The sequence below is a fragment of the Callorhinchus milii genome, unplaced genomic scaffold (assembly GCF_018977255.1).
Source record: "Callorhinchus milii isolate IMCB2004 unplaced genomic scaffold, IMCB_Cmil_1.0 Scaffold7, whole genome shotgun sequence".
NCBI lineage: Eukaryota > Metazoa > Chordata > Chondrichthyes > Chimaeriformes > Callorhinchidae > Callorhinchus > Callorhinchus milii.
Genome location: NW_024704748.1, coordinates 3,271,528 through 3,343,616, shown reverse-complemented (window position 1 = coordinate 3,343,616; position 72,089 = coordinate 3,271,528). Strand labels below are relative to the sequence as shown.

Here is a 72,089-nt window from a genome sequence, read left to right as displayed (position 1 = left end):
AATAGACATTATAATAATAATAATAATCCTTGCATTTGATTTAGCACCTTAGCACAGCGTCGAGACATTTCTAAAGCACTTCACAGGATATTTATTGTGAAGTAACGGACTGTGTATGTGTAGAGAAACTTGGTAGCTAGTTTGCACACAGCAAAGTCACATAAAGAGCTGTGAAGTGAGCGGTCAGTTTCATTTGGGGAGATTGTTGTCCAGCGCACCTTAGATAAACTCCCTTTGCTTGGTACCATTGGTATTCAAGGGTTAAAATACGCCAATAATTCCCACCGCCTCCCTCCTCAAAAAGAAAGTAACAAGAATTGCCACGGTGTTGCTCAGTGTTATAAAAAGTCAGCCACGTTTGCCACTCATGATCATTATCCAGTGCTCCATCCATGGAAAGTGCGTGAGAACATTGGGTGAAGATAGATTGGGATCAGCTGTGATAGCCCCCCTACCCCTACGGTTCAATAGCCTCACAGCACTCACCGGAGACTTACTGAGGATCGGACACCAACATGATTTAATGAAGTGGCTCACAGCAGGAGACACATTTTACAGCAAAAAGAGAATTAGGAACGTAGAGAAAGAGAGTGAAAAAGAGAGAGAGGGAGAGAAAAGGAAGAAAGACAGAGAGAGAGAGAGAGAGAGAGAGAGAGAGGGAAAGAGAGATAGGAGAGAGAGAGAGAGAAAAAAAATCACCCTTTGATCGACCACAGAAAAGGATACCTGTACCCAAAAAAATCAACTGTAAAATGACCATTGTTTGCACAGATTGTATCTTGGAAAGATCTTAAGTCTGTGAATGCATAGTAATTTCGTGTTCGATTGAGCTTTTAATGAATGGGCTCCTCTATCAGGTTTTTTTGAGCAAAGTTTGGAATTCTAAAAATAGTGTGAAGATCTGAGAAAGAATGGGGGCACTTAAATAATTACTTGCGGCTGCCATCAGGGACAGTTTTTTAATTAAATTTTTACTGTTATTCAGTTTCCACTTTTAATTACAGCCATCATCTCATTGCAAAGCAAGTAGTGTACATAGAATTGCCCTGTTGAACACAGGGAGAGGCAACACATGTGTACATGTATTCGGAATGGAAATTGTTTTCCCGGGATTGTTGGGAGTGTTTCTGTTAAGACGCGATAAAAGTTTATTGAAAGACAAAAATCAAAGAAAGCGCCTTCATCAAAGAAGTTTTAGATTGTAATTTACCATGGTAAATCGCTATCAAGATGTATACAAATTGCCGCACATTAAAATAGTTTAAGATGGCTTGGGATCTCTAAGTACATTTGGTGCATTTCATTGCAGTCCTTGATAGTATAATGGCCTTTTCTCATTAAGTTGAATCAATCGCTTAACGAGGTTGCTTTCAGTTATTGTGAGCCATGGGATTATGTCCAAATACAGACCTTTTTTTGCATTCATCTTTAAGACTGTGCAGAAACCTACAATTCAGTGTTAATTTAGAATATCAATAATCCTTGCATTTGATCCAGTGCCTTATCGTGTCGTTGAGATGTTTCAAAGCGCTTCCCAGGATACATAGCATCCTTTTTTTAAAAAAGTGTAGTGACTGTGTATCTTGTGGGAGAGATGCAGCAGCCAATTGTGCACAGCGGTGTCCCACAAGCAGTCGTGGATTGAGTGACCAAATTATTATTGTTGTCTTTTGAAGGGATTATTACTCCCGGAAAGTGATCCACCAATCAATTGACAAACCAGTTCCTACTTACTGCTAGTTGTGCTGCTAATTTGGAAGCCAGTAATTTGTGAAACCTGCCAAAAGCAATCAGCTAAATAGCAACGATGATCCTTGCATTTGATATACCGCCTTTCATGTCAGGAGGACATCTCAATGCGCTTCACAGGATTTACTGTAAAGGGTAGCAGCTGTTGTATTTGAAAGATTTATTGCTTGATGTGCAGAACATGAAGTACATTAGTATAAAAAAAGGGCACATGTGAATTGTGGCAAGGCTTTAATTATTTTCTTTGGCGACAACGGCTCACCTTGATGTTATGTCAAATCTTTGTCACTTGGGTTCATCGGATGAGAGTCAAACCTGCACAGTAACTCATCAGTGACAGTCATTGAATACTTGATTCTGCGCTCCCTCTGCATATCTATGGAGAGCAAGTGGACCGAGCCTTTCGAATGTTTCCAAGCTTCTTCAATAGTTCAAGATGATTATATCGCATTGATTCAGAGAATGAGGTGAAAAGAAAGTCTTTCACAAGAAAATTCATGTCCAATACACTCTGTCCTGTACATTCATCCAGCAGTTTCAACTGAAGCAGAAATGGCTCATTATTGGAACAGAGTCTCATGGAAATAACCCCCGCCCTTCATAAAACTTTTAGTAATAAGAGTGTAATTAAGTTTTTGAAGCTACGAGGCTCTTCTCATTTCCCTTAGGGCTTGGAGTTCACAATGGCCTGTGTTGGGGTCCCCACCCTAATTATTATCCCTGTCACTGGAGACACTCTTACCAATGTGTCGATCAACAGTCCAGGCTTCTTTCATACTTACTGCTAGGTAAGCAGAGGCGTGTGGAGTAAGCAATCCTGCCAAAGGTTTTGCCCTACCCGGGAAACAGAAATGCTTGCGAGGTGAATGCTCTAACAACTGTGCTATAGTATATCTTACAAGGTGGTGGGAGAAGAAGTTTCAATATGTGACCAGGAATTAGCAGGTGGTAAAACTGAAAAACAGTTTAACAAGGGCTGATCCAGGTGATACCTCGGTAATTATTGCACTCCATTCAATTTTGTTCGCTCAAACTCCACAGCTATCATTTTCAAAAATTTTCACCCCCCTCCTCCTCTTTATCTCGCCCCATTTATTACCATCTTTATAAATGGTACAGTAGCAAACTCTTGCTATTTTGTTTTATGGTGACAAAAAGAACCTTCAGTAATAATAATCCTTGCATTTGATGTCGCGCCTTACAACATCTTGGAGATGTCTCAAAGCGCTGCACAGAATATTATGTGAAGTGAATTAACTGCATATTTTGTCGGTGAAACGCGGCAGCCAATTGCGCACAGCAGCGTCCCACAAACAGTCGTGGATTGAGAGACCAAATTATTATTATTTTATTTATTTATTTTATTTTTGAAGGGATTATTATCCCCAGAAAAGCAATCCGTCAATTGACTAGCAGGCTTCTACTTACTGCTAGGTAAACAGAGGCGTGTGGAGTAAGGAAACTTACCTAAGATTTCACAATGCCCGGAAATCGAACCCAGTGCTCTAACCACAAAGCTACAGGACTTTCAGCGATGGTCAACGATTCCTCCTTTCAGAGCCTCCTTAGAGTGGCACCTATTGATTATTACTGGAAACAACATCTAGAGGGAAACGGTGCTCTGTGGAGTCCTGCTGCTTCGTGGTTAGAGCACTCACCTCACAAGCAAGAGGACCCCGTTTTAATTCCCAGGCAGAGCGAAATGTTGGGAAAATTTCCTTATTCCACACACCTCTGTTTATCTTGCGTTAAGTGGGAACCCAATAGTTGGTCGATTGGCTGATCGCTTTTCTGGGGCTAATAATCCTTTCAAAATAAAAAATAAATTGATCACTCAATCCACGACTGTTGTGGGACACTGCTGTGCGCAATTGGCTACCGCGTTTCACCCACAATATATACAGTCATTTCACTTTACAGTATATTCTGTGAAGCGCTTTGAGATGTCTCGAAGACGTGATAAGGCGCTATATCAAATACAAGGATTATTATTATTATTATTCTTAAGACACAAACCCCAAAGCTAACCCCAGACACATACATACACACAGAGTTCTTTAATGACTGCTCTTTGCATTTGGAAACCTTGTGAGATTTAAGCAGCAGCTGCCTCTTCGGGCAAGAGATGAAATTAAAATATGTTCGCCGCTAATTCATTCATGAGGCCTCAGGTCTTTGAATATACTTTGGCTGATATTGCGGTACTAGGAATGGGGGTGGGTGGGTGGGGGAAGGTTAGTAGAGGGTGTTATTGAAGTGTCTTTGGGAATAAAAAGGAACTCAGTGCTTTCTTCAATATCTTTTTTGCTGGACTCTTTAAGCTACATTGGGAAAGCTGCTAAGAAATGCCGTCCGTCACACAAATATACTTTGCCTATATGCTTTGCCACGCAGGATATTTTGAAAAAAAGTCTTTTTAATCCTGCGAATGTAACTCTTTTCAGCTATTATTTTTCTAAACGCAATCCGAGAACCTTGGAATACTTTACATCGGGACTTTGAGCTCATAGTCTAGGCTGATACTCCAGTGCAGCGCTGTACGTGTGTGTGTGTGGGTGTGTGTGGGGTGGGGGGTTGGTGGTGGGGGGGTGATGCTTTGCCAAAGCAGCCGTCCTTCGGATGTGACATTAAGTGGCGTCCTGCAGCTCAGGGGTTAGAGCACTCGCCTCGCAAACGAGAGACCTGAGTTTGATACCCGACAGGGCGGAACGATAGCCAAATTTCCTTATTTTACACTTCACAGTCAATTGGCAGATCACTTTTCCGGGGATAATAATTCCTTCAAAATAATAATAATAATAAATTGGTCACTCAATCCACGACTGTTTGTGGGACACTGCTGTGCGCAATTGGCTGCCGGGTTTCACCCATGAATATACAGTCAATTCACTTTACAGTGTATTCTGTGAAGCGCTTTGAGACGTCTCGAAGACGTGATAAGGCGCTGTGTCAAATGCAAGGTTTATTATACTATTATTATTATTATTATCTGCCTGTTCAGGCGGATGTTAAAGATCCCACAGCACTGTCTGAATAGAGAAGGGAGTTTCTCTCTCCCAGTGTCCTGGCCGATGAGCCCTCAGGTATAATTGGTCACTGGCGTGAATGGCGTTCATTGTGTCAAATGCAAGGATTATTTTTTTTAGAGAAGGAGAGCTTGTATTTTATATTGCTTTGGATGGCGCTGCTACAGCTAGCTGTGTTCAGACTGGCAGAAAATATCCTCTTTATGCAGTGCTCTGCCTCCATTCTAATCCGAGGAATAGCACTAGTGGTACATTATTCAGAAAAAAAACTGCCCAAGACCAAAAGTGCGTCAGGGAAATAGTGTGCAAGCTGGATCCTGCAAACCAATTTCATTCAAATCATTAGCGTCCTTGTTTTACTTTGTTGAGTAATGCACGACTTCCGAAGCAGTGAAACAGTATGTTATAAATTATACCGCGCCCATTCCTATTTTAATTGATTTTCTATTTCTCCTTCACCCGCCCCACTGCCCTTGTCATGGTTCATTGTACCTCCGGGATCATAGAAACATAGAAACGGGAGTAGGCCATTCAGCTCCTCGAGTCTGTTCCGCCATTCTATAAGATCATGGCTGATCTGTACCCCAAGTCCAATTACCCGCCCTTGCCCCGTATCCCTTGATACCCTGACCTAACAAATATCTATTCACCTCAGTCTTGAAAATGTGAATGGATCAGCATTTTGGGGAGAGAGTTCTAGATTTCCACTACCCTTTGAATGAAAAACTGCCTCCTGATTTCACTGCTAAATGCCATAGCTCTAATTTTACTATTATGGCGAACTACATCAGTGTGGTCATAGAGGCAGTAATAATAATAAAAATCCTTACATTTGGTATAGCACCTTTAATTTGGAGAGAACGTCTCAAAGCGCTTCACAGAATATACTGCAAAGTGTAGTGATTGTATATTTTGTGGGCGAAACGTGGAAAGCCAATTGCGCACAGCAGTGTCCCACAAATAGTCGTGGATTGAAAGACCATTTTTTTTTTGGAGGAATTATTACCCCCGGAAAGCGATCCGCCAATTGACTAACAAGTGGGTTCCTATTTACTACGAGGTAAACAGAGGCGTGCGTGGTAAGGAAACATGTCCAAGGTTTCAACCAGCCCGGAAATCGAACTCGGGCCCACTTGTTTGACAGGCAAGTGCTCTAACCACTACACTACAGGAGTCTTGAGGGGATACTTGCAAAGTGGGGATGGAGTGGGGGGGNTGACCTATTTCAGAAGGCTTTACCAAACTTTCAGTTGGAAGAGCCAGTGAGGTATGGGCTGGAGCTAATGTTGTGCTCCGCCACTGCCAAGCGGTCTAGGATGCTACCCTTTGTGAGGGTCGCTATGCAAATGCAAGTTGTTGTTGTTGCTCTTGGCAAATGTAAGATGATTTATGCCGCCTCTCATAGAATTTGGGCCAGTACCAAACTTTTCCAGCCAAAGATCATGTTTGGCTGCCTTCGCCTGTTCCTTACCCAGTACAAAACATGCCATTTGGAAGGCTAGATGTAGCCATCCATCACTCTAAAGTAGGCCATATTTAGTCATACAGCTAATTTGTAATGGCATTTTACAGTTCATAAATTCTAGATTTGTATGACAACGTGACAGTGAATGAGTGTGAGAGACTAAGGTTCATGAAAATGGAAGTTGATGGCTTTTAAATGAAGAATCGTTTTGCCACAATATTTCACCTACGTTGTCAGAAACATTCACTCAACAGGAATGCCTACTGACTGACGTATTGAAATGGCTAAGGAAGAACAAACAGATTGGCATTACCCTACTGGCATTCATGTGTGTGTAAAAGTATTAGTGACTGAGTTAAACTCCAAGAAGAATATCATGCAACAAAGACCTTGGCCACTGAAACAAAGACCGACAAGCGTACGGTGGATATTGGAAATAAAGCACAATCGATCTTACTTGATTCTGTCAAGAACTATCATTCTGTGTCATTTTTTATTATTTTGGGGTCAGCTGGGAATCTGAGACACGTGGAAACCCAACCCCAATGCTTAAGAGTATCCAAACCAAGCTGAGATTTCCATCCTCCTACACATGGAAAACTCAGAGATAGATTGTTCGAATGGAATACTGACTCTCTCCCTGGAGGGACGCCTCCTTCTTACCTAATTCCAGAAAATATTAGGTGCAGGTTGGCAAGAGCCAAGGCTTGGGGAGCCAAAAGCTTTGATATTGCAAAGCTCTTGTGCTGCGCATATGTTCAGCAGAGTCAAACATGCAATTTAATGGTAATGCAATGTACTTTGTCCTGTATTCCTGTAGGGTCCTGTAGCTCAGTGGTTAGAGCACTCGACTCGCAAGCAAGAGACCTGAGTTTGATTCCTGGTAGGGGGCGAAATCTTGGGAAAGTTTCCTTACTCCACATGCCTGATAATAATCCCTCAAGAAAAGATAATAAATTGGTCACTTCAATCCACGGTTGTGTGCAATTGGCTGCCGCGTTTCGCCCACAAATATAAAGAAATTTCAGTTTATGGTATATTCTGTGAAGCGCTTTGAGACGTCTCGAAGGCGTGAAAAAGCTCTATATCAAATGCAAGGATTATTATACTATTATGTGTTACAGCGAGTGCTTCGTCCTGGCAATGTGTTGCAAGGCAGTTGTAACAAGACACCAATGTGGGTTCAAATACGACCAACAGTTGAATTGCTGTAAGTGATGGCTTTTAGTGTGGTTATCGTGAAGTCCTGTAGCTCAGTGACTAGAGCGCTCGCCTCGCAAGCAAGAGGACCTGGGTTCGATACCCAGGCAGGGCGAAATATTGGGCAAGTTGAGCAACGTGGGGCCACGACTGTTTGCTGCGTTTCGCCCACAAAATATACAGTCAATTCATTTTACAGCACATTCCGTGAAGCGCTTTGGGACGTCTCGAAGACGCGATAAGGCGCTATATCAAATAGCAAGGATTATTATTATTATTATTATTATACATTGACCCGTTTACCAGCTTGTGTCGTTTTGACGACTCTTGGCTGTAGCGCAATCCTGTTTCGATGGGTCAAGACATTGCCCCTGAGGGACTAGATTGCCGACATTGTATCGCGGAGAGAGAATGACAGCTAAAACGCTACTTTCTTTCAGGAAGGATCCAAAATACCTCAAAGACAATCATAAGCTTTATCCTTAAAAAGCCGAATCAACCTCAACACCTAATCTCGCTAATCTCTCACCTTAAAACTCATTGTAGCGATTGTGTAGCCAGCTCAGTGTTTAAGGCTAAATGGCAAGCTAAACAGTTAGTAATAGGCACGCTATTATCTAAAGCACAGAACCCGTACAAGTTTTCGCAAGCATGGGAACAGGATTTCGAGCAATAATTACACACCGTACGTCAACAAGCCTGATTTGCAGATTTGGCTTTATTTTACCTTAGAATTTATAGGACAAGCCAAGGCAGAGATTTTAATACACATGATTTGCAATTGCAAAGAATGCATTTGATGTACACACGTCCGCACGTGCGAAATAATAATAAATTAAAATGTGCGCAATATGCTAGTTAAATGATCATAAATTTGATGAGTTAAGATATGTCACCACAAGTATTATTTATAAGGCACCTGAAGTCTGTGGTTGTGAAACACTTTGAAACAACTTCGCCCACAAATATACAGTCAATTCACTTTACAGTGTGTTCTGTGAAGCGCTTTGGGACGTCCTCCCAACGTGAAAAGCGCTATATCAAATGCAAGGATTATTATTATTATTATTATTATTAACTTCAAACTTCATTTAAACAGTTACCATTAAATGAAAAGACTGAACACTGCATTTGGTACAGAAAATTCTTTGACTTATAATAATAGTAATAATACTCACATTTGATATAGCATCTTATCACATTGTCAAAATGTCTCAAAGAGCTTCACAGGATTTTACTAAAACTACAGGATCTTAAAAATAATAATTATCAATTATAATAATGTCACTCAATCCACAACTGTTCGTGGGATGCTGCTGTGCGCAATTGGCTGCCGCGTTTCGCCCACAAAATATTCAGTCAATTCACTTTGCAGCATATTCTGTGAAACGCTTTGAGACGTCTCGAAAACATGATAAAGTGCACTGACTGTGTATTTTGTGAGCAAAACACAACAGCCAATTGCGCACAGCAGCATCCCACAAACAGTCATGGATTGAGTGACCTAATTTTTTTTGAGGGTTTATGACCACCAGAAAGCGATCTGCCAATCAACTACCAACCGGGTTCCTACTTACTGCTAGGTTGACAGAGGCGTGTGGGGTACGAAAACGGGCCTAAGGTGTCACCCCACCCAGGAATCGAAGCCGGGTCCTCTCGCTTGGGTCACAAGTGCGCTAACCACTATGCTACGGGACTCCACGAAGTTCTTATGGTTGTGCAGTTTTGAAAGGCATCTAAAACATTGAGCTCTCTGATAAGGACATAGCCTCTAGTGAGAGATTATCGGAGTGTTAGATTGATTCATTTGGAGCTCAATGGTCAAATGGAATTGGAGATTTCTGCTGCGAGAGATAGACATCCCTCTCATTAAGGAGTTAATCTGTGGCTTTTGACATTGTGGTCTAAATTCCTACCATCAAAGTCAGCGGTACTCAGTCTATGAAATGATGCTGTGCTCGTGACAAGACTAGGCTATTTGAACACTTATGTTTTTATCAGCAAACACGTTCAAAACCCTCTATTGCAATGTGGAGGTAGAGGAGTGGGGGGTGGGGGGTGGGGGGGTGGTGGGTGGGTAGGTGTGTAGGGGCACAGGGGGGAGGTGGGTGGGGAGGTAGAGAGGAAATTAAACCTTGTTTGAGAACTGTACGTTTGCAATGTCCATACTAAAAAGCTTGGATCACAGTAATGGACATGAGAAAAATATGGTTTTTTGCTCACAGCAATAAAAAATTATCATACTGATATGATGTTCCTCAGCTGTCAACAGAGCTGCGATAACGTTGTTTGATGATTACTTTCCCATGAATGTTAAACAGCCAGCACTGCAGAGGCAAAGAAGCTTATCTGCACCTAATACTGATCTCTAATTCCTGCCCTTCTTGAACTATCCATTTTCTAACAGCATTAACTGGTAAATTTACATCCAGTCTTAATGGTGCTAAAGAGGACAGGGGATGAAGAGTAAATGACAGCAGTGTAATGAGGACAGCTTTTTTCTCCTTCCTTTTTAATGGATGCTGATTTGCACAATAGTCTGCAAGCTAATAACGAGAGTCTACCTGAGCCCTCTTGCCATTCCCAACTCAAGTGACTCAGGCTTTTTCCGAGCCCAAGACCAAAGCCATGTGAATATATTTTTACCTTCAGTCCGTGGGCACAGGAGGCAGAATAGGTCACGGCACTCACCGACAGAATTTAAATTGCTGCTCTTTCCGTTTCACCTACAAAAAATAGACTTTACTTTGACTACAGAATACACAGTCATCACATTCTACAGGAAAAGTGGAGTTCTGTAGCTTGGAGGTTAGAGCGCTCGCCTCACAAATGGATTTAATTCCCGGGCAGGGTGAAATGTTGGGCAAGTTCCCTTCACTCCATACCCCCCTGTTCACCTAACGGTAAGTAGGAACCCGGTTGTTAGTCGCTTGATGGATCGCATTTCCGGGCAGAATATTCCCTTCAACATAATAAAAAAAGACAATAAAATAATAATAACTTGGTCACTCAACCCACGACTGTTTGTGGGACACTCCTGTACGTAATTGGCTGCCGCTTTGCGCCCGCAAAATATACAGTGAATTCACTTTACAGTATATTTTGTGAAGCGCTTTCAGACGTCTCAAAGACGTGATAAGACGCTGTATCAAATGTGAGGATTGTTGTTATCATTGATGGGACTTTATGGTAAATCCTGCAAAGGGTTTGGAGACGACATTCTCCCGACGTGAAATACGCTATATCATACGCAAGAATTTTTTTTTATTTGTTAACGAGTCCGTGCAAAAAGCATAGAAGTCGTTTAGGTTAGAAACTGGTAAACCTTGATTAGCACAAAGATTTTGTTTGTGCTTCTCGTGATTTTTAAGCTTGCGAGGGAAGAGAGAAAAGTACTGGCATTGAGGAATGAGACGCACAGATATCTAATCAGATCATTAATAAGGAAACTGAGGGAGGTTGTGCCTTGCCAGCTCAGGGCGGCACTTGTGACAATCCAGAGCTCTCCCAGCACTGCGCTAGAGTATCAGACTAGACGAGACTGTGAGCTCACAAAGAGTATCAAACGAACGGCTAATAAAAGGATGGAGTGTTATCTCGGCTGTCTGATTTATTCATGCACAGTTTGCATTACGCTGCAGATTGCAGCAAAACTAAACAGTAATGTATACAAGTAGCTAAAAGAGAACGGTTTATCCTATTTAACAGAGTCATTAGGGAAATTACCTCAGTCTTTTGTGCACAGTCCATTCAGAGCATTATTGTCTTCAGTTCTGTGTTCTATATCTCAACATCACTACAGAGCTTAAGAAGATGGGTCTTAATTAAATCCTTTTGGGCATCTGGTAGTGTATTATAGAAACAAACAAAAACAGTGACGGTGATACAATCTCGACAGCGAACTTAATTAAAATCATAGCACTTGCGTGCAAACAATATGCACACCTACCTGACATGTGTGCAATCTGGCTCAGTTATTAGCAGAGGCTCTCACCTCTGAGTCAAAAGGCTGTGGGTTCAAGCCCCACGTTAGGTCTTTGAGCTCACAGTCCAGGCTGAAGCTCCAATACAATGCTGGGGCATTGTAGGAGATGCTGTCGTTCAGATGAGACAACTCTGCAAATGGACATCATATTAAACTATACACAGTACTTTTCCTCTTCGTAAATAATAATAATAATCTTTTAATTTCATAGGCCACCTAGCCCATGTTTGCTGAAACATCCCAAAGCGCTTCACGGGTTTACTGTAAAGTGTAGTGACTGTGTATTTGTAAGTGAATGCGTGGATTCGGAAACTAGATTTCAGCATGACTGAACCACAGAGGGTTGGCTGATTTAGAGATTTACATCACTTGAAGTGAACGACCAACTGTCAGGGAATTGTTGGCCAAGACACTGGAAGAAACTACCTTCTGTATAGTGCCATGGGATCTTTAACATCCACCTGAACAAGTAGACTGGGCTTCGGTTTAATGTCTCAGCCAACGGACGGCACCTCTGACAATGCAGCGCTCCCACAACACTTCACTGGAGTGTCTGCATAGACTGTTAGCCCAAAGACCCAACGTGGGGCTTAGAACCCACAAGCTTTTGACTCAGAGGCAAGAGTGCCAAGCTGAAAACACGTGCTATGCTATTGTATGTGTACTGATCAGCTGGACAAATATAAAGGTATCCACATGCACACAAACCATTACTTTGGGTTTTGCTTGACTGACTTTCTTCGACATGAAAAAGGACCTAATACCATTAGGTTTCCTCTCAATAGATTTGTAAATGAAGAGCCGATGCATCCATTCCTCGGAAGCTCAGTACGTATTGAGCGACGTTGATAAATCACTGAGATGGAAAGCACACCTTTGTAGAAGTGAACACTTGCTGCCCGGTACGTCTGCCCTCTGTTCCTTTTTATCTCTACTGTTTGTGGCAGCCTATTTTGTGAAGGCTTGCACTTCCAAATGTCGTAGCCAGGCACACTATTTCGTACCATGACTGGTGGCTTTCACATTTCTCTCAGCGCCTTGAAAGAGGGTGTGCGGGTTTTAATTCCTCACGCCTGGTTGATATGAAGCTGTCAGTTTTTTTACACACCGCTAAAAGTAGGGGCAACTCCTTCCCAAAGTGCAGCTTTTAAAGTGAATAAATCACGGATCAGCTGAGAGTTTGCCAAGCCTTCCATGTAATTTAAGATGCATTTAGCCTTCTCTGTACTGATCTTATCACGCAAATGAATTCATCAGGTAATGCTTTCCCCCATTATTGTGCAGCATAATCATGTAACAACACATCACGACAGCGGAATTATATGAAATTTATGAAGCTTGGTTAATAAGGTGGCTATTTTTTTTCCCTCTTTCCACGTTTTTTTTAACAAAAAGTATAATTTATTATACGCTTATGCCAGAATAGATAACAATTGAAGAATTCACATGCATTCAAGCGAGCTATTTAACTTGCTCTTGCGTTATATTATTCTTTATCTACTTCTTTCCAGTTTTAGGTGACAAAGTGCAAAATTCTATTATCGCTATCAGTATCAGAGTTTCGAGGCAACGCTAATAATCTTGGAAAATTGCTTTGAACGCGAATGACAGAAATTCTCTTAACTGTTCAAAGACAATGGCATTATTGGTGTGAAGGGCAATGAGTACCTTGGTCTCTAAGAGGTTGACTTTTCTCTCTGCTGTTGAGGCATAGCATTGAGGAACAGAACGTCAACTTATGCCTCCAGTGTAGATACATCTGGGGGGGAAATAGTACATGGGTAGTTCAGGACATATGTGTGTGAGGCCACCAGAATGGTGGAAGGCAAACTAGATGGCCTTGGTCTTTTTTTGGTCTAGCATTTCTTATGTTCTTATAAAGTTACAGTTCTTCACTTCTTCTATATCCACACGCTACAAATTAGCCATAATGATAATCCTTGCATTTGATATAGCACCTTGTCAGGTCTTCGAGATGTCTCAAAGCGCTTCACAGAATATACTGTAAAGTGTAGTGACTGTTTATTTTGTGGACGAAACGCGGCAGCCAATTGCACACAGCAGCGTCCCACAAACATTTGTGGATTGAGTGGCCGCATTATTATTATTTTATTATTTTTTGGAAGGTATTATTAGCCCCGAAAAAGCGATCTACCAATTGACTGACAAATGGGTTCCTATTTACTACTAGGTAAACAGAGGCTTGTGGAATAAAGAAACTTGCCCAACATTTCGCCCCATCTGGAAATCGAACCCAGGGCCTCTCACTTGTGAGGTGAGGGCTCTAACCACTAAGCAACAGGACTCCACATTTTAATACACAGGTTTCCTAATAATAGTAATAATAACAATAATAATTCAAGACCTCCTCACGTCGTCATAAGAATCTACTGCAAAGATGATGGTCCAAAGGACCTTCTTCTGTGCTGTAAATTTACAAACATTCACAAAGAATGTACAGCACGGAAACAGGCCACTTGGGTCAACCAGTTGGTGCCAGTGTTTAAACTCCACACAAGTCTCCACCCATTCTTTATTCCCTGACATATGCCTTTCTCCCTGACGTGAAGGTCCTAGCTTCCTCTTGAATGCATCTATCCTATCTGATTCAACTACCGTTTCAGGCAGAGAGTTCCACAATCTCCCATGAAGTAGTTCCTCCTAAATTCCCTTGTGGATCCCCTCGTTGCTACTTTATATCTGTGTCCCCTGGTTATGGTTTCCCCAGCCAGTGGAACCAACCTATTTAATTTCTATGTTTCTAATGTAGTGACTATGTACTTGTAGCCTTCCGTACATGGTTTGGCTGCAGATAATAATAATATAATCCTTGCATTTGATATAGCGCTTTTCACGTCGGGAGGACATCCCAAAGCGCTTCACAAGATACACTGTAAAATGTATTGACTATATTTTGTGAGCGAAATATTAATAAGATCAATCAGATAAAATAGTAATAAGTGCCTCGTAGCAAAGAAACATTGTTCCCATCATCCCCAGAGTGTGGAAATATTGTGTTGTATTTCCCGCACTGATGCCCTTCGCTTTTCCAGTTTTGTTAACATTGAGTGTTGCTGGAGTGACTCTGAACGTCGCTGGTGTGAGAACAAAGCTTAAAAGCAATGAAATGACCAGTTCAGAACGACAACTTTCAGCCTCACCTCTCTCTCGCGCTCTCTCTGTCTCTCTCCGCTACTAGTCTTTCCGCTACTAGTCTTGAGAAAAAACAACAGCTTGCCTCTATCCGCATTAAAGTGCTGCCTTTTCACATTTAAGAGCATCCGGGAGCATTTGAATATTGGACACCGAAAAGAGACAGACATTGATAGGGGAAAATAAGAAATTGTAAGATTTTGCTCAAAGATGTAGCCAAAGAGATGTTTTCAGAAGGATTTGAAGGAGGGAAAGTGGTGAAGGAAAAGAGGACTGTTGTTCGGTGACTGAAGGCTCGCCCAACCAATGGTTGAGCGAAGGAAGTATGGAGCAAGCAACAGGTCAGAGTTGGAAGGGGAGAAAGGCACGACCTGCGCTAGAGAGGCTTCGGTGTTTAGTCACGAACAGAGATGTACGAATACCACACAAATAATTATTCGCAGGAAGGCTGTATTTGATTGCTGTCAGCCACAAGCAAGCACACCCAGGAATACTTTGGAAAGCTATTACTTGTGTAGGTGGACTATCAGCGCTCACGGCTGTAATTAACTACGACATTCTGTGCTGTTGCTGCTGGCTGACTGGCTGTAAAGGAAGATCAGTAGAACAGCACGAAGGCAGTGTGTTTCACAGCAGTTAGAAAGGGAAATGAGGTTTTTACAATTTATTCATTTGGACGCTTCTATGGGATTTTAAGTGTTTATAATTTGTGAAATAAAGTTACGCACAGCACAGCAAATGATATTGCATTTTGAGACATGCCAAAGACGTGATAAGGCGCTGTATCAAATGCACGGATTATTATTATTATTATAAACCTGTAACTCTTGTTCATAGTGCTTTATTAGGGAGATGACAGTTTGTGTGACAAGTACACTTTTTTTATATAAAACATACTTCCTTTTAGTTTTACCCCAGCATCCTGGTCAACAAATCCCACCCCATGCCCCACCCACCCTCCCCCCAATAAAATTGGTCCCTCACCTCATGGCTGTTTGTGGGACATTGCTATATACAAACTCGTTTCATCCACAAAATTCACAGTTAATTCACTTTAGAGTATATTCGGTGAAGTGCTTTGAGATGCCTCAATGATTTGATATCACATGCAAGGATTATTATTATATACCGTATCTATATATATATATAACTTGTTGCTGTGTCTGCCTACAAAATACAGTCCTGTGAAGCTCTTGAGTAGTCCTCCGGACTGTATCAAACATAAGGATTATTATTATCCCTTCCCCTTGCTCCCTCCCTTGCCTCCTTGAAGGCACGTCTCAAGACCCTCCTCTTCAACCGTTCCTTTGGCTACCCTCCTACCCTGCCGACCACCCTCCCTGTTCCCAACTTCCTGTTCGAGTCCAAATCCCTGACTGTCCAGCACCTTGGGATGTCCTCCCGACGCGAAAGGTGCTGTACAAATGTAATCTGTTGTTGTTGTTTGATTGCAAGGGCCACCTCTCCTGCTGTAATCATTGCATCATTGTATGAGTGACTGAGTGATTGAGAATCAGTCAGGTAAGTAACTAACTCACACAGACTGATTGACTGATTGGCACCTGCACGACTTGCGAGTCGTGTAACCCGAAGCCACTTGGTTAATTTTTTAGAAATCATTGAGCCCCAGAGAGTACGTGACACGTTGGGATTGGCTCAATGTTTCAACTGTCGCAATCTTCATGTGTTCACCGTCTTGTTTTGGAATTGAAGCGTGCTGAAGTTACTGGGCAGACGTACCCGTGCATGGGTAGAATTCCTCTGGGGTTACGTTTATATTCTATTAACGAGACATTTCAGAAAGCGTCCAGAATTTGACTGATTTCTGTGGTTCTCAAAAGACGCTGACTGAAGAAAATGGCTTTGGATTTAAAGAATGTATTTATGGATTTGGCTCTCGCCTCTCTCTGAGTCAACAGGAGTTGCAGCGTCAAATGGAAACTTTGAGATCACAGTCCAGGCTGACGCACAAGTGCAATGCTGGGGGATGTGCTGCGCTGTCAGAGGTGCCGTCCTTCAGATGAGATGTTAAACCGAGATCCCGTCTGTGCCTGTTCAGGTGGAATGTTAAAGATTCCATGGCGCTACTTGTTTGACAATCCCTCAGATAAAAAGGAACATTCAGTTCATGGGTTTGTGAGACATTGCTGTGCACAAATTGGCTGCTCTGTTTACCTACAAATATACAGTTACCACACAAAGGTGGGAAAATCCTGTGAAGCTGTGATCCTGAACTCCATCCCACAGTCCCTTCGCCTCGCTTCCTCACTTGCCTCCCTCAAGGCCGGTCTCAAGACCTTTCTCTTCGAACCGTGCTTTTGGTCTCCCTCCCACCTCTCTGCCTTCCCTCACGCTTATACCAACCCTCCCAATGCTTGGGCCCCGACACCTGACTGTTCAGCGCTTTGGGACGTCCTCACGACGTGAAAGGCGCTCCATAAATGTAATTTTGTTGTTGTTGTTGAACCAGTTTTGAGACATCTCGACAACGTGTGCACCATATCAAATTATTTTATTATTGTGTATTATTATAAAAAGTGAATCCAGAAAACATTTAATGGCACGAGGAATGGTGATAGGGTGGTCTTATGTGATAAGGGACAAGGAGAAATGGGATTGGAAAGATAAATTAAGTAGAATAAAGCAGGCAACTCTGGATGGGTGAAAAGCCTTTTTCTTTTGCTATGTTCTTACAGGTCTGTGCACTGCGATGATAATAATAATAATCATAATAATCATAATAATAATAATAATCCTTGCATGTGATATAGCGCCTTATCACATCTTCAAAACGTCTCAAGGCGCTTCAAAGAATATACTGTAAAGTTAATTGGCTGTATATTTTGTGAGTGAAATGCGGCAGCCAATTCCACACAGCAGTGTCCCACAAACAGTTGTGGGTTGAGTAACCAAATTATTATTATTTATTTATTTTTGATGGGATTATTAGCCCGGACAAGCGATCCGCCAATTGACTAACAACCAGGTTCTCACTTACTGCTAGGTAAACAGGCATGTGGAGTAAGGAAACTTACCTAAGATTTCGCCCTGGATGGGAATCGAACCCAGGTCCTCTCGCTTGTGAGGTGAGTGCTCCAACCACTAAAGCTACAGGACTCTAGACATCTATACACAAACAGACCAACGGATTTAGGGCACAGTTTTAAAGTAAAGCATTAAAAATGAATCACAGGCGGGGGAGAAAGGGCCTGCGACTAGAGACCGATGACTGATGCAAAGCAGATAGGCATCACTGTCATGATTTAAGATGTCATCTGCTTTGCTCAATTAAATTATAATCCTTGCTCTCGGTTATGTTGCAATTAATCAAAAATTCATTACTGGGTATGCCCATTAAAAATATCAGACTACATCACAGTTTCACATTGTTTATCAGAAGCCAGGAATAAAGACCAATGCAAAATATATATATTTTTTGGGGGGGGGGGGGGGTGGGGGCAGTGGGTCAGCCGGGTACCTGGAAACCTCACGATGCTTAAGAGTATCCAAACCAAGCTCAGATTTTTATGCATCCCACCTACACATGGAAATCCCAGAGATAGATTGTTGGAATAGAATGCACTCTCACTCCCCAGATTGACGCCTCCTATTTACCTAATTCTGGAAAGTATTAGACCACACGTTGGCAAAAAACAAGGCTTGGGGGACTCCAGAGTGTGGGTTGGGGTAACTGCTAAAACCGCATAGCTTGCCATTGATATTGCTGTCCGGCAAGCTTTCCCACTGCTTGTCCAGCTCGGACCACCCTACCTTTAGGGCTTTGGCTTTCAGAGCTAACAGGGGCTGAATGGGGTTATTCCCTGCCCCCAGTGACTGTCTGCTCTTCCAAGTCCTACCGATGAGCCAGGTTGGGCTGTGCTGTCATCAGCAGTGCCCTGGAATACTGTGGACCTGCCTGACTGAGGAACTGGACTATCGAGACCACCCCAGAGGGCTGACTCAATTCCGATATTCCATTGCCAGGTATGCTGCTGTTGTTGTTGTTGTTGTTGCTGTTGTTGTTATGACACCTTGGAACCAGTTCAGCAATATAACGCAATGTAAACAGGAAGGTTTATTAAGGCATCGCATACCTTTACCAATCTGTGTCATAAAATCAGAATGACAAGTCCTGTCATCCAGAGACTGCAAATTAATAATCATCCTTGCACTTGATTTAACGCCTTATCACGTTATCAAAACATTTCAAAGCCCTGCACAAAAACTGATCGATCAATTTTATCTGGAAGGTGGGTGGGGGAGATTGTTGGCCAGGACACTGGGTAAAACTTCTGTCTCTTTTTCAAATAGTGCCATGTTTAACGTCCATCTGAACAGGCAAATGGGAGCGCAGTTTAACATCTCATCTGAAGGACAGCACTTCTAACAATGCAGGACTCCACTTGCGTTGCACTGGAGTGTCAGCCTTGACCGTGAGCTCAAAGTCCCAACGTGGGGGCTTGAACCCACAACCTTCTCACTGAGAGAAGAGAGTGCTACCGGCTGAGACAGGCTGACACCTTAAAACCATCCCAGTTGTCTCGAAATTATTGCGTTACACTTTCAACATATTCCCAGTAGGCAGTAAAGGAACGTTAGCTTACATAATAATTTTGCATTAATACCAAAGTATTTCTGGATGTGGAACTCTGCTTGTCATCCTCCGAATGAAGGCAAGTGTGAAAATTGGACATAGAGGATTGATAGGATTAAAGGGGCGAATGTGTGGGAGAATTTTCCCCAAGTTTAACAGATTCATCTTGGAAAAGAGCCATCCTGCTGAAAAAAATTCCCGTACAGGATATGTAATTGGAATAAAGGGTTTGGCAAGCAGGAAGGAGAAACAACTAACATTCAACAGTAAAGTGAAAAAAAATAAGCAATTTACTCATCGCCACACGTACATACAATAACTCTTGCATTTGATATTCTGCCGCATCCTGTCGTCGAGATTCCTCAAAACATTTTGTAGGATTCACTTGTAATGTAGTGACTGTGGATTTTGCAGAGAGAAACTCCCTTCTCTTTTTTAAAATAGTGCCACCGAAGAATCTTTAATGTCCACTGAATACTGATAATGATAATGGTTTAACGTCTCATCTGAAGAACGTGCAATTCTAACAATGCAGCGCTCCTCCAGCATTGCACTGAAGTGTCATCTTGGACTATGTGCTTAAAGTCCCAATGTGGGGACTTGAACCCACAACCTTTTGACGCAGAGGTGAGAATGCTATCAACTGCGCCAGAAGGACACATGTATATACTTCATGTATACTTAAAGCATGATCCAAACTGGTGCCTGATTAGATGACTTAAAGTTCCACTGACAACATCGTCGGGGCGTGAGAAATGGACAATAATTATAGTTGAGGCTGAAGGAAAGCAAAGCTGTAAAACGGTACCTTAGATCTCGTGCTCCGAATATTTCCCTCGTTCCCACTTGAACTCTCCAGAGCACATGCCGGTGTATCAAGCATTTATGGCACTGAACGCTGGAAGAATTATTCTGTGCTACCAATAGTCAAAGCAAAGAAACAGGTGATAAGTACCAAATACTGGCAATGGCACTAATTATATGGCTTTTGCTCAGAGATGAAAGCGTTTTGGTTCACATCACAGGACACTGGATAAACAAAAAAAAATCTATCAGCGAAGCAAAGTTGATGCTTTGAAACTGTTTGCATTTCGACCCGGCTAGTGGTGACAGAATGTTTCAGGATCCATTGCAGTGAAGAGGCAGCTGACTTGGCCCGAAAGGATTAAATGTTTCTTTTCATCTGCGATGCAAGGGTTCAAGGGCCGCAAACCACAAGACGCTAAACAAGGCCACGCTCTTCAGAAACACTCTGGTCTTTAATGCAGTTTGCTCAGAACAAAATTAACTGTATAGCATTTAGGGGAAATCGACAACCACAACATATACAGCTGAAGTCCTATAGCTCAGTGGTTAGAGCATTCGCCTCGCAAGCGAGAGGACCTGGGTTTGATTCCCAGGCAGGGCGAAACATTGGGCAAGTTTCCTTACTCCACACACACACCCCTATTTACCTGGCAGTAAGTAGGGACCCGGTTGTTAGTCGATTGGCGGATCGCTTTTCCGGAGGTAACATTCCCTTCCAAAAAAAAATAATATTAATAATTTAGTCACACAATCCACGACTGTTTGTGGGACACTGCGGTGTGCATTTGTTTGCTGCATTTCACCCACAAAATATACAGTCAATTCACTTTATAGTATATTCTGTGAAGCGTTTTGAGACGTCTTGAAGACATGATAAGGCGCTATATCAAATGCAAGGATTATTATTAATATTATTATTTATAGTATAAGTTTTGTATATCTGGGATATAAGATAACTAACTCTGGGGAGGATTATTGGCCAAGACCCAGGGAGGGATGGACTTCTCTTTTCAAAGAGTATATTTTTTTTAACGTCCTACTGAAGAAGCAGATGAGACCTCAGTTTAACATTTCAGCTGAAGGTCAGTACATCTGACAACAATAATAATAATCCTTGCATTTGATATAACCCCTTATCACGTGTTCGAGACGTCTCAAAGCGCTTCACAGAATATACTGTAAAGTGAATTGACTGTATATTTTGTGGGCAAATGTGGCAGCCAATTGCGCACAGCAGCGTCCCACAAATGTCGTGGATTGTGTGACCAAATTATTATTATTTATTTATTTTTGAATGGATTATTACCTCCGGAAAAGCGATCCGCCAATTGACTGATAACCGGATTTCTACTTACTGCTAGAAAAACAGGCGTGTGGAGTAAGGAAACTTGCCCAACGTTTTGCCCAATGCAGTGCTACCCTTGGGTGTCAGCCTAGAATGGATGAATTCAAAATCCCAATGCGGGGCATGAAACTACAATGTTCTGTCTTGGAGGCTCAAAGTACTTACAGACAGGGAGGACAGCAATAAAATCATTTGCACTGTGCTTCCATTGCGTTGCCATGTTGCTCTATTTGTGCATAATTCATTCGGTAACTTGGCTTTACCTGACTGCCATGGCCAAGACTCTCATGGCTATCAAAATAGATCATAAAAACGAGGAGACTTGTACCATCGCTCAATGGCAAATAATCTGTGTGGAGAAAATAAGAATCAGCAGTAAATTCTTAATAGGATTCCCGAACCTTTTAAAATATTAATATTTTCAAAGACACAAGCGAATAAAGCCGTAGAGCGGAGAAGTGGAGATTTGCTCCTCAACGCCTCACAAATAACTATATATACACACATATATAAAATTGTAAATAGTCTACATCGATAATATGGACCTTACATCCTTGTTTTGCTAATAACTTTACACCTACTAGGACTGTGGTAAACCAAATTCTGAATATTATAAAAATTAATAAATCCACAAAACATTTGGCCCTGCAGATTAAAAAAAAGCTGGTGGGTGCTCATTTTCCGCCAGGATACTTTATTATAAATAAGACTACCGCAGTCTGCATCAAAACAAAGAGGATTATTAGTGTGTAACAGAGTGTGTAATACATAGTGCGTCTGTTTAATTGTTAGGCTTATAACAATCTATTGTAAAATGCAGGTCTTTGTTGCTTCTATGTGCGTTATACCAGAACAGCGTCGCAGAACAGTAATGTACTGCAAAATACATTATTAAACCCGATAAAATGGATATAAATAAATGAATTACTTGTATAATAAGTAATAGGTGTAATAACAATGCGGGAGACAATTAGCCGGTGGATTCTCGAAGAAAAAAAAATACAGATTTTATGACCTTTGTGCCTCGGTAATGCCTTTTAGAATGTAGGTATGTGAGGGAGAGCAGGTCACAAGCTCATTTCATGAATTATCAACTTGTTGAAAATTTGTATAGCCACATTACACATGCAAATTGCTCTGCCTGTGCAAATACCACTTGGCGATGATAAAAACATATTAATGATGGCTATAGAAGGAGGATTTGTTTCACTGCCTGGCTCGGGTCAAGCAATACATGTATTTGCCGATTGTGTGTACCCAATTTTGTTGTAATTATATCAGTAAATTATTCTCCATAATCTTATTATTTTTTGTCTGTCTCCTTGTGCCCAAGATAATTAGCCTTCTTCACTAGTCTAAAAACAATTCAGTTTGCTGGCCAGGAAGGGCAAAGCTCTATGATCTGTTTTGGATTTTGCTTTATTCCCTATATCCTTGGACTCCTCTGCAAATTAAAAAAAAATTCATAGACCAAATATTATCCATGCATGGCATTCAGCACAGAATTAGCAGTCCCTGAACCTCTGCATTCGCATTTAGATATCTCAACTACTTTGTACATAATGTATTAATCTGTGCTAATGAATTCTGCAACCCCTGACCAGGGTGAGATGACAAAAAAATTATTACCACTTTCATAGATATGCTTTTTTCATTTCAAACTCAATTCAAATGCTTCGTATAAACAGCCTGCTGTACAAAGATACCTCATATAATTATGGTTTTTAGATGATTAGTTTATCTTCCAGCGCTTATTTCCTCTTATCCTCCAGAGTCCGAACTTAACTGCAGGCTTGGAGTTTTGAACTTAATTCCTCTCTAACATCAGAACCGAAATTAGAATTGACCTGACTATAATTGACAGATGTGACACACTCTGCATTTCAATGATGGGATTGCACTTTACTTAAACAGACGTATCAGTGTAAAACATATACAAAGAGAAGCCGATAAGATCATCTCTAATTTACAATTATAAAACGATGGAAGGGAGATACTGATCCCCAAAATGATTACAGTTCCCGGAGTGCGCTGAGCGCAAATTGGGGTCTTTTAAAAGGGCTGGCGGTCTCGACAGCCTCATTCAGAACCGTTGCAGAAGTCACAAACATCGCAACAAACACATGTCGTGGTGGTGCTTTAAAAGATGGTTCGTGTTGTTTGACTTGCATTACTATTGTAATTTATGCAGATGGATTCAGTGTCAGGGGCTGCGTTTGAAAAGGAACAAAATAGATTAAGATGCCTGAAAGGCACTTGCTTGCCTCTCCGACCCATTTACCACACGTCCGAGACAGCTGAATCTTGGACACTCTGTGCCCCCACTTTAAAGGGAGACACTTAGAGACTCGTTGAAAAAATAAAATCAGGGAAATGTTTGGATGTTGCCTGCCTCTCTGCCCAATGCCCTGTAGCTTCAGAGACAACCAATTTTCTAATTTGACGCACAGCAGCTTGCCGGCAATGCTCTCCTTCTCTCTTTCTCTCTCTCTCTCTCTCTCTCTCTCTCTCTCTGCGGTTTGCTCTTTGTAGCTACGTAAAGACTTTGTGAAGTCCAACACATGTGTGCCACATTGTAGGGAGTACAATGGCGCACTCAGAATGACTTCTTTGATGTGTCAAGAGTCTTCCCATCAGTTTCTAGCTCTCTGGTGGTTTGGAGACAGTGGCAGTGGGTAACAATCCCTCCATTTTTCCGAGGGTAATAATCCCTCCCCAAACATACTAATAATAATCTGGACACTCAATCCACGACTGTTTGTGGGACACTGCCGTTCGCAATTGGCTGCCATGTTTCTCCCACAAAATACACAGTCAATCCATTTTGCTGTATATCCTGTGAAGCGGTTTGAGACGTCACAACGACTTGATCAGGCACAATATCAAATGCAAGGATTATTATTATTATTATTATTATATAGTGCACAATCCAATGTAAGCATTATCTAATTATTTCTGCATCAGAAATAATATTATTATTATCATTAATTGGTTTGTTACTCCTCACTGGGTATGAATATTAAAATCCTCAGCGATAGGGTAAATGTGATCCGGTTGTCTCTGGAACAGGGGACCTCAGAGTAAATATTAAGTGATATTTCTATGGTATATGGCTGTCTGGGTCAAAATGCTTAAAGGAAAATAGAACAATTCATAAATACTGCATGGGTAAGTTCTTTCAATCGGTGGCGTGGTGGTATAAGCATACAGATTTGAGATATTCAGCACGGCAAGGAATTTGGGGTTGCAGGAAATGTGGAAATGTAGATTCCTATAGCTCAGTGGTTAGAGCACTCGCCTCGCAAGCGAGAGACCTGGGTTCGATTCCCTGACAGGGCAAAATGTTAGGCAAGTTTCCTTACTCCACACGCCTTTGTTTACATAAGAACATAAGAATTAGGAGCAGAAGTAGGCCATTCGGCCCTTCGTGCCTGCTCCGCCATTCAAATAAGATCATGGCTGATCTTCTCACCTAACTCTGATTACCTGTCCTATCCCTATATCCCCTAATCCCTCTATTTTTCAAGAATCTATCAGTCTCAGCCTAGCAGTAAGTAGGAACCCGGTTGTTAGACCATTGGCGGATTGCTTTTCTGGGGATAATAATCCCTTAAAAAAAATGTGGTCACTTCAATCCACGACTGTTTGTGGGACGCTGCTGTGCACAATTGGCTGTTGCGTTTCACCCACAAAATAGACAGTCAATTCAATTCAATTCACTGTGAAGCATTTTGAGACAGCAGCAACAACAAATTACATTTGTATAGCACCTTTCACGTCAGGAGGACATACCAGTCTCGGTGCTATATCAAATGCAAGGTTTATTATTATTACAAATATCTGTCAAAGTTTTAACAAGGTTACGAAGGAGCGACACAAACAAGAGGAAAAATACGTGCCATACAAATGTAGTTAGGAGCGTACAGGAACGGAAATGATTATCGTGGTGCATCTGGCTGTTGCCAATAAATACTGCAGTGGTGGATAATAAACGTAGGAATGCACGTAGGAATATATTTATCTTTATGAATTTAAGTGGGCATTCAGTGGATTAAATATTTATGAACTGAAGATGTGCTTTAAGTAGGTGACTCAAAAATATGGATGTTAAGTCTTGCCTCCTCTTCCCTTTGCTTCATCACGGATAATTGCACAACATTGGGCAAACACGTTGCTGTTGAGATTGTGGGCAGCCGAGCTCTCACGCTCTCAAGCACTGAATCTTTTTCAAAGAGAGAGAAAAATACAGGGAAGGGTCACTCTATAATAATAATAATAATAATCCTTGCATTTGATACAGGGCCTTATCATGTCTTTGAGATGTCTCAAAGTGCTTCACAGAATATACTGTAAATTGAATTGACTGCATTTTTGTGGGCGAAACGCAGCAGCCAATTGCGCTCAGCAGCGTCCCACAAACAGTCGTGGATTGAGCGACCAAACTATTATTATTAATAAAGCAGGAAGTTAGGTTTCTTTTTAACCTTCGCCACACATTGTTGTTAAAGAGGATTCGGTGGAGGCATTCAAGAGCGGATTGGATAAATACTTGAAGGAAATAACATTAAAGAAACTGGGGAAAGAGAAGAGTATGGGATTATAGAAGTAAGCTCCAGTGGGGAAAGTTAGCAACAGAACAGGTACGAGCCAAGGCCCCGGAGGCAATGACGAGGAGAGCAACAAGGATGATCCCAAGTGTTAGAGGAATGACTGGGAGCTGGGAGCAAGCTGGGGCTCTTCTGTCTTGAAAAGAGACATCTCAGAGGAGACGTCTCAGAGAAGACCTTATAGTTATATAACATTTCAAATTGGATTGAAGATGTAAACCCAGAACAATACTTTAGGATGCACCAAATTGTATTTCAGGAGGACATGTCACGTTTGGATACAGTAACAGTCACTACACTTAAGATTAATTACTATGCAGTGTTGGGAGGCATTTATCACAAAGGGTAAACCGTAACATAACGTGACTTCATGAGAATTATGAGTCCTGAACGATTGAAAAAGTATTTTGGATGAAAACAGAGAGTTATATATCTCATTGTTTTAAGAGATAAAAAGATGAATTTATGGTGAGCATCCAATCTCCAATCGTGAATTCTGCAACTTTTATAGGAATTTTAAAAATTGATGTTGCAAAGTACTGTTGAGGTATATATTTCCCAGACTCTGTTGAATCTTTGCTCAGTGTAAATAGACTGATACAATAGCTGCTTGCACATTCCTGGCAACATTTTTACATTGGCTTGGACCATAAATCATATGTCATGAAGCTTGAGAGTTAATCATACAGTGAGCCCTTTACAAGCCTGGATGAGGCAATATCCATCCCCAGTGTTTAGACTAGAGATGCATTTAATATCGTTCTGTCTCTCTACATTAACAAGCCTTCGAACTCTGTCTTGTTAGTGAATATAGAACAGGAAAAGTGGATGTCATTGTGAAGCATCCTCCATTGGTAAAATAATAATCGTTTCAAAAAAATTATAAATAAAATAATAATAATTTGGTCACTGACTGTTTGCTATGTGCAATTGGCTGCCGCGTTTCGCCCACAAAATATACAGTCAATTCACATTTACATTATATTCTGTGAGTCGCTTTGAGAGTGTCTCGAAGACGTGATAACCCTATATCAAATGCAAGAATTATTATTAATACAATATTCTTGCACCTCTTGTTAGACTGCGCCACAAAGTGTACCATTTTGTAGCCATTATATGTGGACAACTTACTCTCAGGACTCCACCAGTGTCTTTCCTTAACTTGTAGATTAGTGTGAGAGAGGTCGAACCACAACAACAATTGACATTTATATTGCATCTTTCACGTCTCTTGGGAAGATGCCTTAGAGAGCCGCTGGCTTGGCAATCTATTCCATCCTGTGCGTCAATAGAGTTAGTTAGTGTCAGTTAAGTAACAGATAATCGACACGTAAAGGTTGCAGTGACATTGGCATGTCCAACTCCAAGTGAAATGGGAATGTCTTTTTAGTGCAGTCAAGGTTTGAGAAGCTGCTGAAATGAGAATATGGTGAGGTGAGTGTTCTGGAAAAAATCAGATCAAATGAGCCTAAAAGGGCTGTTTTTATCCATATCTTTCTTTGTAAATCCTAAAAACTGGGTAAAGGCATGTTTCAATAGTATTTCTCTGCCATGACTTTTTTCTGTAGTCACAGACAGAAGGTTCATTCAGTATGAGAGTTAATAAAAGCAAACAACAGCAGGAACTTGCATTTGTATAGTGGCCTTTCAAGTAGAATGAATGTCTGTGTATTCTTTTGAAACATTCTTAAATTGCAATGACTTTGACAGGAAGCAGATGAAACATTTATTTTTCCCAGAACGCATTTATAAAGCCAACTGCACATAAAACTATGGACTCGCGGGAAAGATTCATTTCTCTTAAATATTACTGTGCGTCTCATTGATCCAATTTCAAATCTGTTTGGCATTTTCCAAAATCAACAAGGTTGTTCTGGTATCAAGTGACCCTGATTGCTGGACAAGAAAAAAACACTCGACATCACCGAACACAACGATATATGATTGTACGTCAAAAGATCTTGAAACAGACTGTTAATTAATAATTGAAGCTACTCTGTTTATCCAAGCAGATAACTGAACTGAACCATCTGTATTCATATCATTCATAACAGTGTATAAGGTGGTATAAGAACATGGAGTCCTGTAGCTTAGTGGTTAGAGCATTCGCCTCACAAACGAAAGGGCTTGACTTTGATTCCAGGCAGGATGAAACGTTAGGCAAGTTTCCTTACTCTCTACCCTCTGGTACCTAGCAGTAAGTGGGAACCACCCTTTTCCTGGGGTAATAATTCCTTCAAAAATAAAATAAATAAAAAAAATTAAAAATTACATCACTCAACCCACGCCTGTTTGTGGGACGCTGCTGTGCGCAGTTGGCTGCCGGATTTCGCCCAGAAAATATACAGTCAATTCAAAGGAGCTCTATCAAATGCAAGTGTTATTATTATTATAAGACGTCATGTTACTGTCACCTTAAGTCCGACACTGTGTTAAAGGAGTGATAAATAAAGGATAAATATCTTATCCGGAGCCAGATTTTAAAAACAAAGTGAAAACTAATCTTAAATTAAGGGAGCTGTGTTCGTTTTTACACAAACAGTAATGCACATACAGTGCAGATGCAAACAATGCAAATCCTTTTTCTTTATTAAGGCAATCAAGATGTAAGGAAAAATGCAGGTCGACACTGAAAAAATACAATTGTGATAATAATAATCCTATAATAATAATAATATTTGGTGTAGCGTCTTTCGCATTATCTCAAATGCTTCACAGAATTTACTGTGAAGTGGAATGACCGAGTATTTGTAGGCGAACCCAGCAGCTCAATTGCCAACAACAATCTCCCACAAACAGCCATGAAGTGAACGACCAATTTTATTTGGAGGCTTGTTAGCCAAGACTCTGTGAAACAAAATGGGGCTTACTTCCAAATGTTGTTGTTTTTTCAGCACGTAAAGATGTGTCCCTTTCAGTGCTTGCATGCTGTTATATATAATAATAATAATAATCCTTGCATTTGATAGAGTGCCTTATCATGTCTTTGAGACGTCTCAAAGCCCTTCACAGAATACACTGTAATGTCTGGTGGCTGTGTACTTTGTGGGTGAAACGTGGCAGCCAATTGCGCACAACAGTGTCCCACAAACAGTCGTGGATTGAGTGACCAATTTGTTTTTGCGGTTGTAGTCGTTTTCCGGCATTGGGTACATGTCAGAAACAAAACATAAAATTCTGAGCACGTTAATTTTTAACGAATCTAATGTCTGATGAGAAAACGTCACGACAGAACTTGGTTGAAATCTAATTAAGTCTTTAACTTATTGAGGTCACAAGTCAGTGTTTATGGGCACAACCGAGCCAATATCAAAAGGAAGCGAGGTCTGATGGAAGCCCCTTATCAAATTAAAAGCAATTAAGTTTGAAGTAACAAGTTAATGCTCAAGTGCAGAATATTTACAGAAACATGGTCGAACGCACTGACGGTTTTCCGTTTTTTTAAAGGAACGCATAAGATGATGAGAGTTAATCACTTCAGTTTGATTGAAGTCCTATTTTAACTTTGTTTTCTTTTGATAAATCACTTTGCTTCTTCTCTCGACACTTTTGCAGTACAACGTTCAAATGTGCGAATGGAAACTACCTGTTTTACCACAACAACAATTTTAATATATATACTTGTGGAGTCTTGAAGCTCAGTGGTTAGAACACTCACCTCGCAACCGAGAGACCCGGGTTCACTTCCCAGCAGGGTGAAGCATTGGGCTGAAACGTTTCCTGACTCCACACGCCTCTGTTTATTTAGCAGTAAGTAGGAACCTGGTTGTTAGTCGACTGTCAGATTGCTTTTCTGGGGATAATAAATCCTTAAACTATTTTTTAAAAAATTGGTCACTCAATCCGCAATTGTTAGTGGGACACTGCTGTGTGCAATTGGCTGCTGAGTTTTGCCCACAAAATAAGTCGATTCACTTTACAATATATTCTGTGAAGCACTTTGAGACATCTCGAAGACGTGATAAGGCACTATATCAAATGCAAGGATTATTATTATTATTATTATTATATCAAATGCAAGGATTATTATATAGATCGGGAGGACATCTCAAAGTGCTTCAAAGATCTGTTTGGGAACCAGAGGAAGGAGAGAATCAACAAAGTTTTTAGAATTTTATTGAATTGAACAGCAAGTTTATGATGTTTAAAATCCAATCATATGATTTTGAATTACCAGAATAAGCTTGGACTCTTCAGCTATGAAAAAAGACATCTCAGAGTAGATCTTGTAAAGGTAACAAGATCTTAAGTGGGATTGCGAAAGCCAAACAGAGTTTATTGTAGAGCTCAGTGATTGTGCATTGTCCAGGCGAGATGAAAGAGGGCACAAAATCAGTGCCAATCAAGAACAATTTTAGGACACCCAGAAGTATTTCTTTACAGAGGATAATCAGCAGCTGTAACAGATTACCAGCAAATAATAATAATCCTTGCATTTGATATTACGCCTTATCTCATCTTCGAGACCTATCAAAGTGCTTCACAGAGTATACTGTGAAGTGAATTGATTGTATATTTTGTGACCGAAACGCGACAACCAATTACGCACAGCAGCACCCCGGCCATGGATTGAGCGACCAATTTATTATTCTTTTTAAACTACCGCCCCATTTCCAACTTCCCCCTCCTCTCCAAGGTCCTGGAATGAGTTGTTGCTTCCCAGCTTCGCTCCTCCCTCTCCCGCCACTCCCTTCACGAACCCCTCCAATCGGGCTTCCGTGCCGCCCAACAGCACAGAAACAGCCCTGGTCAAAGTGACAAATGATATTCGGTCCATCTGAGACCAGGGCTCCCTCTGCCTCCTCGTCCTCCTTGACCTCTCTGCTGCCTTCTTCACTGTTGACCACTCTATCCTCATCCACCGTCTCTCCTCTCACCTCAACCTTCCCGGTTCTGTCCTTGAATTGTTAGATCCTACCTCTCACATCATCTCCATCTCATCTCCTCAAACGGCTTCTCCTCTAGCCCCTACACCCTCTCATGCAGGGTTCCTCAGGGTTCTGTCCTTGGTCCCCTCCTCTTCAATATCTATATGCTCCCTCTTGGTGACATCATCTGCAGACATGGGGTCAACTTCAACATGTATGCGGATGACACCCAACTCTACCTTTCTGCCTCCACCCTTGACTCCAGGACCACTGCTGTCCTGATAGAATGTCTGTCAGACATCAAGTCCTGGATGAGAGATAACTTTCTTCATTTGAATGTCAACAAGACCGAGGCTCTCCTGATTGGCTTCCGTCAGCAACTCCACACCTCAGGCGCTGACAACATCACCATCCATGGTTGCACGTTACCGTGCGAGTCTCTGGAACTTTGGCTTCTTGTTTGACTCTCAACTATCCTTTCTACCCCACATCCATGCCATGAGTTTGCAACCTTCTGACTCAAGAGGCAAGTGCTACCAACGGAGCGAGGTTGGCACCTGTGAGGCACAACAGAGATAGGCCAAGGCACCTGTCCTTCCACACAGCCTCTGCTAACTACAGCACAATAGCCGAGATATGTAACTGTGTGTCGAGCCTCTATTTCTCCCTCTTTTGTGTCCGGAGTGCCGATAGGCTTGTGCTGGCGGAAAGTTCCGGCAGACCTTTTTTACTTCACAAACAGTCTCGGTTAAAAAAAACCCTTTTAATTTTGCCGTGTTTCACTAACTTTACGAGGTGAGCACAACTGGTTTGTGTGTGACTCTCCACAAATGTCCAGCACAGCCTCGTTAACTTTAATGGGTTTAGTACATTTTCACTGCTGTGAATGGTCCGTCTTGTATGTATGCATATAATTACCCCTTTGAACTACCTTACGTTGGGCATCTTTTGGAGACACAAGTGGCAGTGTGTAGGCAAGTTGGGGAGGAGTCTCTGAAATCGATATGCTGAAATTGTGGACCTTCAATTTTTTTTATTCAAAGACATTTGTCAGACTTGCAAGTTAGGACCTTCGGTATACAGAATAATCCCTTCTAAAAAAATAATGCGGTCACTCAATCCGCAACTGTCTGCCGCGTTTTGCCCACAAAATATACAGTCGGTTCACTTTAGTGTGTATTCTGTCAAGCGCTTTTGAGACGTCTCGAAGATGTGATAAATCGCTATATCGAATGCAAGGATTATTGTTATGAAAATTACCTTCTCAAAATTGAACTTCGCGCACACATTGTTCCAGGTGTTTTGAACTACCTCCTTTCAAATGTTCGCCGACCAAAAGGGTGCGTGGCAAGTGATCTTGAAAATTCAAGCCTCCCCTAACATTGTAGCCAACAAGCCTTAAAGCTGTTTGAAATTTTAATTTGGTCATTCAATCCACGTGGGACACTGCTATCTGCAATTTGGCTGTCATGTTTCACCCACAAAATATACAGTCAATCCGCTTTACAGTATATTCTGTGAAGTGCTTTGAGACGTCCAGAAGACATGAAAAGTGCTATATCAAATGCAAGGATTATTATTATTATATATAAAATGCAATTACTTTGTTATTCCTCTTTCTCTGCCTACTGATTGCCTGCTTGTCTGCAAACATGTTATGCAGACAAGTAGGCAATCAGTGTGGCATTGTGTATCATTCGGAGTCCTGTAGCTCAGCGGTTAGAGCATTCGCTTTGCAAGTGAGAGACCTGAGTTCAATTCCAGGCAGAGGGCGAAACCTTGGGCAAGTTTCCTTACTCCACACAGAGCCTAATAATAATCCCTCCAAAACCAAAAACAATAATAAATTGGTCATTTTCAATCTACGACTGTTTGTGGGACATTGCTGTGCGCAATTGGCTGCCGCGTTCGCCCACAAATATACAGTCAATTCACTTTACAGTGTGTTCTGTGAAGCGCTTTGGGACGTCCTCCCAACGTGAAAAGCGCTGTATCAAATGCAAGGATTATTATTATTATTATTTGCCTACTTACTGATTGCCTCCCTGCCTGTTGCCTGTTTACTTATTGCTTGGCTACCTGCTTATAATGATAATAATAATCCTTGGTTTTGATATAGTGCCTTATCACGTCTTCTCGACGTCTCAAAGCGCTTCACAGAACACACTGTAAAGTGAATTGACCGTATATTTGTGGGCGAACGCGGCAGCCAATTGCGCACAGCAGTGTGCCACAAACAGTCGTAGAATGAAAATGACCAATTTATTGTTTTGTTTTGGAGGGATTATTATTAGGAGTGTGGAGTGAGGAAACTATATATATATATACACACAGAATATATCCGGGGTAATAATTCCCTCAAAAAAAATTGGTCACTTCAATCCATGACTGTTTGTGGACACTGCTGTGTGCAATTGGCTGCTCACAAAATATACAGTCAATTCATTTTACAGTATATCCTGTGAAGAGCCTTTAGACGTCTCGAAGGCGTGATGAGGCGCTGTATCAAATGCAAGGATTATTATTATCAATATTATTATTAGTATTATTATCAGTATTATTATTGGTAGTATTATTGATAATTACTGGTATTATTAGTAGTATTATTACCACTATTATTGTTATTGGTAATGATATTCGTAATTATTGGTAGTATTATTGGTAATTTTTGGTATTATTAGTATTATTATCAGTATTATTAGTAGTATTATCAATATTATTATTATTGGTAGTATTATTGATAATTATTGGTAGTATTATTAGCAGTATTATTATTATTGGTAGTATTATTGGTAATATTAGCATTATTATCAGTATTATTATTGGTAGTATTATTGGTAATTATTATTAGTATTATTAGTAGTAGTATTATCAGTATTATTATTGTTGGTAGCATTATTGGCAATTATTGGTATTATTAGTAGTGGTATTATCAGTATTATTATTTGTAGAATCGTTGGTAATTATTATTAGTATTATTAGTAGCAGTATTATCAGTATCATAATTGTTGGTAGTATTATTGGTAATTATTAGTAGTATTAGTGTCAGTATTATCAGTATTAGTACTATTATTAATAGTATTAGTGTCAGTATTATCAGTATTAGTACTATTATTAGTAGTATTAGTGTCAGTATTATCAATATTAGTGCTATCATTAGTAGTATTAGTGTCAGCATTATCAGTATCAGTACTATTATTAGTAGTATTGGGGTCAGTATTATCAGTATTAGTGCTATTATTAGTAGTATTAGTGTCAGTATTATCAGTATTAGTACTATTATTAGTACTATTAGTGTCAGTATTATCAGTATTAGTACTATCATTAGTAGTATTAGGGTCAGTATTATCAGTATTAGTGCTATTATTAGTAGTATTATTGTCAGTATTATCAGTATTAGTACTATTAGTATTAGTATCAGTATTAGTGCTATTATTAGTAGTATTAGTGTCAGTATTATCAGTATTAGTACTATTATTAGTAGCATTAGTGTCAGTATTATCAGTATCAGTGCTATTAATAGTAGTATTAGGGTCAGTATTATCAGTATTAGTGCTATTATTAGTAGTATTAGTGTCAGTATTATCAGTATTAGTGCTATTATTAGTATAGGGTCAGTACTATCAATATACTATACTGTATATATAGTATCAGTATTAGGAGCATTGCTGTCAAGAGTATTATTATTGCTGTGCAGAGGGGATGGCCTGTCTATGCCCCGCCCCCTCCCCGACCACCTGACCCCAGCCGGAGGGCCGAGTTCTAGCGCATGCGCAGAGCGGGGTGGCGGGGGGGGAGTGAGAGAGAGAACCTCAGGCAAAGACCACGTGACCAAAGGAGCGACGAGCCGAGGCCGGTGCCACCGCCTCCTCCCTCCGGCCGCGGCGCTGGCTCTGCCGATCGGTTCCTAGCAACCAACCGGAGGAGGAGGAGAGAAGAGGAGGGTAGTGGTGGTTGTTGTTGTTGTTGTTGTTGGGGGGCAACCGACTCCGGTGCCGGAAGGGAAAGGCGGAGGATATTTTTTTTCACATTCCTTCCTTCCTTCCTTCGAAATCTATATTTATAGATATATTTATTGTGTCTGTAAACCGTCAAAATTTAAAATTCGATTTTTTAAAAAAAAACGGCCGCACAGAGAGAGAGAGAGAGAGAGAGCGCGAGGCCGCGCGCGGCAGCCGTGCAACCGGTAAGTAACCCTCACACCCCCCCACCCCCCCCCAACCCAGGGCATCAACTCTAAACTACCCCCCCCCCTCACTAGCTCTAAACTACCCCCCCTCACTAGCTCTAACTACCCCCCCCCTCACTAGCTCTAACCCCCCCCCTCACTAGCTCTAAACTACCCCCCCCCTCACTAGCTCTAATCTACCCCCCCCCTCACTAGCTCTAACCCCCCCCCCCTCACTAGCTCTAAACTACCCCCCCCTCACTAGCTCTAAACTACCCCCCCCTCACTAGCTCTAATCTACCCCCCCCCCCCTCACTAGCTCTAACCCCCCCCCCCTCACTAGCTCTAAACTACACTAGCTCTAAACTACCCCCCCTCACTAGCTCTAAACTACCCCCCCTCACTAGCTCTAAACTACCCCCCCCTCACTAGCTCTAAACTACCCCCCCCTCACTAGCTCTAAACTACCCCCCCCCTCACTAGCTCTAAACTACCCCCCCTCACTAGCTCTAAACTACCCCCCCTCACTAGCTCTAAACTACCCCCCCCCCTCACTAGCTCTAAACTACCCCCCCTCACTAGCTCTAAACTACCCCCCCCTCACTAGCTCTAAACTACCCCCCCTCACTAGCTCTAAACTACCCCCCCCTCACTAGCTCTAAACTACCCCCCCTCACTAGCTCTAAACTACCCCCCCCCACTAGCTCTAAACTACCCCCCCTCACTAGCTCTAAACTACCCCCCCCCTCACTAGCTCTAAACTACCCCCCCCCTCACTAGCTCTAAACTACCCCCCCCTCACTAGCTCTAAACTACCCCCCCCTCACTAGCTCTAAACTACCCCCCCCTCACTAGCTCTAAACTACCCCCCCCTCACTAGCTCTAAACTACCCCCCCCTCACTAGCTCTAAACTACCCCCCCCTCACTAGCTCTAAACTACCCCCCCCACTAGCCCAAATCCCCCCCCCACTAGCTCTAAACTACCCCCCCTCACTAGCTCTAAACTACCCCCCCTCACTAGCTCTAAACCCCCCTCACTAGCTCTAAACTACCCCCCCCTCACTAGCTCTAAACTACCCCCCCTCACTAGCTCTAAACTACCCCCCCCTCACTAGCTCTAAACTACCCCCCCCCTCACTAGCTCTAAACTACCCCCCCCTCACTAGCTCTAAACTACCCCCCCCTCACTAGCTCTAAACTACCCCCCCCCACTAGCTCTAAACTACCCCCCCCTCACTAGCTCTAAACTACCCCCCCCTCACTAGCTCTAAACTACCCCCCCCTCACTAGCTCTAAACTACCCCCCCTCACTAGCTCTAAACTACCCCCCCTCACTAGCTCTAAACTACCCCTCCCCTCACTAGCTCTAAACTACCCCCCCCCACTAGCTCTAAACTACCCCCCCTCACTAGCTCTAAACTCCCCCCCCCCACTAGCTCTAAACTACCCCCCCCCTCACTAGCTCTAAACTACCCCCCCTCACTAGCTCTAAACCCCCCCCTCACTAGCTCTAAACTACCCCCCCCCTCACTAGCTCTAAACTACCCCCCCTCACTATCTCTAAACTACCCCCCCCTCACTAGCTCTAAACTACCCCCCCCTCACTAGCTCTAAACTACCCCCCCCTCACTAGCTCTAAACTACCCCCCCCTCACTAGCTCTAAACTACCCCCCCCCTCACTATCTCTAAACTACCCCCCCCTCACTAGCTCTAAACTACCCCCCCTCACTAGCTCTAAACTACCCCCCCTCACTCGCTCTAAACTACCCCCCCCTCACTAGCTCTAAACTACCCCTCCCCTCACTAGCTCTAAACTACCGCCCTCTCACTAACTCTAAACTACCCCCCCTCACTAGCTCTAAACTACCCCTCCCCTCACTAGCTCTAAACTACCCCCCCCTCACTAGCTCTAAACTACCCCTCCCCTCACTACCTCTAAACTACCCCTTCCCTCACTAGCTCTAAACTACCCCTCCCCTCACTAGCTCTAAACTGGCCCCCGCCCTGGCTCCAAACTTTCTCTGGTTCAAAGCTATTCCTTGAATTTCATCGCCAGCAAAGCATTCTGTCCCTGAATCCACAGACTATTTGTGGGACACTGCTGCGCGTAGTTGGCTGCCGTGTTTCCCCCACAAATGACACAGTCAATGACGTTTCAATGACATGATAAGGCGCTTAATCAAATGCACAGATTATTATTATCATCACTCTCGGCTCCGAGTAAGAAGATTGAGCTCAAGCCTACTTCAGGACTTTGAACTCGTTGCTTTACATCCAGTGCTATATTAGGTGCTGTCTTTTAGATGAGTCGTTATACCGATGTCAGTGCCTGTTCAGGTGGACATTAAAGATCTCACAGCACTTTTTCAAAAAAGGAGGCAGTTTCTGCTGGTGTCCCGGCCAATAATCTTGTCGAAAAAAAAATGTCTGCTTATGGAACATTGCTGTGAGCTAATTGGCTGCTGCATTTGCCTACACAATACGCAGTAAATCCAATGAAGGTCTTTGAGACGTTTCAATGATGTAATAAAACGTTAAATCAAATGTAAGGATTATTATATTATAAACTTCAGAAGCGATGATTCCCCCAACTATGGGTGGAATCTTCTCTGACCTTGTTTTGGACTTGACAAGATGGTAATCCCAGACCTGTTGGATACTGCAGTTGCGTGTCCTCGTTCATTGCCTCTCCTTTCCACACCCGGCTTCATTACTGCTGTTTAAAATGGTCAGTACTTTGTGTCAGACATTAAATGCTGAAGCTTTGACATACACACTCCCCAAATAGTGAACATAACGTTTCTGTACATCTGTCAGTGCTGTAGTACTAAGTAGCTGCCAGCAACATTTCAACTCTCCTGACTTGATATTTTAACCTACGTGCTCAAGTGTCAGAAGATTAAAAAACAAAGTTAAATGCGCCAAGATATACAAAGCGAATGTAAATTAAAGAGTCTTGCCAGGACGTATGGTGGAATGAACGTAAACAGGTTTTAAAAAAAAGAATAACATTCATGGGAAAATCTAATAAAACTAGCATATGAAAATGAAATATTTGGTGCTTGCTACTCATTGTATTTCGATTATTTAGTATTCTTTCAGACTTAAATTGACATTTGGAGTTGACATTATGACTCCTGAGCAGTAGAAGTGAGTTTTTATGGACTGATCTGTGAATGTCAGATTAAAAATTGGTAATTCAATTTTCTGACGTTGGACGATTACTGGGTAGGAGATGGGAGGCGTAATCTTATCGAGGGATTCAGATGGCATCTCAAAAGGAAAGGGCAAAGCTCAAGCAGTCTGTCATTTGAATCCTAACTTAAATTAGTTTCATTGTAATCGCTTTCATGTGGCCTTTTTATTTTTACGTTTCAATTGAAATCTGATCACTTCTATTTCTGTGGGAAAATTGTTTTGTTTACTGATCTCTCCCCCCGCCCCCCCCCCCCCCCCCCCCCGACAACAATGACGAGTGAGAGTGCCTCAGGACCTTAGCCACAATAACAGTCCATTGAGTTGGAGTCCTGTAGCTCAGTGGTTGAGCACTTGCTTTGCAAGTGAGAGACCTGAGTTCAATTCCAGGCAGAGGGCGAAACCTTGGGCAAGTTTCCTTACTCCACACAGAGTCTAATAATAATCCCTCCAAAACCAAAAACAATAATAAATTGGTCATTTTCAATCCACGACTGTTTGTGGGACATTGCTGTGCGCAATTGGCTGCCGCGTTCGCCCACAAATATACAGTCAATTCACTTTACAGTGTGTTCTGTGAAGCGCTTTGGGACGTCCTCCCGACGTGAAAAGCGCTATATCAAATGCAAGGATTATTATTATTATGTACTTGCTGACCAGATTGGATTTGTGACACAATGGCTGTAATTTAATGTTTATTTTACAGCAACGTGTTTCAAATCCTGTTCCCTTTCTAAGTATTTTGGCTACTAAATACTGCTACTAAATACTAAATATAGGGTTGTGTCACCAATAAATATCAGTGGATGAGATTGTGCAGCGCAGTGAGGTCAAAACCTGAACTGCATAACTGACTCAAATTCCGAGGAATTTGACGGGTTGCGGCTGCAGTACACTAAAATCGAAAAGACCACCAGAGATTAGACACGTGAAAAAGAAGTGGTTAAATCACAAGCTTGGATCTTAACTGCTTGTAGATTGCAGGGACGACAAGAGTGAGGTAAGGCATCATAATCTTTGTGGTTCTTGGAAATGCCTTGAGTTTTGATTTCACAACTGAAAATGGTACAGTTTGCGTGTTTGGAGCTCGGAAAGAACACGAGGAGGAAGGTTCAGAGGAGCAAAGATGATAGTGCTATTGAGAGAGAGAGAGAGAGTTTGGGAATGGTTGCGAAAGCTGAGACTTAGTGGTCACCTTCACTGGAACTTTTGCACGTGGAGGTTTGCTGGTAAGGGGCACTTCCGTTAACCTCCCTCACCCAGTCAAATTGTTTGCAGACATTCAAATATTTGGCTTCAGAAAGGAACAAGTGCCTACTTGGGTGAGCTACTGGGAAGTCTGCCATTGGCTTTGGAATAGAGGGTTCAATTAAGGACCGGATGAGAATTGGTTATAATAATAATAATCCTTGCATTTGATATAGCGCCTTATCATGTCTTCTAGACGTCTCAAAGCGCTTCAGAGAATATACTGTAAAGCGAATTGACTGTGTTTCCTGGAGGAAACAAGACAGTCAATTGCGCACAACAGTGTCCCACAAACAATCATGGATTAAGTGAACAAATTATTATTTTTTAAATAATAAGGGATTGTTGCCCCTGGAAAAGTGATCTGCCAATCGACTAACAACCAGGTACCTACTTACTGCTAGGTAAACAGGCATTTCAGTAAGGAAACTTGTCCAATGTTTTGCCCTGCCCGGAAATCAAATCCAGGTTCTCTCGCTTGCAAGGCGAGTGCTTTAAGCACTGAGCTACAGGACTCCATAGAGGGATAGGGAGGGTAGGAGAAAGACAGGTAAACAACCATAAATATAAAAAGTAAATGGGTGTGAATGTCACAAATGCCATTGATAAATTATGCATCTCACCAGGCTGTTCAAATCAAAGTGATATCTTCTGTAATGTGTGGGATTTTGTTTATACAGTGAGTAGGAGTAGTTTACAGCTTGAAAATGTGACTGCAGGACTTACTGCAGGGCTACTTACAAACTTTCCTGTGCGGAGAGACACTTAGAGCCAAGTAACTGCAAGATTAGTATTTAGCTGCCCTCCCCCCCCCCCTTCTTTAAGCGTCTTGTTCAGCTTTTCCAATGATGACTGGCATTGTCCACCAGTGTATTGCAATCCATGGAAAAATCTTAAAAATCAGAAATTGCATCATCATGTGAGATGCATGTGTGCGTGAATCAAAATGTGCAAAAAATTAGTACTTTACGTGGAATATGTTTGTGGATTAATTGTACGAAGAAATACGCAGCTGGGGATGGTGAGTTAGGAAGCTTAACTCCTCATGTGTAGCACAGATCAGTGAGTTACTTTAATTGGATTCCGAGAGGTTAAGAGAAAAATTTGGCTGAAGATGTTTTGTGGGCTTCAAAATTCTTCCAACAAAGTGCTTCAAATTTGTCTCCTGTTCAAGTGTGTTACTTCTAAATATTCTGGACTTCACTGGCTCAATTTACAATGATTATTCCTTTCGTATTGTGTTTTAAAATCACAAGTAGATCATAAATGCAGCACCTGCAATATAAATGTTTTTACAAAGGTATACAAAGAGGCTGTTGCATTTTAACTGACACGTGGAGAAGAATGCCCTTGTGTTTCTAAGAAGACGAGGGATTGAAGAATATTAAGGGGTTTTGAACTATTTTTAAAAAAGGACAGGGTTATTTAGCCTAATTGCAAAATCCTTCAATGGAATAGACTCCAGTCAATGGACAATATATTGACTTGTGAGCCTTTAAGTTCACCATTTACAGTTTTACCATTTTATGAAATCTGAAATAGCACAGTAGAAAGAGAGAAACAAATATACGGGATCAGAGAAGACATAAGTCAATTTGGCAGATCTAAGAGTAAAAATCTGCCCTAGGGATTCTGAAAATGTTAATTGTAGCTTCTGTTTGGAGATTCAAAATAAAACCTGCCAACTTTTGAAGCAAGGTCAGAGCTGTGTTTTCAGGACAGCCAAAGCACTATCCTGATTTCAACAACAAGAACTACTTGCATTTATGTAGTGCCCTTCACACAGCAGAGCACTGACTTTGGTTTACCATCGTAGACAAAGATTTACTTTTGGGCCTTTTGTCTTCTTTCACTCCGAAATGCACCTCCATACCTGTCCGATCTGCTCCACCACCCGCTGCCTCTGCTTGACTGGCTCCGATCTCCTATTTATCCCTTGTCCTCTCCACTCCAGCATCTCTGGCTGTGCCTTCAGTCACTACGCCCCGAAACTCTGGAACCCTCTCCCTCAATCCCTCTGCCTTGCCCCCTCCCTCCCCGCCTTCAAATCTTGCCTGAAGATCTTTTTGATCGTGTTTAAGGTCACCTCACCACTCCTCCCCGTGAATTGACGTCAGACTCCGCCACTGTCAAGCACTCTGGGACGCTACCCCGCTGAAGGACATTAGATAAATGCAAGTTGTTGTTGTTTGCTCATTAATGCCTTGCCCAACGCATATGGCATCAGTGATCAGTGCCCCAAATCTCACCATCACAAGTTAATTCTATACAGTAAAATATTCTACTTGCTCCTCTCAAGGTCCAGTTGTGACTAAAGCAAGTATTGTCAGGTAAAGACTGAGTTCTGATTGAAACTATCTTATTTCTAAGTATTCCTTTAACTAATTAGGTATTGAAATCTTAAATTTTGCAAAAAGAAAAATTCAGTTTTACATCTTTGATTCGTGATTGCTATTTAATTCTTAAATAATGGTATTAAAATTAAAAACAATTCCTGTGCCACTAAAAATATCAATATATAAGTTGACTTTTGTTGCAGTTTGTTTGAATGCAAGTACAGCTTTGCAGCTGAAAGGGTTAATGCCGAAAGACTGTAAAAAGGAAGTGCTGAATCAAATGTTGAATTGTTTTTGGAATTAACTTATTTTGTTGAGTGCCAATGAATTTTTTTTAATATTTATTCAAATTCGATGTTGTGTGAGAACTCCACCAATTATGCAAATACCCCGTGATTGACAGTGGATGTGGGGGCAGTCAAAGGTGGTACAAGATTATTACATGAGAAACTACACCACCCGCATAAGAAATGAGGCAACACATTTGTTGTGTTATGTGGGTTTTGTGAGTGATAGGAGATCCACATACTTACTTGGCATCTACGCTGTTTTTACTCGATGGACGTTAATGTTCCATATGGATTTTTGTGGATGAAGTGCGTGGTAGAAAGAATGTAAGCTGTTTTCTTGAATGCTACTGTGGTGGAACTGCTCTGTTGTGTTATCTGCTCCCAGTAGCCTGCACATAAATCCTAGTGTGGAGGCAGGGGAGAGAGAGGATTCCCAATCCATTCGACGAAGTCGCGTTCACACTGCTATCCATCAAGGCTTTTAGTTTGTACTTACTTACTGTTGTGAAAATACACATTAGGGAAATAACTCTATTTGTTTTATTCAGATAAAAATACTGAGCAAAGTAGCAGAAAATATTGTTTTCTGGTACTTATGTTGTGCAAATCCTTCAGAAATTAGTTTGGGGATATCTGCCGTCACCCTCTGTGTGAAGACTCCTGCTCTCTCATTCAATGAACGATTGTAACTTTGCACTAATATTTTGCTGAAAAGTTGGTTCCGTCATTCTAGTGAGCATTATCAAGCAGGGAGAAAAGTTTTCCAAATTCACCAGTCCGTATGACCAACATTGTTTGCTCGTTTATAGGCTGTAACGCATTTCCCTCCCATTACAATTAAACTTTCAAAGGCAGTATTGTCCTAGTGCATATAATATGGAGTTCTCCTTTAACCGGATTAGACCTGTAATGAAAATACTATTTGTTTTAAACACATATTTTAAAAAAGTAGTAGTTTGGGGAAAGAATATAACTGATACAAATTCTTCTTTTCTCAAGGCAAGGCAAATTACTCAAAAAAGATTCATCCCCATGAAACACTACAAGAATGGCAGATTCCACTGATGAGAAACAAAATTGGTAAGAATGCTTCAGCTATCATGTATTACGTCATAAAGTCACTGCTGCACCCACTGAGGGATATGCAAGTTATGCAGTTGAGTGCATTTCCACGCTGGGAAGAGGGATTTGACAAGACAATATTCTGACTGGTATGGAGCGTCAGGAATATAATTTAAAAAACTGGGATAAAATAAATGCAATTATTGAATATGTTCTTCGGTCCCTCAAGCTCTGAACGCAATACTAAACTGTGTGAATTTGGCTTTTCAAAATGGCCCTCCATTTCATTAAACTACACCTCAGGGAGATCCGTTTTTAAATAGTAAAATACAAAGCTTCCTTTTTGATTTTGTAAGTTCCCACTCGTCTCTGAATAATATAAAACAAGCTGCAATGGACAGTGTTTTCATTTCCAATCTTTCTGATGTCGGTAAGATGTCCCTTTTCTATTTAGAATTGATGTTTGGTTTGCATTTTTTGGGAAACTTGGGTTTGAAATTATAAAGGCAATCAGAAGACGATCTCTCCAGAACTTTGGCTATTTGAACATTTAGCACTTGGTGCATATATCGTTTGATATCACGGAGTGCTGTGGTGTGTAGGTGGGTGAGAAAGATTATGAAGCAAAGCAACATTTGAAGAATCGAGTCTGACCTGATGTTCACAACAGGGACAATGAAGGAGTAAAGGACAAGGATGAAGTAGTTATCACTTGCAAAGTTCCGCTCCAACTAGCAATTATACTTTTTTTTGAGGGGAGGCAACTTCTAATTCATAATTGTGCAATTGGCTGCTGCGTTTTGCTCACAGTCAATCCACTTTGCTATATATTCTGTGCAGAACTTTGAGACGTCTCAAAGACGTGTTAAGGCGCTATATCAAATGCAAATATGATTATTAATAATAATTCTAAGCGACTTCCAGCTTTTTACATTTCCATGTACTTGACAATTTGCTGCCGAGGAACAGTTGCCGGCCATTTCCCTTCATTGTTTCCTCTGATCGTGTGTTTCAGTGAGTCGCCAGGACCCAGCAGCAGTGGGATTGGATTTGATATGGGCGTAAGAGAAATCAAAACTGCAGAAGAGTCAAAAGACGTAACTGAAGCCTGCCCGGCTGGAGTGTCAATGCAGCTGTGGAAAGTATGTCCAGATTACTTCACCATTAAAGCCAACTACACAGAGTGACATCCTATTGAGACAAAGCCACATTTTATTCCCCTTTATTCCGGTCATCCTTAAAAAATTTGGATGTGGATCATGCAGGGACTATTCACTGGGACTGGAGAGCGTTGCCACCAGCAAACATGCATTTCGATCCTGTTCAAATTCTGTATCTTATATGTTTGTTCCCTTGCAGAAATTTAGCAGTTATTTTATTGCCTCATTTTCCAAGTAACTACTGGGAGAGGTGCATTGGACAAAAACAAATGATTACATTTGTATAGCGCCTTTCAAGTCAGGAGAACTTCCCAAGGCGCTGGGCAGATGCTGAGTTGTTCCGCTGCTTTTTTTTTTGTTGTTTAAAAAAAACACCTTGTCCTGTGGCCAAGTATTTTAAGATGCACTCACTATCGTGCCTGGACTTAATAAGTCATGATCAGCAACTCAGTGTGGAAATATTGAATGAATCATGGGTCTCGACTCTGAACGCACTCTGGATTGGCCTAGCCATTGCCAGAAACAAATATTTGTTTGTTGCAAATCCTGGAATAACTTCAACTTGCATCGAATAAATAGGATATCTCATTGTGAAAACTAGTCTCTTCACACTTTTCTTTTTTGAAAACTTAGACAAACTTGCTCTTCAAATTTAACACTCAGAGGTTTCCTTTTGTTATCCCTGTAGAGAGTCACAAGACAAGTTGCTCAGTGGGTTACTGTTGGAACTTAGCCAGCTAAAATTAAGGTGATTACCAGCACAAAACTCTCTCTTACTTCCCCCGCCACCCTCCTGCTTGCCTGACATAGGTATCAGATCAATGAATCCCACTACATTGAAAGTTATCTGCTTGATAGTCGCCGTGGGGCACGTAGGGCGTTATACCAATGCAAGTTGATATCGCTGTGTGTCTTAACCCTTTGTTTTTCATTTTTTTTATATATAAAAAAAGAAATTCCAGGAATTGAGGGAAAGAAAGAATTCCATAACCAAAACCTCATTTAGAAAGCGAGTTCGAGGAAAACGAAAAGCTGGAGATAGAGGTACAGTGTATTATCGGGCAATTTGTTCACTTTATTTCTTTAAAAATAGAGCAAGCAACTGTTAATGGCTCTGTATTTCTATGAGAACAGTACCACAATTGAAGTTGATGGAGTTTTTAATAATCCTTGCATTTCGTATAGCACTTAATTAGGTTGGATGGACGTCTCAAATATTCACGGTGAAATGGAGTGAATGTATTTGTCGGCCAATGTGGCAGCCCAATTACACACAATAATGTTCCTCAAACAGCCATGAAACAAATGACTAATTTTTATTTGGGGGAATATTAGCTAGGAGACCAGCAGAAACTCCTTTCTCTCTTTGAATAGTGCCGTAGGTTCTTTAACGTCCACCTAAACTGGCAGACGGGACCTCAGTTTAACGTAACATCTGAAGGACAGCATCTCTGACAATGCAGCACACCCCCAGCACTGCATTGGAGTGTCAGGTTAGTCCATGTGAGTTCAAGTCCCGACATGGGATTTGAGCCCACAACCTTCTGAGTCAAAGGCGAGAGTGCTACCACTGAGCCAGGCTGACACTTTTGAAGGAGCAGTTTACTGCATTTGATTTTATATATTTACAAAGTTTTCTTTTATGGAATACAGTTGTGTCCTCCTCCTTCCCCGGAGAATTTCATTTAAAAACAATTTATAATTTTTTTTAGAGTTGCCACAATGCAGTTCTAACCTGATTCCCTGGTCCCACTCCCACCCATCTCGATCAGTCTAAGGCATCTCCAATGGGGCGTCGGGGGAAATAATAATATTAATCCTTGCATTACATCGAAGCTCAACTATACAAACATATTGCTTGTCGGCCTCCTTTCTGGGTTCCTCCGGGTTCCTACCTACTGCTAGGTAAACAGGCATTTTGAGTAAGGAAACTTGCCCACGTTATGGCCTGCCGAGATTCTAGCCCAGGTCCTTACGCTTGCGAGGCGAGCGCTCTAACCAATGAGCTACAGAATTCCACATGGGCCAAGGGTGACCAAGATGTTGCAGTCTGCTCAGATCCCCGCGCCCACACATAACACTGAGCTTGGCAGGAAAGCAGAAATAATGCTGCTGAAATTAATTTATTTTAAATTATACGTTTTTGATGGACAGGTTACTGGCATCAGATTCAAAATGTCCTTTTTTTTTACACACACACACCTCCCCTTTCCTATCAACCAGGTCAGTTTCACTAGTAATTAGTCCTTCTTTAAAAAGGTATCCATCCAGATGTCTTCACTATTATGAAATGTTCCTTTCGAAGTGGAATACAAATTATTCAGCTGATGCAGTACACCTGAAGTTAGCTGGTTATTGTAGGTTGACTATTTGGAAGAATTTTGTACAGCAAGTCACTGAATTTTAAAATTGTTTTTATCTCAAAATTAATGTTAAAGATTCGTTTTTTCACTGCTTTGAAGATTATTATCTTCCTAGAAACTTAGTTATTTTCAGTGAATGCAAAACAGCAGAAAGCCCACTTTTCACATGCCTGCAAAGTTGATGTAGCAGATTAGGTGATATGTTTCATTTCCTCTCCATTTGCTGTGCTGAACATGGACTTTAGTAAGACGCGTTATGTCTAAAGCTGTTAATTTATTATTAATGAGAACAATCCTTGCATTTGGTATTGTGCTGTTTTGCCCACAAAATATACAGTTCATTCACTTTACAATATATTCGGTGAAGCGCTTTGAGACATCTAGAAGATGTGATAAGGGGCTATATCAAATGCAAGAATTATTATTGTAATTATAATGGCAGCAAATTTCACTCATGCTCTTTAGTCTCAATGAAGAGTGTTGCTAGTGTCCACACTGGCAAGCTGTGTGGTTTTAGATGGACAAAGTACACCAAACACACATTAGGTAACCAGGTTCTGTACCTCCAGAAAGAGAGTGCGTTCTGTATTTCAGACAAGCGGAAATGTCGACGCATATTTGGAACTCTTTGTCATTATTATCAAGTCTTTGAGACGTCTCAAAACACTTCATAGGATTACTGTGACGTGTAGTGACTGTGTTTTCTGTAGATGAATATGGCAGACAATTTGCGGACAGCAATATCCCACAAACCTGAAGTGAACAACCAATTTTGTTGGCCAGGACACCAGGAGAAGTTCTTTTTTTCAAACAATGCCACAGGATCTTAAAATGTCAGTTTAGTCAGCAAAAGGAACAGTTTTTATTAGTATAGAAATAGGCATGTACCATACCTTACCTCTGTGGTTCTGAACAACTGCAAGGCAAACAAAACACACTATTAGCAACTCCGGCTTTTATTAGAAACGTTATTTTAATTGTGTAATGAATACCACTATGAATACCTTCTTTGTTTGAGAAACTTGAGAAAACCCTGAGTAGCACTGATTACAGGCAGTAGAAGCTTGCAAGAAGGTGATGACAATAAAAACAACAACTTATATAGAGTGATCTGTTTGCCTCTGGGTTGATTGGGCATTGGTGCAGAGGAATCCAAAAGAGTTGAAACAAATGGAAACAGGAGGGTTTCTCCTGTGTGTTCAGGTGATTTTTTGTGGAGCGGAATGGAATTCGTTCAAATAGAATACAATAAAAATTGTTGTGGAGTCCTGTCGCTTCTTGCCTTCTTGGAGAACTTGCCCCAACAACAACAACAAAATTACATTTATAGAGCGCCTTTCACGTCGGGATGATGTCCCAAAGTGCTGAACAGTCAGATGTTGGGGCCCGAGCATGGGGGAGGGGTGGTGTAGAGGTGAGGGAAGGCAGAGAGGTGGGAGGGAGACCAAAGGCGGGGTCGAAGAGAAGGGTCTTGAGATCGGTCTTGAAGAATGCAAGGGAGGAAGTGAGGCGAAGGGACCGTGTGATGGAGTTCCATAGTGTGGGGGCAGAGAGGCTGAAAGCCCGGCCACCGATGGTAGGTTGGGCGGAAGAGATGAAGCAGGCTGGAGCCTGATGAGCGGAGAGAGCGGGCAGGTTGGTAGGGAGTCAACAGGTCAGAGAGGTAGGAGGGGGCAAGGCCATGGATGGCTTTAAAGGTGAGGACGAGGATCTTGAACTCGATCCTCTGGGGGATGGGGAGCCAGTGGAGTCGGGTGAGGGTGGGAGTGATGGGGTCATGGAGCCTGGTGCGTGAGAGTACACGAGCTGCAGAGTTTTAGATGTTGAAATATTGATATGTGATGGATTATGATGAAAGTGCAAATGGGCCAAAAATAAATACACTGATGCCAGTAACCCATTGCTGTCTGCCAACAGCAAACATCTAGACTCCCAACCCCCAATTTGTACGGTCATTTTATATTGTTTCTCCCATTTTTCATCTATGTGACCCCAAGTGCTACAATCCCAGTCTGTCAAAAGGCCTGCTTCCTGCAATGGTACCTCCTACCAGACTGGAACTGGCTCTCCGTCTGATGTGACATCCTTTTTGAGTGGTGCAACTGAGATCAGAAACCCCACATTATTGCCCAAGAGGTTCAGTTGAACAAGGACCTTCAACTCATTTGATATCCTTCCAGAAAACCCATCCAACCCTCTTCCCATTCCCATAACAAGACGTTTCTTAAACCAATCCATTATCTTGGAGGAACTGCAGTGTGCAATCGTATCCTCCAATCTATCTGCCTAATAGTGCTGTATTGAAGGGTATTAGAAGTTTTTTTTCCCCCTGTACTTATAACATACTGTATTTCTATCATAAGCATGAGATACATGACCTGTACAAACAAAGGTGGAATCCTGTAGCTCAGTGATTAGAGCACTTGCCTCGCAAGTGAGAGACCTGTGTTGGATTCCTGGCAGAGCGAAACGTTGGGCAATGTACTCCTTACTCTACACTGCTATGTTTACTTAGCATTAAGTAGGAACCCGGTTGTTAGTCGATTGGTGGATCACTTTTCCGGGGGTAATAATTCCTTAAGAAAAAATTTGTCACTCAATCCATGACTACTGTGTGCAATTTGGAGTCCTGTAGCTCAGTGGTCAGAGCGCTCACCTTGCAAGCGAGACACCTGGGTTCAATTTCAGGCAGGGAGAAACCTTGGGCAAATTTCCTTACTCCACACGCCTAATAATAATCCCTCCAAAACAAACACAATAATAAATTGGCTCATTTTCAATCCACGACTGTTTGGGACACTGTTGTGCCGCGTTTCGCCCACAAATATACGGTCAATTCACTTTACAGCATATTCTGTGAAGCGCTTTGAGACGTCAAGAAGACGTGAAAAGCGCTATATCAAATGCAAGGATTATTATTATTATTATTAATTGGCTGTTGCGTTTTGCCCACAAACAACAGTATATTCTGTGAAGTGCTTTGGGACATCTCAAAAGACGTGATAAGGCGCTAGATCAAATGCAAGGATTATTATTATTACAATCCTAAAATAGAATTCCAGTGATCGTTTAGGCACAATGATTTGCATGTTCTAAAAAGTGAGTATTGCTGATTGTGGTTTTGGGAGAAGCACAATTATATTGTTTTCTTCTTCTGTTTTCCCTCCGGCACTTGGTGTTGCCAGGGGTAAAATACGCTCTTTTCATCTGTCGAGAATGATGGGATAAAAGTTTCCTCTCTGGCAGCTGTACGGCTCCTATGTGAAATGGATGGTGTTTAATCAATATTCCTGGTGGCAGAAGTAAATGACCTGTACAGACAATTTCTGACACAGGCAAAGACTTTTCTCCTCCTCCTTTCCCCCTCCAAAAAAATAATTGTGACAGAGCTGCAGCACATACATTTGGGTTGTGTGAAGCACATTGCAAATCATACTCATCACAAACTATGCAATACTTGTTCTGATTACAAGATTCAGTTAAAATACATTATCATAATATATAATATAAATCCTCGCATTTGATATAGCGCCTTATCCCTATTGAGACGTCTCAAAGTGCTTCAGAGGATATACTGTAAAGTGAATTGACTATATATTTTGTGGGTGAAACGCGGCAGCCAATTGCGAGTATCAGCGTCCCACAAACAGTTGTCGATTGAGTGACCAAATTATATTTTTTTAAGGGTTTTTTGCTCCCAGAAAAGCGATCCGCCAATCGACTAACAACTGGGTTCCTACTTACTGCTGTTGAATGGAGGAGTGTGGAGTAAGGAAATTTGCCCAACATTTCACCCTGCCCGGGAATCAAACCCAGATCCCTTCGCTTGCAAGGCGAGTGCTCTAACCACTACGCTACAGAAACCACCTCATTGCTGTTTGGAGAACATCCTTGCCGTATTTGCTTACATAACAAGTCACTATGCTTCAAAGTAAATTATTGCGTGAACTTCTTGAGAAATGTTTTAGTATGCAAAGGTGTCATATCAAATAGGTCTATCAGTCAAATTGTTGACGAGCGTCCTAAAGTCAACTATTTGTGGATAGTTTAGTTTATTTCTTCACACAGATGTCGCTACAAGTGCAGGAGAGAGCAGGGAGGATTCCTCTGCCAAGGTGCAGAAATCTGAGCCAGGAAAGGAGACCGATAACAAAAGGTACTGCCCTGGAATGAACACAGTTTATTTAGTCCTGTTGGCTATTGGGTCATTGTCTTTGCATATGGAGGCAACACGTCTGAATTTCATCATTTGTTAACTTTGTTCAACCCGAACGAAAAGGAACAATCCTCCCTGTAAAGATGAGGCAAAACATCAGTACCGGGATAATGAATTTATACCCACTCACATCATTTGATATTGTCTACCTAGTATTGCGACAAATTTAATAGAAAAAATCGTTTATCCAAAAACATAAGTAATCCTTAATAGACAGTGATGTATCTCCTTCCCCTCCTAGTGATCAGAGTGTAACAGCAACAACTTGCATTTGTATAGCGCCCTTCACATAGGCAGTGTCTAAACATGACTCGTGTAGTATAAGCACCAGCATGGACTAGTTAGGCTGAATGGCCTGTTTCCGTGCTGTAAAGTCTGAAGATCATTTGTAAACATTTTTAAAAAACTCTATGCAATTAGCAGTAGGTCGTATGATGTGGGATTGCCATTAATACAGATTTGCTATCTTCCTCTAGCAAGGTGACTGCACAAGAGGCCCATTGGAGTGACCTGAAGCAGTACTTTGGAGCAAATGACAGGTTTGAACCTCCTGCCTGCAATAGATCACCTCCAAAGGTAATGCCTACTTTTATCACAATGTTACTTGCTACCAACAGTTGACTTTTTGGAACAACTCAAGTGTCGCTTGTTCCTCATGCCATTTTAATGTCCTTTATAGCCATTTAATCGTTTTATGTACGAACTTCAATGAGCGGAGAACAATCCGGCATCCATTCAGTGCTGAAACAGATGGTTTTCAAATCAATTATCTGTTTTGCCTCTCTGCTTTAGTTCCCCCCTCCCCTTTTTATTAGCCCTTCATTTCCACGTCTCACCTGTCTTTTGACAAAGCAAGTTAGCCCCAGGACTTCTGATGCCAATGCAAAGTTTATGGATGTGCTCTCAAGAGATGTGCACCCAGTAATAATGGGATGTCCATTTCCTTCTGGGTGGGAACTTATCCTGCATAAAATGGCAGGTCGGAATGCAGCATTGCATTCAGATTGTTTTCGCAGGCCCTAATCTGAATAAAACCTGTCACTTTAAAGATGTTCAGCGTGCAAATGGGTATCTGCTGGTGGAGCAAGGGCATTAAACCAGTGCATGCAATGCAGGAAATCATTGTTATGCCTATTTAAAGTATTTCTTCTTTAAATTAAATGACAGGCGCTTGAGGTTGGATCACCTCAGGTGAACCAAGAGTGATTTACATCTATCTGTTTCACTGATTTATTGGTGTCAGACTAATTAGATTGTTTGTTGGGGCCAATCTAAAGGCAGCATCAGCCCCTCCCGCCACGACGATGATAATAGCGATGCAATAATATTTGTCCCTGAATCACTGTAGAACTTTCAGTTGACTGATTACTTGAATGCTTTTCTACTGTTGTCGGATATTCCAGTAGTTTCTGTATTATTCTCACATCTAAAGGGTTTCGTTCCGAACCTCAAAAATGAGTTTTAATCCCATCAACATACATACACACCTGTTGCCACGCTGGAAGGGCAACCTGATTTCTCACACAATATCGTTGTTTAATGATTGCATTGTAATGAAGACTGAAAAAAAAGTTGTATTCCATGGGATATATTTTTAACACAAAAAATTGTTTTTTTTTAAAAAAAAGTGCATTTGGCTTAAGGTGTTTTAAGGCCCAATATATATTGGAAACCATACATTGTTTAATTATCACAATGTTTTTGTAATGTAGACTAAGGAAGTGCTGGCCAAGGATGAAGATATCAAGATTTTATTTACGTATTTCTGCTTATTTTCTTTTCACAGTTGCCAAGCTTTCTCTTGTAGCCACTTGCCATGGCTGCCATGTTGAAACGTTTAATAACATACAGCTGCATACCAAAGTTAAATATTTAGACATTTTAAGACCTGAATGCAGATTGACAGTGTTAATCAGTGTGCTTCATGTCACCTTAATGGCATTGTAAAAAAACAGATCTGCTGCAGGGGCTGAACCGATAAGACTTGCGCTGAAGGTATAATTGACGCAAAACAGGTCAAGACTAGTTCAGCAAAGTGCAGATTGCAGTAATCCATCTATCACACTAGCATTTAAACCTCACTTTATGTCAGCTATCATGCAATGATTTAAGTCTCTTTTTATGTCTTGAAGTAAGAATTTTGTGTGAAAATAGATTGTGCCCCAAGCAGATCAAATCAAGCATAAGGTTGCGTGAACACTGTAGATCGAGTTATCTGCCAGCCTAGTTTGTTGATGTTAATAGTGCAGACCAACACCTTCGTAGGAATTGTACGCTTTTATAAGAATAATAATCCTTGGATTTGATACAGTGCTTTTCACGTCTTCAAGACATCTCAAAGCGCTTCACAGAATATACTGTAAAGTGAATTGACTGTATATTTGTGGGCGAATGCGGCAGCCAATTGCGCACAGCAATGTCCCACAACCAGTCGTAGATTGAAAATGACCAAGTTATTATTGTTTTTTTTGGAGGGATTATTATTAGGTGTGTGGAGTAAGGAAACTTGCCCAAGGTTTCGCCCTCTGCCTGGAATTGAACTCAGGTCTCTCATTTGCAAAGCGAGTGCTCTAACCACTGAGCTACAGGACTCCACTTAGGCTATATGCGAAGCATGGCAACTAATTGCTCACAGGAGTGTGCCACAAACAGTCCCTCCCAAAAAATATCTAAGTATATGTTTAATAATTTGGTCACTCAAATCACTCTTCATGGGACACTGCTGTGCGCAATTGGCACACAATTTAAAATTTAAAATCCACTTTACAATACCACCCGTGAAGCGCTTTGAGATGTCTCAACGGTGTGATAAGGCGCTATATCAAATACAAGAATTCTTCTTATATACCATCCTAAGCAAATATGAGGTTTAACACACAATGCGATTTGTTGAGGTTCATTTATTAACATTGTTTCTTCAGACAATTCTGGAAAATCGAATCGACCAAGCCATTGAATCAGGAGATATAGACGAAGCAGAGCAGTTGAGTGACACCCTGGCTGTTCGCGAGGTAAGGTGACAGAGCCAAGAGAAACCTGTGACTATTTTGGCAAATTAGCTTAATATTTATCTACTGACAAGGAAGTTATCTCTGGAGACTAAGCCAATTTCTCTTGACACCTTAAAGGGAAGTGATTTACATACAAAATATTTCGCCTGACACGTCGGAGATTTCCTACTTTAAAAAGGATTCTTGCTAAAAGTAACTTCACTCCTAGGGACCAAGCTGAGACCTTGATGTGCGGCTCATGTCACCCTTGTACTCCAGTAAGGGTCTCCATTCTCCCCAGCAGAGAAACAAACCCCTTTCTTTCCTCCACTCTTGATCGAAACAGTCATCAAATAATTCCAAGCGGGCATGGTGCGTGGCAGCATTTGGCTGTGTGACCCATGCTATTTAATCATCGGCCACTTAGGCTTGGCATTCAGCAGTGAAAAGGGATACACATTGAGTTGAGTGGAGATGCCACTAAAATTGGCTTAAAAAAAATTGTCGAGCGCTTGGGAGGGACCTTCATCTGACCTTGAAATGTTGGGTCTCCAGAAGAGTGCAGTGTGGTACTGCTGAGGAGGTTTCACTTCACATTTCAGAAATGTTCATCAATTATTTATTTGACCGCACATTCCCCTGAAGGTTCCTTCTATTTTAATTATTTAACTTCGATTCAGAACCAGTTTAAATGTTGGCAAACTAGCTTTTATGGGACAAGGGCCGACAAATATCCTTGTTTAATTCGAACATTGAGAAATATTGCATCTCTGGACTGTCATTCATTCTTTATCGAATCGCAGAAAGATTTCCAGAACCTGAGAACCTTAATAAAGAGCAGAGTGGCATTTTCTTGTGTTTAGAGCTTCTGTGAACTTAAGAAAAAATGTGCTGTTTCGTGGGATAAATATCACAACGTTTAATATTTTAATATCGGAAGGGTAGGACATTATTCCCGTGCATGTTATTTTGAAAGCTGCAAATGTCTGCGCTTTGAGGTATTCTTACTGCGTAAAAGGTGTTGTATCATGCAAATTGTTGTAATCAGTGGGCTAATTGGCAGTGTTAGGTACCTCTTTACCTCCGTGCTGTATTATGGGCATTGACGGAGTCTTATTGATGAATGTAATTGCAGCCACAGTGGTTACGTTTAGGTTAAATAATACGTCGGCGTGCAAGTTTTACATGCACTTCATGGGAGATTGCACTAACTCGGGTTTAAACATGGTAAAATTACATTAGCAATTCATAAGACTTGGTGCCACGGCAGGTTATTTGCGGAATCACTTATGGAGGACAGGGAGCAATAAATGGAGTGTTGGGGGAGCAGCCGTTCATTAGCATGTTGATTTTTACGGTGGCCTCAGACCTGGGCTGCCAATGACAACACCTTAGAAGGGATGCAGCCCAGTGCACTAAGCTGTGCGGCTAGAGTACCACAAGCTCAAAGGAAGGCCCAGAAGAATTTCAGTTGCTAATAGCTTTGTGCTTTGCTATTGCTGAATAAAATCCAGGGTTTGCGCTGCGACAACACGGGTTGCATAAGGTTTGGTAGCTTCACAGTTTTCTGCAAACAGCCAAATCAAGGGCAGGCAGAGGGAGTGCTGATATGACTGGCAGAATGTGTTTTGATGATATATATCGCAGGCGAACCACATTCATTTTATTTCACAACACATTTACAAAATTACATTTCTATAGCGCCTTTCATGTCGGTAGGACGTCCCAAGGCGCTGAATACGACAGTGAGTCGTATTCATTTGCTCCAACACCGTGTGCATCTGTGTTTTTTTTTCTCATCAAAAAAAAAGGGCAGATGCTAACCTAAGGTTTTCCTGGAACTGTGACAAAAATGTATCATCCGTACTTTCAAAAAGGAAAGAAATAATTCCATTTGTGCAGGAAGAAATTCAGCTCGACTCATTTTGAATGCTGACAGATGGACATGCTTTATTTGAGGTGTCAGTGTGCTCGCTGTCTATTAAAATGTCACTCCCAAACCACCTTCTGCAGACTGCCTAACAGGAATTTAAGTCTTACTTTAAATGGGAAAATGGAGGTAATTTATATTTTGACATTCTGTTCCAACCTCTTCACTGGTGTTCCTGAATTGTTAATTTAAGAGTTCTAATATACTTTTTTTATGTAGTTGCGTGAGGTGTCGCTATTTTCTGAGACATTAGCCACAAGTTGGCCTTACCTGAGCTCCCAAATCACATCTGGATAGAACCGGGGGATTTAGTTGCATGAATGAAGGTTTTTGTTTGTGAGTAGTCAGAGTTCTGTGAGTAAATTAAGTTGAATCGTGACTCCAGACTTGGATTGCCACTGTAATGAGTTCAGATTCTCAAGTGAGGTACCTGTCATAAGGACGATGGTCAAAAAAATTATTTGGTCACTCAATCCCCGACTGTTTGTGGGAGACTCCTGCGCACAATTGGCTGCCGCGTTTCGCCCACAAAATATGCAATTTGTGGAGTCCTGTAGCTCAGTGGTTAGAGCACTCGCTTTGCAAGTGAGAGACCTGAGTTCAATTCCAGGCAGGGCGAAACCTTGGGCAAGTTTCCTTACTCCACACGCCTAATAATAATCCCTCCAAAACAAAAACAATAATAAATTGGTCATTTTCAATCTACGACTGTTTGTGGACATTGCTGTGCGCAATTGGCTGCCGCGTTCGCCCACAAATATACAGTCAATTCACTTTACAGTCTATTCTGTGAAGCGCTTTGGGACGTCCTCCCGACGTGAAAAGCGCTATATCAAATGCAAGGATTATTATTATTATTATTAATCAATTCACTTTACAGTATATTCTGTGAAGCGCTTTGAGACGTCTCGAAGACGTGATCAGGTGCTATATCAAATGTAAGGATTATTATTATTCGTACAAAGCAGAAAGAGGATGGACACCTTTCTTTCCTGTCAACTTTCTCTTTGGAAATTCTGACTCGGGCTTTTGTACCCAGCCCAGCCATCCTTTACCTTTTACTCGTTCGTTTTTCTGGAAACGTTCCCTGGAAATGTTGCAACCATTTGGTTTGACGTTTGAAAGCTGCCGCTGATGTTAGCAGCTGTGCTTTCCCATGGTGATAATGTACTCACTCTCACTGAGTCACACATCTGCCCTGCAGTCACTTGGGATCTTACCGGTGGGTGTTTTAAGGACCTGAGCAATAATGGTGAATCCTAATCACCTATACGGTGAGAATGCAACTTGCCATCCTCGTGTATGGCATCTCTCTTGGTTGGGGTGGGACCCCTGAATAATTGGCATTAGCGTGGCACAGTCAGCAGCACTTTCACCTCAGCTTAAGGTTGTCGGTTTCAGCCCCCAAATCAGGACATGATCTCATAGTCTAGACTGACAGTCCACTGCATTGACTGAAGTGCCTTCCTTCAGATGACGCATTAAACCAAACTGCTGTCGGATCTTAAAGTTCTCAGGAGACTATTTAAAAAGGGAAGGGAGTTTCTCAATGCCATGAACACATGCATTCTGTGCTGGAATCATGTGGCACAACATAATGCCCAGAAAGTTATTATGGAACTAATAAACTGGTGAAACCTGTTCCCCAGTAGCAGTGAGTGATTTTGAATGCCAGACTGAAACCATTGCCAACTTGTTTAGCGACATGCACTCAACCACTCGTGCTTGTTACATATGGTTGTCTTGTTTAGAGTTTACTTGATCATTGCTGTCAATAAGCCTCCCTGTATAGAGAGCCTTTATAAGGTAGAGGAATTGTCACTTTGCAAAGGAAGGCAGTCCTGTCAAGTGTTGACCAATCACATTGTTCTGTATTTCCCACTTCACTGTTAAAGTCGTTAACTTGTCACAGTGTTTATGTAAAAGGTCATTTGCAATATGTTATTTATGGTTTTTCCATGCAGGGTAACATTATTTAGAATGAAGATCTCACGATGTATGGTAGGAAGGAAGATGTTTTGGCAATTAACTGAAGCTTTAAATTACCAAAGTTAACATTTGAATTACACAAGCAGTCAAACAGCTAGAGATTGCCACCAACTGTAATTATACACAGATTTCTTACTGATTGGACATCTCTACAAGAGAGGGGGAAAAAAGCTTTGTAATGTACTTGGTGGCATAATAAAGAGAAATGTTGCCGTATTTGAATTGCAGTTGAACAGCCATCCTATTTCCTTACCAATACCTTGATAATTTATCCATATGTCTTAAACTACTCAGGGGGAGGAAACAAAAATACACATTGATTAATGGTATGGTAAGTAAGTGAATGAAATAGGATGTTCGAGTTTGTTGCAGTCGTCCATTATTGTTTAAACAAAAANTAGTTTCCATTGCCCAGAAATAAATTTATCTCTAATATTTGAAGATTATCCATTCAAATAAGAAAGATACTGTTTAGGGAAACTTCATGGCTTGGGTGGAGGGTGCTTTATTATTTGTGTTTGCCAAGCTGAAGGAGAAGTATGTGGCTTACCTGTTTCCCCAGAATGTTTTCAGACCGGTAAGCATTTTGCTGTTGGCCTGAAGCAATCTCCTGATCTGTACTTTCTTATTTGGCTGAAACTCAAACTTCACATTTGATTTGTAGTTTCAGATAACTGCTGTTTCTGCAAAGGTGCCGTACTGTCTGTGAGTGCTTTAGCCCACGGCAACAATTTGAATACAATAAAATGTATTGACCTCATTTAAGAACCTGTCAAAGTGAATTTACAGATCTGGTGTAATTTGGGGGTATTAAATTATTAGTTAATTGTCTTAAGTTTCTCATGAGGCAATAACCCTGTTCTCATATGCAAGCTGTATCTCCTTCCTGCAGTCAGTTGTGAATTGATTGCGTCTTAAAATGCAATCTTTTAAAACCTTTTTAAAAGGGTCCAGGTAGATAGGAACATACCTTGCCAGAATCCTTACCTTCAGGTGGAACTATCTCTCCTGTTGGCCGATACTAGTAGAGCCACACAGACGAAAACGATCCAGTTTTGATCCCCGCTGTTAAGTTTAGCTCTCAGTTGGGGAGGCAGTAGAGTTTCTGTACCCTGGGTTAGGGGAAATGAGTTGTGCTCTCCCCTGTTGTGTATGAGGGAAACTTGTGAAGCAGATTTGGACTTAACTACTTTTGGAAAGGGCTAATAATCTAGTTGAGGCTGATGTTTTGCTGCAGTGTTGGGGGAAGTGCTGCAGTGTCAGGTTCTAGTCTTTCTGTTTCCATGTGGATACCCTGACACTATTGAAGAAGAGAAAGGAGCAATATTTTGTCTACTAATACTATGTTGGTTGCTGTTTGGGGATTTTTCGTGGAGTCCTGTAGCGAAATGGTTAGAGAACTCGCCTCGCAAGCGAGAAAATCAATGTTCGATTCCAGACAGGACGAAAACTTAGGCAAGTTTCCTTACCCCACATGCCTCTGTTTACCTAGCAGCAAGTAGGAACCCGGTTGTTAGATGATTGGCGAATCACTTTCTGGGGGTAATAATCCCTTGAATACAATGTGGGCTGTCAATTGATGAGTGTTGCTGTGCGCAATTGGCTGCCAGGTTTCGCCCACAAAACACGCATTAAATTCACTTTACCATATATTTTGTGAAGCGCTTTGAGACGGCTCAACTATGGATAAAGCGCTATATCAAATGCAAGATAATTATATGATAGTCATTTACATGAGTCATTACTGATGGTGGTTACTTGAGAAGCACAATGACTTGTTTCACTATGACTGATTAGGACACTTTAAAAATGGAAGTGAATTCTTTCCAACTGATCATTTTAACTTGCTGCTAGGCACTTTTAGAGTCAAACGAAATGTTGTCAGAGGCCACGGATAATTAAGTGCAACCCAAAAGTATTTAGGAACAGGGGCCACACAATTATAGCAAAACTTGGATCTATATACTAGGAGATAGATAGGTTCCAGTTTTTTGTTTAAAAATAAGAGAGTGTTGGCTGAATGCTTTCCTATGCGTTTCTTTCATTCTGTGCCAGCATTGCACCAATAAAGGCATGACTAAAATATTGGGTTTCTTTTAAGTTCCTCACAATTGCAAAAAGGAATTCCGTAGGTCGCGACAGGTCATAAATGTTGTGTGTATTTTAAGTGATGGATCGAAATGATTCTAAAATGCACCAGGTATTATCCTATTATGGAATGCACACTTGGTTCGCCTGTATTTTCCTGAAATTTATATTCTCGTGTGCTGCACATTTCTTCGGTGCAGATTATGTTCCTCTTCTGGCTCAGTGGTTAGAGCACTTGACTCGCAAGCGACCTTAAGCAAGTTTCCTTATTTCACACGCCTCTGTTTACATTGCACTAAGTAGGAACCTAGTTGTTAGTCGATTGGCGAGTTGCTTTTCTGGGGGAAAAATAATAATTTGGTCACTCTATCCACGACTGTTTGTGGGACGCTGCTGTGCGAAATTGGCTGCCGCTTTTCGCCCACAAAACATACAGTCAATTCACTTTACAGTATATTCTGTGAAAAGCTTTGCAAGACTTCTTGAAAACGTGATAAGGCGCTATATCAAATGCAAGGATTATAAATACCCATTGTGATGCCGCTCCTTGATCATCTCATGACTATCCTTCAGGTTAGCACATAGCAATTCCCTCATCCTTAACGTATTTATCGCCTCCTAACTTGTAACTCCACTCCCCTATCCTCCATTACTCCCGCACTTACCGGCGGCATTCAATCGTGGGAAACGTCGTCTTGATCTGTCGAAGAACGCAGAAGATGTGCAGAAGAACTTCATTTCTGGCGATTAAATCGGCGGTCGGGCCTTCAGCTCCTCTGCCCCCACACTTTGCTCCTCTGTCCCCATCCCACAGTCCCTACATCTTGCTCCCTCCCTTGCCTCCTTCAAAACGTATCTCGAGAGCCTCTTGGACCGTGCATTCGACCAATATCCTACCCCTACCATCTCTGCCCTCCGCCCCCCCCACCCCACCCCCCGATCTCAACCCCCTGCTCAGGTCTAAATCCCTGACTGTCCAGCGCTTTGGGAATTCCTCCCAATGTGAAAGACGCTTTACAAATATAATTTGTTGTTGTTCAATGCGATCCCGTCAGTGCATGCACACTTACTAGCTGCATTGAATTACACACGTGCAGTGTAGATTGTTGATTAATTCATATTTTATGCGATTTATACAAGTTTGCCCGCAACTCGGGCTTTGCGCGAGTCCTATTAAATATTGTGGCCCCCGACTGATACGACTTGTGTGGGTTTTACTGTATATAAAATACATAACGGCACAATGGTTGGGCAATGAATCACAAAAGTGCATGATGCATTGCATTGATTTTTAGTTGTAACGGTATTTGGAGCTCCCCTGCTGTGGACAAACCAGCTCAGGACCATGTCCGTGTCTGTAATTCACCCACTGGTCATTCATTATTCTACATGTAAGTAATGGTTTGAAATTGGCTCGTAAATCTTCAGGATTAACTAGTTTTGAATTCCACTTATAGGTCAATAATTAGATTAAGTCATGGGGCTTTTTGAATCTTAAGACCCCTTTCGGGTATGAACATCAAATCCAGAGCTCTCTTCAGAATGCTCAATCCACACTTCTGTCATATTTGCATGGCCAGTCAAATAGTCACACAATCCAAAAAAAGAATTCAAATATTTCTAATCTTAAGAGAGCGGCTATTCACTGGCAGTCTAAGCTGCTGCAGTGTGAACCCCAATATAGTGTCACCTTGAGTATTTCTTGTTATCTTTTCAGACTCGCAGCTGGAAAACCATTAACTGCATCACGCATAAAAAAAAAAGCGAAAGAATTAATAGAATAGACTTGAAGTGAAGGAGTTTTACTCGTGGGAAATTTTGAAACAGAATTAAAATAGCACAGGCTGTTCGTCAATTGCTGTTCCTTTTGCCCATTAAAATTCCACTTCAGTATTGCCACACCTTGATGTTTATTGTTTCCCCTGTTTCAGACACCTGGCATAACGAGGCTTTAAATGCTGGGCATGTTTAAGGCACGTCAGCTTTTGTAATGATCTAGTCACTCTTCTGGCACGGATCTTATGGACGATGTTTTGACAATCAGGTCACAGATGATTTCTAGCCCAAACTGTATCCAAAGATTTTAAACACTTTGAGAACCTAATAGAGCTCTCTCGTCAAAGAGAACCACAATGTGTTCAAGTGACTTTTATAGATTAAAAGAGGCTAATAGGCCTTCATCAGGCGAGTTGTTTAAACAAACTGTTCACAAAAGTATAGAATTATCAGCAATACATTTCAATATTGAGGAATGGTGCTGGCCAATGACGTATATTGTATAGGATGTTTGTACAGTATTTGTACAGTAGTTCTTCACAGAGTTATACGATTTCAACGGTTTCCATTAATCCCTTCCCTCCTCATGCTGGAAGGTAGAAAGGGATTGTGACATTGTTGGCTAACTTAAAAATGCATCAATGGATATTAACAAAGATTTGAGTGGCGAGCTTCACAGGAGGGAGTAAGCTCCTTGTGATAGCTGGCATTCTCAGAAACAACTCTTGTGAGAATGCCAGCTATCACAAGGAGCATCTCTTGTGAGTACAGTATTCCAATTTGTCAGACAACCAGCCCTGCAATAAAGATGGATCGTGGAGTCAGATTTAGTGTTGAATGCAACCTCCAAGCCAACATCATTCTTTTATAGGCAACAGGTGCTTTGGAACCTGCACTTTACATTTTATGTTGAAAACATTGTTCCATATTTTTATACAATCCAAAAATCCACCGAATAATACCAAAGGCTGAAGAACATGCCAGAATTGAAATGAAGCAGGCCGATAAAACCAACGTCGGATGAGGAAGCTGGTAGATTGGCTGATTTGCAAAGGGAGCACCATTTGGATGAGATTCTATTATTGCAGTGGGCAGTTGCGCAAAGTAGGGACCCACAAACATTCGTAGATTGAGTGACCACATTTTCTTTTCAGCATCGGATTGCTGGGTCAGATTTTCCTCTATCCAACAGCAGTTTCTCTGACCAGTAAAACTTAACACTTGCTTTGTGGATCTAAGGGAATGTGATTGTCCTTATTTTGCTGCTTATTGTAAGGTGCAAGAGAGCAGTTGAGGATGATTGAGCTTTCGTGTTGTTTTTACTCCTTGCCTTAGCAGCAGCTAGGCTAATAAGAGGAATTGACCATAGGTAGGATTCAGTGACCACTGTCTATATTTCACCACCACCCATCTTGCTACAGCACAGTAATGAGGATGTTTATTTCCCAATTACTGTTTTAACCTCCAAAGTGAAACCGAAATTGTAATTAGACTAATTGAAATGATCTTTTAAAATGATTCAGCCCCTTAATAACAGCTAGCTTTAATGGCATTTGTTAAAATGAACTTATTAGACTTACTATAAACCTGCACAAAATTATGCTCCGTCCCATAGCTTTGTGCAATAAATCAAGTGCACATTTTGTGCATCATTCCAACCTACACGACAGAAAAGGCACTGTGAGTCAGTAACAATAATGAAATATGGGAAGGGGCAGCAAATATATGAGAAGTTTATTTTTCAAGTGGTTTTGCTGAAGGGAGCTGCTTTACAGAGAAATGGAACCCAGGTTTGCATCTTTGTTCTGTAACGCAACCAGAGTACCTCCATGTACCAGTATTTACCAAGCAGTATCGCCCTAAGTCGCTCACACCAGAAAATTACAGGTTTGAGTCCCCATCTCTGTTCTGTTGGCTGATCTCAGAGGGAGCTACATTTAGTTGGAAAGAAAATCGGCCACAGTTCCAGCACCTGGTCGCTATCCAGAAATACGTGCAGGAAAAGTGTGGGCGAGGGTACGGTTGGGTACAGTCAAACAGTCTGCCAGCACTCCTTGTCAAAGCTGTCATAATAATTACTTGGGCAGAGAACCAGATGATGCCAGTGGAACTATACTCCAATAGAGTGGCAGTCAGTCATTGACAGGATCACGTAACGCTTCACTTGTCAAATCCCAGCACCAAGCCCCCAGTAAAGTTGCTTGCAATGCCCCCTTAAAAAGTCCGATAGTGGGTAAATTCAGCACGTGGAGATTTAGTCCTGTGGTACCCGAATGAAGCAGCTACAAATTGCACGCAAATTGCAAATTGCACCGGTTCAGTAGAGTTCTGAAGGTGACCGCACTGCATGGTTTTTAACCACACAACGAATGCAGTGCGGAATGAATTATCCTGAACCGTTGTTTGAATTTAACAGGCTCTCGTTTTATCAGAGCAAAAAGTGTAATGGATCATTTTGTTTTTTAAAAGGACACTGTTTGAGCATGAGCAACCTTCCTACTTGTGTTTTTGGTCTTAAATTACTGGAGCATGTTATTGAGCTTCAATTAATGGGCTAAGGAAGTCGAGCAACAGATTTAGGTTTATTGTATTTTTCTAATTGCCGAGGTATGCAAAGCCTTTTTTTTTGTACTATTGATTTTTTGCAGTTTAATTAAGCAACATGTTTTCTCTTTTAATTGCAGCCATTTTTTCAGCAAATTGAAGCCCACAGCAAAATACATATATAATTTGTTTGTAATTAGGTATTAATTGGTGGTAGTTGAAGCTTAGCAGCCTCTGTTTCTTTCTTCCTGATTGCCATTTTATTACTAGTTAGTCATTAATTAATCTGTTTTTCTAATTAGCTTATAAAACTGTTGTTGTAAATGCGATTCAAGTTCAAAGCAAAGTAATAAGCTTTTACTCACTTGGAAGAGCTGAGATAAAGAACATCTGAAAATACAGAGACCGGCTATTTGTTTGTTGGTTGGAACGAGGGGGGAGTTGGGGTTGGGGAGGAGAATTTTTTTAGACTTTAAGCATGTAGGCATTGGAAATTGAAAAAGTGCCATATTACCTACAAGATGAAAGGCTAATTTACACTGAATTTCACTAATTTTGTTCAACCTACGAAATCAAGAACTGTCACCTGCTCAGTATTGCATTGACGACTGTACCAGTGATCCATGAAATAAGCTGCTGCATGCTTTGTTCTGATAAGAATGAACAAATCTGCACAATGTACGGTTCCCAGAATCTAATTTTCATACTTGCATGAAGGCAAAAAAAAATAAGCCGTTTGTAGGCTGATTAATCAGACATTGGTAGTTTTGTCTCTTTGATCTGACTGGTCTCCTAGGTAACTTGCACAGATATTAATGCGGAGCTCAAGTAAAGACAATCAAGAAAACTGCAGACTGAACTGATAATGTAATTTTAACACAAAAAATCACTGTAGTTCTACTTCAAAACTGTTTGTTTTAAAACACCCACCAGTCTGACCTGCGTTACTTCTATTTTTGATTTTTTTTTCCTAATGAATTTAATGGTAAATGTTATATTTATACATGTTAAATTGTGAGGAATGTTGTCACGGGTGGGGGGTGGGTTGGTGGGGGGTGGGGGAGAGCAGGAAGAATCTCTGCTGTTCATTAGCTGCAGGCTATGCAGACGTTTTTACAAATCTTCCAAGTGGCTGTATAGATGAATGCCTCAAGGGCCTTTGCAAAAGCCATGTATTTTCAGCCAGCTAAAACCCTTATCTTCAATCCAAGAAAGTACCATTAATCTTTTTGAAAGACCTTTTATGGCTTTTAATATAACCCAAATTAGAACATTTTACACCCTTGGTTCCTGAAATACAGTGATAAAAAGCCTTTGGAGTTCAGTTCTTTTTACTGCGTGCTCAGACTTCCCTGTTCCCATCTAAGCTGTTCCTGCTTTCAGATCCTGACAATGATGCGACACAATATTAGCTTGACCATCATCCTCACTCTGCCTTCATTGCTGCATTTAACATTGAAGAAAACCTTCGGCACTGTTTATGCAAACATAATGGAAAGCTACAAAATAAAGTGGCGCTTTTATAATGTGCTGCTAATAATTGTGACAACTTAGTGTGGTTTAAAGGACATCATAAGGTATTAAAAACCTAATGTGTGCTGAACATTTCAAAGGGAGCCGAGCACTTAAAGGCTTTGAGTTCTGCCGTGAAAGAGGGAGGGGGTGGGGGGGCGAAAAAAATAAGCGGAGTTTACCATGTTTTAAAAATTGCCTTGAACCAGGCAGCATTCTGCTTGCTTAGTGATTAGTTTCATGGTGTCTGCAATTAATCCAACGTTCAAACTCAACAACACATTGGCACCATCGTTCAAACTCAACAACACATTGGCACCATTGAGGTTATTCGCTTGGTCCTGACACTGTCTCGCAGTGCGCTGTTTGCAGCCCGGATCAAGAATCATTTTAATATACAACACTGATGTACGTTCCAACTAATTTTAAAAAAACTAGTTGCTCAATCCACGACTCTTTGTGGGACGCTGCTGTGCGCAATTGGCTGCTGCGTTTCGCCCGCAAAATATGCAGTCAATTCACTTTACAGTATATTCCGTGAAGCGCTTTGAGACGTCTCGAAGATGTGATAAGGTGCTATATCAAATGCAAGGATTATTATTATTAATCCTCCCGACGTGAAAGGCGCTATACAAATGTAATTTTGTTTTTGTTGTTGTACATCCTGTGTCACCAATACATAGGGTGTGGTCTCCATGATCTCCTCCTCCCCCCCTCCCCCCCCCCCACCCACCCAACCAGGAGATGTACATTTTAATTTACATGAGTAGATGTGCTGTAAGGATATCATATAAGCAGATGTGTATTCTCTGATTGTCGTTGCCAAATGCTCTTAGTGTATGTTCTACAATTATTTCCATTAGTAGCCTGCTTGCAGAACGTACAGGGGTGGGGGGGGGAAAAGATCCTTTGTAGGTAAAAATTAAACTGCTTTATTCTGTCTCTTCCTTGTTAAGTACAAATTGTTAGCAGGATAGCTCGGGGAAATAAGACACGTTAAGTCTTGATTCGTGGCACGGGACACAATTTCTAGATTTCATTTGTTAACAAACCGAGTTTTCTGCATGAGAGGTCATGCATATATATCACAAGTTCTCCTGTTGACTAATTGATGCATCAGTAAAAGTTGTGACTTACTGGTGGCTTGTGATAAGGTCCTTTACATCTTCAGCTTAATGATTTTAACGATTAGAATAGTAGCAACTGCAGCTGTACTAATACTGATCATTATAACTTGCATTTACGTAGCATTTTCATGCAAAACAAACCTCTTGAAGCGTTTTTTTAAAATTACTTAGAAATGAAGTGAATATTATACAAGCGAAATGCAGCAGCGAAGTGCCACAGAAACGAATGGGGATGATTAATCAGGCTTGCAGTTGATGAGCAAGTTTTGTTTTTAGGGAAACGGTTCAGGTCAGTAGAACGCTTCTATATATTTTTCTACACCCCAGCCGGCGATAGTGATCCGTGATCAGCGTTTGTCAGAAAGTTCTCCACGAGGCTTGTGTTTGACATGGGATTAAGCCTGCTGTTTGCTGTTTGCCAAATTGGTCCGCTTTTCTTTGTCCTGGTTTTTGCCTGCCCCTAGGAGGGAACAGAGTGGGCAGCGTCAGGAGAGAGAGGCATGTAGGTGAATATTGTGCGGAAGATTGGAGTGGGCAGCTTCTCTTGACAACTGACTTATAATAAGTCTCTTGAGTCTCTTAACAGGAGGTGGTGAGGGACAGTGACAGTCAGTGACTGACTGAAAGATGGGGAGGGAAGGGGGAAGCAAGAGGGACGTCAGGAGGGGGCAGAATGGTTGCTAGCTCGATCCCTGAGAGTGGGGTAGATCTGGCAGGGACATAAGGGAGAGGGAAAGAGCGGGTGGGTATTGTGGCAGGAGACCACAATGTGGTCTGGGTGTGGGTTGAGACAGTGGAGGGACATGAGGACGAGGATCTTAACTTCCATCTGCTGGGGGATGGGCATCCAGTGGAGTTGCGCGATAGTCTGTGTGATAGGCGTAAGGAGATGGGTGCAAGAGAGACCCTCGGCTCGATGGGAAGAGTTAGATTTAAAAGCCGTGCGGTCTGGAGGCGGCGTGGAAAACATAATGTACGGAGCTAAATAGGCGGAAACCGTGCAAAATACTTTCATCTTCAAGCTCATCGGAGATGAATTGTTTCAAATAGTTGTTGGTGAGAATTTGTGGAGTGCAGCACCGAGTTGTATTCCTACAGTGCCCTTTCACATAGGGTACGCTTTGGGATGTCTCAAAGACATGATAAGGCGCAGTATCAAATGCAAGGCTTATTATTACAATCTCAGGGCTAAACAGAGACTGTGCCAGAAACCGAGCGAGTAGTTTACTGTACAATACAGCAGTAATGGCACATTGAAACAGATCGATATCTGAATCAGGGCAAGCTAACTATTCGTGTGAACTGTCCATTGTAGAGGACATAGGATATAATGCAGAAAATCTCATTTCGTGATACATCTTTAAATTTGTGTTTTGTTAGAAAACCTGATTACGGGAACCTTCAATAAAGGGCATCATGATTCCATTCCAGTGGTCTTTCTGTTGCACTTTCGTTTTGCAATTTACAGTTTGAAAAGAACTTATTTACATGCTGAATTAAGTGTGTTCTTACATTACAGCACTTTGACAGTGATTCTGTTGAACACTGGGAATGAGGTTAAGAATTGCCGAGCGAACGAGGACAGGGAAAGTTTTAATTGGACATGTTTTAATGTCATAATTTACATTTGGAGGGTCACTGTTTGCTTGTGATTTGAGATGGAAAATGTCATTGCAGATGCCAGATATTGAAATCAACTTTTTCCTTTAATTTTTGCATAAATTGCCATACCTGACCTCCCTTGTGCTCCTTGATCTTTCTTTAGCTGGGTGTGAAAATAGCCAAAGCTGTTGATTGCCGCGATTTTGTAAAAGCCAAACAAGAGGCTGAAACTTCCCAACAAGCTCGAAAGAAGAAGCAACTTGCTTGGGGGTGAGTCATTCCTTCTATTAACAATAAAATATTAATAAAAAAGAGATTATTTCAATAAATCAATTGGAAATCTATGTGATTTTAACTGGGTAGACTCCAGCAGATACCCCAATGTACACTCTGGGGCCCCCAAGCCTTGGCTCTTGCAACCTGCGCCTGTTAGTTTCCAGAATTCGGTAAGCAGGATGTCCTCACGATGTGAAAGGCGCTATACCTAATGTAAAGATGATTTTTTTTGGTCAGCCGGGTATCTGACACAGCTCACCCCCTGTTAAATGTACTAGCAACCGGTTCAATCATATTAAATCATGGAACTATTTCTTCATTGTCAACGTTGGCTGTTATCGTGCCAGAAAGGACAGTTTTCAGCCGTGTGGTGAAATTCTGAAGGATCCCCATAGCTGACCAGCACCTCTAGTGCTGGATTAGCTATGGGGAGATGGTGAGCAACGAAAAACCAGCTACTTCCCCACAAAAGAAATCAAACGCCAGAGAGTGAGAGAGAAAGAGACAGACTCCCAGATCTGGTCGTGATGTTGAGTTTGGCTGTTTAGAAGCTTTACTGCAGGAGACGACGATAACCAACAAATTACATTTGCATAGCGCCTTTCACGTCGGGAGAACATCCCAAGGCGCTGGACATTCAAAGAATTGGACCCGAGCTGGGTTTACTCTAGCCCTAAACTGAATAGCATCGAGACCAGATAGGAAGAAAAATCTGTTGTTTTTTTTTGTAAAAATTAACTTGCGTCAAAAAGACTTTTAAATGTAACCCGTTCGATGCGCGTGTTCGAAATAAAAGTATGACACCTTGTGCTTTGTTTTTTCTCAAACAATTCAGATTTGAGGCTAAGAAGAGGTGGGAGATGAAGAGCAACATGGGCTACATGTGATGGGAGCGCTGGGGTGTGGAGACTGGCGGTGTGTTGGCTGAAATGCTGTTCTCTTCTGAAGCACTTGACCTGCGCTTGCACTCTTAACCCTCGGTCTCAAGGGAATCATCTGGAAGCACTTTACAACAACATAAGAATGTCTGTCCTCTTGCTTTTTTCATAAACTGCGCATTAGCTGGTTGTCAGTGACTTAGCCCTTGGTGTGTACAGTTGGCGGAGATTGAAAGTGGATTTTTTTGGGGGACAATAAATAACTTATTTAACAAGCGCCGTTTTAACTAGTCTTCTGCTTTTGGTGAAACAATCTTGTGATGGGCGGGATTAAAATAATGGTAAGCCCGTAAAATCATGGTATTTGAATGCTTGACTTGCATCTGGAAGTCTGAGGGTTTGACTGTCAATCAAAGCCACTCGGGTGGGTTTTGCTGTTTCTCAGTCAGAGATGCAGACCTAGCGAGAAGAGACAGGAGGAGCTGGGGCTGATTTCCCCACAAGAGAAAAGGCTGTGAGGAGACCTGATTGAGGTTTTTAAAATTGAGGGCTTTTGATAGTAGCAAAAAGCAGAGATTTGTTTTTAGTAGGTCGTGGGAGTCGATAATTAGAGAGCATAGATTAAAAAAAGATGTGCGCAAATGGCTTCCACGTTTTGCCCACAAAATAAACAGTCACTCCACTTTGCAGCGTACCCTGTGAAGCACTTTGAGACGTCTCGAAGACGTGATAAGTCGCTGTATCAAATGCAAGGGTGATGATTATTATTAAAGGGAGAGGGAGAGGTTTACGAAAGGAGCAAAGGAAGAGGTTAGGAGATTTATTTTTTAAGACAACTGTTTGTTAGGACATGGAATACCCCACCAAGAACGGTGAATTTTCTCCCAAAACAGAATCCAAAGAAAGTGAATTTGATAAATGGCTGAAAAGGAGAAATAAAAAGAGTATCGGGGTGAGTGGGTTGGTGGGGGAGGGGAGGGGAACAAAGCGAGTGGAACTAAATAGATATTTCGTTCAGAGAACCAGCACAGTGATGATGGGCTGAATGACCTTCTGTACTGTAAATTTCTGTAGTTGTGAGAGGCAGTCAGTCCATCCTAAGGAGGGAGGAAACATTTCTATTGTAAACAAAAACAGAAGTCGCTGGGAACACTCAGCAGGTCAGGCAGCATCTATGGAGAGAGGAAACTGAGTCAACGTCCACGACCCTTCGTCAGAACTGGGGCATGTTGGGAGGGAAAGGCTTTTAAAGGGCTAACAGAGAGTGGACAGGCAGGGCAAGGAAGGCAAAGGAGAAGATGGGGAGAGGACAGGGGATGATTTGTATTGTAAAGGTTGTTGTGTAAAATAAATCAATCCTTTGTTCAATAAATGACATAAATAGACTCGCTTCTACTCCGGTTTAATCTGCCGGTGATGCTCCACGTGCCGATAGGTTTAGCTTGTGTGGCTGTGACCAGCTAATCGGATTCTCCAGGTCTCCATTGCTAAACGTAGGCTGTGACAGGAATGAACAGCCCCCTTGTCTTTATGATCAGCCGCCTCAGTTGGTCTTGTCTCTCGAGTCAGAAGGCTGTGGGTTCAAGGCAGTTTCTCCCAGTCTAGACAGCATTTTGTGACTTCACATCGGTTGGTGGGCCATCATTGTGAAGTCCTGTAGCTCAGTGGTTCGAGCACTCGCCTCGCAAGCGAGAGACCTGGGTTTGATTCCCAGCAGAGTGAAAAATTTTGCAAGTTTCCTTACTCCACACACGGGCCTGATAATAATCCCTCAAGAAAAAAAACAATAATAAATCAGTCACTTCAATCCACGACTGTTTGTGAGACGCTGATGTGTGCAAATGGCTGCCTTGTTTCGCCCACAAATACACAGTCAATTCACTTTACAGTATATTCTGTGAAGCGCTTTGAGATATCTCGAAGGTGTGAAAAGCGCTATATCAAATGCTAGGTTTATTATTATTATTATTGAAGTATCAGTCTGCACTGTGACGTGAGGTTTGAACCCAAAACCTTCTGCCTCGGAGGCAAGTGAGTCTGAGCTAGGCTGACACCTAAACTCAATATGTTTGGACGAGGGGTGAGTGGGGTGGGGGTCTGTGTGAGCAGGTGGTTTACATATCTTGGCTGGGCTTAGCCTGTACAGAAGGAAGAGAAGAAAGAGAAGTGCTGCTTTCATCCATTATATTCCTGTGGAGTCCTATATAACAACAACAACAAATTACATTTGTATAGCGCCTTTCACGTCAGGAGGACGTCTTAAGCCGCTGAATCAAGAAGACATGATAAGGCGTTATAGCAAATCAAGGATTATTATTATAGAATCCTGTTCCATCAGGGGTGAAAAATCTTTCCATTGACTATCTTGGATTAGCACCAGCGACAAGAGTGGACAGGATGTGTAACCTCCACAGGAACTTGACTCATGTTTGTGAGTGAGCTACCTGCAGGGCAGTTTAAAATGGGAGTAAATGGGATATATATATATACAAAAAAAGTTTTTGATAAATGCTCTTTTGCTGAAGGGATCCGCTTGAA

General features: G+C 41.5%; 1 protein-coding gene across 2 annotated transcripts; it reads left to right on the top strand.

Annotated features, from left to right (window-relative positions):
* Positions 1-34,728: 34,728 nt before the first annotated feature.
* fam204a (family with sequence similarity 204 member A) lies at positions 34,729-70,936 on the top strand. Of its 2 annotated transcripts, XM_042337007.1 has the most exons (9): positions 34,729-34,985; positions 43,038-43,118; positions 44,116-44,242; positions 45,214-45,304; positions 50,692-50,779; positions 51,316-51,415; positions 53,761-53,850; positions 68,561-68,667; positions 69,509-70,936. In XM_042337007.1, the coding sequence occupies exons 2-9, from the start codon at positions 43,087-43,089 to the stop codon at positions 69,558-69,560; spliced, it is 687 nt and encodes a 228-aa protein (XP_042192941.1). In that variant the 5' UTR covers positions 34,729-34,985; positions 43,038-43,086; the 3' UTR covers positions 69,561-70,936. The 2 variants fall into 2 exon arrangements, with proteins under 2 accessions (XP_042192941.1, XP_042192942.1); XM_042337008.1 differs by lacking the exon at positions 43,038-43,118.
* Positions 70,937-72,089: the final 1,153 nt, after the last annotated feature.

Excerpts from the sequence above, each read along its gene's own strand:
- fam204a (XM_042337007.1), top strand. The coding sequence starts at position 43,087 with ATGGCAGATTCCACTGATGAGAAACAAAATTG. Across the intron at positions 51,416-53,760 it reads GCAATAGATCACCTCCAAAG|ACAATTCTGGAAAATCGAAT; the intron begins GTAATGCCTACT and ends TTGTTTCTTCAG. Across the intron at positions 53,851-68,560 it reads ACACCCTGGCTGTTCGCGAG|CTGGGTGTGAAAATAGCCAA; the intron begins GTAAGGTGACAG and ends ATCTTTCTTTAG.